Source organism: Xenopus tropicalis, chromosome 7, assembly GCF_000004195.4.
Source record: "Xenopus tropicalis strain Nigerian chromosome 7, UCB_Xtro_10.0, whole genome shotgun sequence".
NCBI classification, from domain to species: Eukaryota; Metazoa; Chordata; class Amphibia; order Anura; family Pipidae; genus Xenopus; species Xenopus tropicalis.
The window spans coordinates 16,998,228-17,070,316 of NC_030683.2; the positions used below are offsets into that span (position 1 = coordinate 16,998,228).

General features: G+C 41.9%; 1 protein-coding gene across 1 annotated transcript; it reads right to left on the minus strand.

The window, feature by feature from the left end:
• Positions 1-228: 228 nt before the first annotated feature.
• Positions 229-31,167, minus strand: tmem26 (transmembrane protein 26). Its single transcript, NM_001126748.1, has 6 exons — positions 30,911-31,167; positions 13,546-13,624; positions 7,619-7,708; positions 7,102-7,313; positions 2,176-2,252; positions 229-1,211 (listed from the first exon to the last, which is right to left on the minus strand). Exons 1-6 carry the CDS (start codon positions 31,099-31,101, stop codon positions 787-789), a joined length of 1,074 nt encoding a protein of 357 aa, NP_001120220.1. The 5' UTR covers positions 31,102-31,167; the 3' UTR covers positions 229-786.
• Positions 31,168-72,089: the final 40,922 nt, after the last annotated feature.

Here is a 72,089-nt window from a genome sequence, read left to right on the forward strand (position 1 = left end):
TCATGTTGGCACCTCGACAGCAATGGGATTCTTAGTGGTATGAGGTGGGTCAAGGCAATACCATATTATACAGACCATCCGTTTAAATATTCAGGCATGGGATCCATTATCCAGAAAGCCCTGTGTGATTATTATTATTATTATGTAACTGTGTAAATAAATAACATGATAAATAGAATGGAATTTAGGTTTTCATTGTAATTATAAAACACATACATAACAACCAAATTTAAAAACAAGATTTTATTATTTTTATATTTATACAGTACTTTGTTTTTTATGTATTTGTGACTTTTAAATCTAACAATAACAGCTAATTATGTCAGTTGTATAAATCAAAAATAAGGGGATCCACAACTTTTTGGTCTTGCGTTGGGCACACTGTTGACCCACTGTAACATAAATGCCTCTTGCTGCTCAGGGTCGAAATGATGCATATAGCTGCCCCAGTCTATGTAAAAAATATATGTGTATGTCATTCAGGGATGCCCAACCAACACCTGTAGAACCCCAGGTTGGACATCCTTGCCAGAGAGGGTCACCTCGGGTCCACCAGACAAGCAAACATCTTGGGACGGCTCTCACAATTAGATATGGCTAGTGTTAAATCGTATAGGTGTTAAGAAGTTCTAAAGGCCTGAAGGGAATAGTCCTTTGCCAGAGTCCATTACTGCTTGGGCCCACCTTGAGAGCCTCTGATACTCTGGTCCATCCCTGAACACAAATCTATCATCCCTTTGGTATTCAGACATAGTCAGATTGTGAACGTGGCACCCAACGTAGGCTTCATAGACTTCCACCTTCAGAATCCTCCAGAGCGATAACAGTGCTGCTTTCCAAACTCTTTGTTTCTACATCAGCTCCGCTCACGGGTCTATTCCCCTCTTCGTCAGTTGATGAACATGGACAGTAGGTTTCCCCTCCTTTCTTCTTGTCTATCTGCATTTCCATGGACGAGCGGAAGTCGATCACCAGGACTACGAGTCGATAAAGCTGCAACATCACTACCAAAATATTCTTAGCCGTGAAAAACACCAACATCTGGTTTATGACATTGAAGTAGGCCATGAGTATCAATCTGGAGACGAGGAAAGGGCCGTCCTGTATCAGCAGGCTTATTCCTATATTCCACAGGTCGGCGCTATATCTACAGACCAGCATGTTCAGTGGGTTCTTCGTTAATGTAGCTGGTTGGCACGCAATGTTCTGCACTGAGAATAGAAATATAACATGTTGTAAAATATCTATGATTTAAACATGAAACATTCATAAACAGAAGCAGATTTGATCCTCCAATCCTCCATTTTATCTAACAAGCTGTCCACACCTACGAAACTGAAACTACTTCACATTTGGCACTTTGTGAGGTAGGATAATTAGATAATCAGTATACAAACTCCCTTCATCCTTTGTTGTGACTGTTTTGTTAGCAGTAGCCCATTATGCAGGAACCAAACATCTTATATTTGTTGCACAAGCCCTGTCCATTGCAATCATGTTCACCAAGGAGCTATACTGACCCTTTAAAGCAGGGTCTCCAACCTTTTATACCATTGAGCCATGTTTTTGTTCTGTCATGATTTGTATGGTGTACTTTTTGTTTCTAAATTACACTGTTTACAAAGCAAATAATTCATTCTGCCGTTTAAAATGTTATTCTTGACCCAACAAATGTATTTGTAGCTGTAATATTGGTGTGTAGGCGCCATCTCAGTGCATTGTGCCTGAGTCTGAGCTTTCAGTCAGCGCTACACATTAGAACTGCTTTCAGCTAACCTATTGTTTCTCCTACTCCCATGTAACTGGAGGAGTCCCAAGCCGGACTTGGATTTCTTACTATTGAGTGCTATTCTGATACCTACTGGGAGCTGCTATCTTGCTCCCTTCCCATTGTTCTGCTGATCGGCTGCTGGGAGGGGGGGGGAGATATCACTCCAACTTGCAGCACAGCAGTAAAGTGTGACTGAAGTTTATCAGAGCACAGATCACATGGCTGTGGCAACCTGGGAAATGAGGAATATGGCTAGCCCCATGGAAATTTTTTAATTAAATATAAAAAAAAAAATTGTGTTTGAACGTGTCTGAAAAAAGCTAAAATCCTCTGAAACAGGAGGTTAGGAGGTTTCTTTAGCAGTCAGTGGGGCATAGGGGGCAGTTTAAGCATACAGTACTTACCCGCAAGGTCCAGAGGGAACTGCAGCATACTCCATGTCCAGACAGCAAGGATAGAATAAACCAGGATCACATTATTTCTGCAAAAGAAATAACCTGTGTGAAAGCCAATAAAAACCTTACGCCAGTCTAATTTCAAACTAAAATTCCAATGTCACAGTTTCCATTAAGGAAGGAAATTTCTCTCTTTAAAATATCCCAATTTCATTTTACATACTTCTAATTAAATATGAAATGAAAAAATTGTATATAAGTTATTCCCCCTGGAAAAGCCTTCCGCCCCCACTGCCCCACTGCGTTCCCCCAATAATTCTTTGGCGATTGGCTAATCACCGCGCCAGTCCTGGCAAATTGTGCCTGAGTTATCCAAATTGGGAAAACCAAGTAGATTGTAAACTCTTTTGGGCAGGGCTCCCTTCCCCTCCTGTATCAGTTACTGATTGCTTTATATGTTACTCTGTATGTCCAATGTATGGAACCCACTTATTGTACAGCGCTGCGGGATATGTTGGCGCTTCAAAAATACATGTCAATAATAATAATAATAATAATAATACACTTGTAGATTGTAAGCTCTTTTGGGCAGGGCTCCCTTCACCTCTTGTATCGGTTATTGATTGCTTTATATGTTACTCTGTATGTCCAATGTATGGAACCCACTTATTGTACAGCGCTGCGGGATATGTTGGCGCTTTATAAATAAATGTTAATAATAATAATAATAGACGCAAGAAGGACTGATTTAATAGGTACAAAAAGTAGCTTTTTACAGTGGCCTTTTTACGGTTTTTTTTTATGGATAATAGATTTTCTGACACAAATTGTTGGTGGTTTAATAAGATTTGGACATTTAAGCTGAATAACCCCTTTAATAGTAATTTCTACAATTGCTATTTCATAAATGTATTTTATGAGTTTATACGTTGGTTTTATTACATTTATCTTTTATTTCATGAACTATAAACAATAAGCAGATCTGCAGTATTAACAGGAGAATGAGTCATGGAATAATCCCCAGGCCGCCGCCCCTTTTCCGTCTCCTCCATACAGAAAGCAGCCTTGGTTCCTTCGCTTTCCATGATTTAATCCCTCTATTAAAGTATAAGATAAACACCCTGATGTTGCCCAAAGGAGATTTCGTTTCCTGGAAGTGCTGAAGAGTTTATTTGCTCTCGCCGGACAGATTTAAGGTCAATTTTGGACTTATTTGGACTTCTGACTCATGTTCTCAGCAGGTAAAGAGATTAATTTCCACCTCACATTTTACCATTACTTTCAAAATAACATTGACAAATCACACATCGAGAATAAAGGGCTGGCAGTGTCATTTAAACTGGTTGGGAAAAACATTAGAAACCTCAGATAACTTTTCTCACATCATTCCCAACCAGAAGAACATCAGCCCCGCCCTCTTTCTTGCTCCTGACAACTTCCTCGACCGCGTGATGGTTGGAAACTGACCAGCAGGTGGCGCTGTTGTAACAAAATTCATTCAAATTACCAGTACTCATTAATAGAATGTAAATTGCAAAAGTGCTTAGAATAACACTCTCATCAATTTTCAATCATTTATTATTATGGATGCACCGAATCCGGAATTCGGGCCAAATCCAGGCTTTTTTTGAAGGATTCGGTTTCGTCCAAATCCATGGTCCCGGCCAAACCGAATCCAAATTAGCATAAATTAGGGTGGGTTCGGGAAACCCCAAAAAAACAAAAAACCCAAAACCAAAAAAGTGGGTTCGGTGCATCCCTATTTATTATATAGATTTACTTATCCTTCAAGCATATTCACTAGCTCCATAGGGGTTATTCACAATGGTACTAGGATGTGAAACTGCACTTTTTGCACATTTTGTACATTGCTCCAGGGTCGGACTGGGTGGGTGCAGGTCCCACCGGGGCCTCTGCCTCGGGGGGCTCCTGCACCCCCCAATGGTCCCCGCTGCAGCCTTTCAACCCCCCCTGCTATCGTCTGCCCCCCTCCCCCTTGGGTGCCTAAATTAAACTTAAGGTCAGCGCGTTGGGGGAGACCTGTGGCTCGGTATAGTGCCCCATCAGGAATCACAGGCCCTTCACAACAAAATTTTCTGGGCTTCCCCCAGTGTCCCCCAAGCATCCTCCTGCTTCCCACAGTGCCCCCAAGCATCCTCCTGCTTCCCCCCCAGCATCCTGCTGCTTTCTACAGCTCCCCCAGCATCCTCCTGCTTCCCCCCAGCCTCCTGCTGCTTTCTCCAGCTCCCCCCAGCATCCTGCTGCTTTCTCCAGCTCCCCCCAGCATCCTCCTGCTTACCCCAGCATCCTGCTGCTTTCTGCAGAGCCCCCCATGCATCCTCCAGCTCCCCCCAAGCATCCTCCTGCTTCCTCCAGCTCCCCCCAACCAAGAATCCTCCAGTCCCCCCCCAAGCATCCACCTGCCCCCCCGAGCATCCTCCTCCGTCCTCCGGCTCCCCTGCACTATGTCCCGCTGCTCCCCGCTACATCTGCGCTTTTATAAGGTTGCGCCCCGTTTGTGATATGTCAATACGCCCGGGGCGCAACTTTATTAAAGCACAGATGTAGCGGGGAGCAGCAGGAAACAGCGGAGGACACCAACAATGACAGAGCCCGGACTTGATTAAAGGGGGCCCGAGCAAAGAAAACTCTAGCACAGCCAGGCCTGGGAAAAGTGTCCCCCCTGTGCCCCCCTGATGGCAACGCTGCATACGGGGGTCGGGTCTGGTCACTAGGGCCCACCGGGTTTTTTCCCGGTGTCTCGGCGGCCCGGTCTGACCCTACGTTGCTCTACATCCATGCCCTTTTATGCATGAGCACCCTAATCCACCTCCATTTGGCCTCTGCAATATTGGGTTGCTGGCTCTGTAATAGGTATGATTTCTCTTTATATCTTTTTGTAGTTATTATGCTTTTCCTCTTCAGGCCTCTGGAACAGAACCTCTGGCCCCACTTACAGGTATATATTTGTACTTCCATTACAAAAGCCCCCCCTACCTGCCAAAATGGTACGCTCCTGCCTTTCTCCTCTTTAAAATTCAGATTTTTGTTGACTAATAGGCGCCATCAATAGTCATTTTTATAGTGAATAAATCATTGCATTTTTAGGAGCTATTTTATGTCTTGGTTATAAAAGGGCAAGGCGAGCTCTTAGGGAACTGTGCAAGAATGTAATCGGAACATGATCTCAGCGAGGACAATAAATAACAATAATGAAAAATATCCCCAGAAATCTCAGTCTTAATTTTAATGATGTCATTTGCCCATTAAACGGTTTTTTTGAGCTTTGGCAATTAAATTGTCTTGGTTTTCATAATGTTATGGTAATGTCAGACTGTTCTTTTAATATCACTATGTATGGAAGTAAAAAAAAAAAGCAATACTCATTTTTAAAGGGAAACTAAACCAGACAATGATTAAGTGAGAATGCAGATGTACAGGAGCCCTATGCCTGCTGTTTAGCATTATAGAAGAACTGCAAATCTATTCAGTTCAGTTGCTTGGGGGGGGGGGTCTCTTTCATATTAAAGAAACAGTACCAAAGCTGGCTGGATTAGGCATCTCTAGGGTTGGACTGGCCCACAGGGACACCAGGGAAAATACCGGTAGGTCCTTTTGGACTTTGCTGCCTGCTACTACTTTGCAAAGCTTTAAACCAATTTAAATATGGTGGTGCAATCCACTGTGGAACTCACGGCCATCTTTAAATTTCCCTCTGAGGTCAGGCCCGGATTTGTGGCGAGGCCACAAAGGCCCGGGCCTAGGGCGGCACATACACAGGGGCGGCATGCCGCCCCGCCGCAAGCAAATTTTAACATTTTGCTCCCATACGGAGCAATGGGGACATGCATGCACATTAGCGGTCACGGCGGGGGGGGGCTTGTTCGCGCATGCGCAAGTTAGGCGCATTCGCGGCGGCGCCGAATGGGGGCGGCCTTGGGGCGCCTCAAGTAGAAATCCGGCCCTGTCTGAGGTGCGGTGGTAAGTACCAGGGGGGCTGAAAGGGGGCAGGCAGGGTTGGGAATTTCAGTGTGGTGGTTGGATGGTGGGCCCTTGACTCGGGTCCAGTAAGCACTGGGTACCCTAATCCAACACTAGGCATCCCCCAGATTTAGCATATCATTTCTTTCCTTCATGATGAAGGAAAGGGGAAAGCCACACTAAATCTAGAACAATCCTCCCACATCCCATACCGGGCCAAGTACCTTTACCTCTCAAGGTCCCCATACACGGGCCGATTGTAGCTGCTGATATCGGTCCCTTGGACAGATTCGGCAGCTTATCGGCCCGTGTAGGGGCAGGAGCGAGGGGTATGGCTGAAATTGACCAGATATCGATTGGGCAGGTTAAAAGATTTAGCCCCGTTGCCGCCATTATAATTCAATCATTTGGCCCCAGGGCCAAACAATCGAATTAGCCTACATGTTCCCCCATATTGCCCACCCGTAGGTGGGGATATTGGGTGAAGATCCGCTTGCTTGGCGACTTCGCCAAGCAAGTGAATCTTCACGTGTATGGGCACCTTTAGTCAAGCTGAGCAGAAGATCCCTTTACAAACACCAGTCCTACAGGGTACCAGTAATTTGGTGCTGTATTTCAGCCAACTGGCTATTGATTCCTTGAGAAAAGGAAAGTCCTGTGAGACTGCTCTGCTTAGAAAATGAAGTTAGTGAGGAGAGAAGAGTCATCTGACTTTAATCTGTCAGTTCTAAGCAGAGCAACACCCCATAAAGTCCCTTTGCTCACTAAATAAATTTTCAGCTCACAGTCAACTCAAATGAACAGCAGGTGGCGCTGATGTTTCTGATTCATTATATTAGCAGTTCAAACATTGCCATTAGAGAAATAAATGTCAATTGCAAAAGTGCTCAAAAGAGCAGTCTGATTGTTTTTACATATTTGATTTAGTTCTAACATTTCCAAAACATTATGTACCTTACATTGTCTTGTTCTAGAGTCTCGCTGGTGAATTCCAAGATATCAGCGGCAGTGCCCACAAACATGAGAAGCAGCTGAGAAAGCTGATCCCGTGTCGTCCCTGCCCCAATGGGAAGGAGCCATTTACCAATTATCAGAAGCAGCAGGAATGTTTGGTGGAGGCCAAGGGTCCAAACGGTTTCACAAATGGCACTGATTATGGCCACGGCCTGTGATTTAAGAGAGGAAATAAATATAAATACATTATCGGGGGCACCCAAAGGTTTTCCGTATTCCTATATAGCACCCAAGGCATCTACACTGAACTATGTTGGAATCAACAGCTGATTCGCTGCTGTTGGGAGCAATGGGAATAGCCCAGTTCTCATGATTAATGCCACTTTCTAGTAAAAAGATTCATCTGTTTGTAGGTTAAAAAATACCTAAACTACGTGCTTTTGTCTGAAACAAAAATGTGTCAGATAGGCAAAAACAATTAGAATTCAGCTTATAGGCAGAGAAGTTACTCACTTACCTTTCTAACAACAGTGTCCGTGTCTCCGGCCAAAGTAAAGTTATACTGTAGTATTGGGAGATTCTCCAATGATTTATTTTTACTACAAGGCTGAAATAGAGGAAAAGAAAAAAATACTGTTAATATGTTAATAACTGCACCATATTTAATAGTGTAGGTTCCACTGATTTTATAAACTAGGTGTGTTACTATGGCTATTCAGCCCCAGTCCCTTCCCAGAGGCTATTATCTCCCCACTGCTACTATAGGCACCATCTCTCCCTACTATACCTGCTATCCCACAGCCCCAGTCCCTTCCCAGAGGCTATTATCCCCCCACTGCCACTATAGGCACCATCTCTCCCTACTATACCTGCTATCCCACAGCCCCAGTCCCTTCCCAGAGGCTATTATCCCCCCACTGCTACTATAGGCACCATCTCTCCCTACTATACCTGCTATCCCACAGCCCCAGTCCCTTCCCAGAGGCTATTATCCCCCCACTGCTACTATAGGCACCATCTCTCCCTACTATACCTGCTATCCCACAGCCCCAGTCCCTTCCCAGAGGCTATTATCCCCCCACTGCTACTATAGGCACCATCTCTCCCTACTATACCTGCTATCCCACAGCCCCAGTCCCTTCCCAGAGGCTATTATCCCCCCACTGCTACTATAGGCACCATCTCTCCCTACTATACCTGCTATCCCACAGCCCCAGTCCCTTCCCAGAGGCTATTATCCCCCCACTGCTACTATAGGCACCATCTCTCCCTACTATACCTGCTATCCCACAGCCCCAGTCCCTTCCCAGAGGCTATTATCCCACTGCTACTATAGGCACCATCTCTCCCTACTATACCTGCTATCCCACAGCCCCAGTCCCTTCCCAGAGGCTATTATCCCCCCACTGCTACTATAGGCACCATCTCTCCCTACTATACCTGCTATCCCACAGCCCCAGTCCCTTCCCAGAGGCTATTATCCCCCCACTGCTACTATAGGCACCATCTCTCCCTACTATACCTGCTATCCCACAGCCCCAGTCCCTTCCCAGAGGCTATTATCCCCCCACTGCTACTATAGGCACCATCTCTCCCTACTATACCTGCTATCCCACAGCCCCAGTCCCTTCCCAGAGCCTATTATCCCCCCCACTGCTACTATAGGCACCATCTCTCCCTACTATACCTGCTATCCCACAGCCCCAGTCCCTTCCCAGAGGCTATTATCCCACTGCTACTATAGGCACCATCTCTCCCTACTATACCTGCTATCCCACAGCCCCAGTCCCTTCCCAGAGGCTATTATCCCCCCACTGCTACTATAGGCACCATCTCTCCCTACTATACCTGCTATCCCACAGCCCCAGTCCCTTCCCAGAGGCTATTATCCCCCCACTGCTACTATAGGCACCATCTCTCCCTACTATACCTGCTATCCCACAGCCCCAGTCCCTTCCCAGAGCCTATTATCCCCCCCACTGCTACTATAGGCACCATCTCTCCCTACTATACCTGCTATCCCACAGCCCCAGTCCCTTCCCAGAGGCTATTATCCCCCCACTGCTACTATAGGCACCATCTCTCCCTACTATACCTGCTATCCCACAGCCCCAGTCCCTTCCCAGAGGCTATTATCCCCCCACTGCTACTATAGGCACCATCTCTCCCTACTATACCTGCTATCCCACAGCCCCAGTCCCTTCCCAGAGGCTATTATCCCACTGCTACTATAGGCACCATCTCTCCCTACTATACCTGCTAGCTTGCCTCATTGTCATTCATATTCCACATTATTGTCTTTATTTTATGTACATCACAATAAGTACATTCTCACAAAATGGATAATGGCCCTGGGATGGCACTGCATTTCTTTGATATGTATTAAATTCTAGAGCTCTCTCTCTTCCCCCAAAGAAGACTATTATTATTATTACAGAGCCAGAGGTCAGAGGGCTGAGAGACATGATGATTTCATGGGTAATTTACCCATTGCACACAGTAGGGTTACTATAATCATTGTAGTACATAGGAAATATCATATCATGGCATCACACTACAGGGATACTTTATTCATCGCTACATAGAAATGTAATTCCTTCATTGTGCAGAGCAGGCTCCATTACAGCACACAGAAAACTATTAAAGCTTATTCTAACTGCACATTTAATTTGTATTGAGATTTAGGGGAGAGCTGAAACCATAAAAAATCTGGAATCAATTTAATAAATTCTCATTAAACGTGAATTCCGTTGACAGAAAACACAGAAATTTATTTATGACAATTAAGGTAGAAATTGCTTTAGAGTCTATGGAAATTGCTAACTATAACAATTCAGATACGCAAAAAAGGAAGGTTCAATAATATACAAATATTTACACCTACGGCATTCTCGCTGTGCCCCCATTGTTGGTAATGGGAGTCTTGGGAAAACAACAATAGTGCTGATGTTTATGTGATTCTTGTGCAAACTGCCAGAGCTGGTGTTTTCACTTGATTCACATGGTTGGTGGTTTTCTTTTAATTTAGTTCTTAGTGGGGGGGAAATGTGTCAAAATGACCCGAATTAATTTTAGTGCCAAATAATCATTGTTATAAAAAATACTAGAACATTCTTCACTTTTCTGGCAGTCAGAAACTTTTGGTACAATGGCACTTGGGGTGATTGAGAATATTTTGCTGCTGGCATGATTTTCATCTTGACAGTCAGACGGATAGACTCTACTCAGAAAACTTCTCAGAAAGTAAACCCAATGTGCAGGCAGGATATATATCAGAAAGTAAACCCAATGTGCAGGAAGGATATATATCAGAACGTAAACCCAATGTGCAGGCAGGATATATATCAGAAAGAAAACCCAATGTGCAGGCAGGATATATATCAGAAAGTAAACCCAATGTGCAGGAAGGATATATATCAGAACGTTAACCCAATGTGCAGGCAGGATATATATCAGAAAGAAAACCCAATGTGCAGGCAGGATATATATCAGAAAATAAACCCAATGTGCAGGCAGGATATATATCAGAAAGTAAACCCAATGTGCAGGCAGGATATATATCAGAAAGTAAACCCAATGTGCAGGAAGGATATATATCAGAAAATAAACCCAATGTGCAGGCAGGATATATATCAGAAAGTAAACCCAATGTGCAGGAAGGATATATATCAGAAAGTAAACCCAATGCGCAGGAAGGATATATATCAGAAAATAAACCCAATGTGCAGGCAGGATACATATCAGAAAGTAAACCCAATGTGCAGGAAGGATATATATCAGAAAGTAAACCCAATCTGCAGGCAGGATTTATCAGAAAGAAAATCCAATATGCAGGCAAAATACTTATCAGAAAGAAAACCCAATGTGCAGGCAGTATATATCTGAAAAAACAATGTGCAGGCAGGATACATATAAGTAAGTAAACCCAATGTGCAGGCAGGATACAAATCAGAAAGTAAACCCAATGTGCAGGCAGGATACATATCATAAAGTAAACCCAATGTGCAGGCAGGATATATATCAGAAAACAACAATGTGCAGGCAGGATACATATCAGAAAGTAAACCCAATGTGTAGGCAGGATACATATCATAAAGTAAACCCAATGTGCAGGCAGGATATATATCAGAAAACAACAATGTGCAGGCAGGATACATATCAGAAAGTAAACCCAATGTGCAGGCAGGATACATATCAGAAAGTAAACCCAATGTGCAGGCAGGATATATATCAGAAAGTAAACCCAATGTGCAGGCAGGATATATATCAGAAAGTAAACCCAATGTGCAGGCAGGATACATACCATAAAGTAAACCCAATGTGCAGGCAGGATTTATATCAGAAAACAACAATGTGCAGGCAGGATACATATCAGAAAGCAAACCCAATGTGTAGGCAGGATACATATCAGAAAGCAAACCCAATGTGCAGGCAGGATATATATCAGAAAGCAAACCCAATGTGCAGGCAGGATATATATCAGAAAGTAAACCCAATGTGCAGGCAGGATATATATCAGAAAGTAAACCCAATGTGCAGGCAGGATATATATAAGAAAAAAACAATGTGCAGGCAGGATATATTTCAGTGCAGGCAAAATACTTATCAAAACAAATGTGCAGTCAAAACAAAAACCAAAGAAAGAAAACCCTATGTGCAGCGTGCAGGCAGGATATATATAAGTAAAAAACCAATGTGCAGGCAAAATACCGTATATACTCGAGTATAAGCCGAGTTTTTCAGCCCTAATAATGTGCTCAAAAAGGCACCCTCGGCTTATACTCGGGTATATACGGTAGTTACGTTCTCCCGGCCGTGCGCTCGCTTGCGAGCGTTGACTTACTTTCCTGTTCTCCCTCTTTATGCAGCACCTGTTCTCCCTGTGTTCCATGTGCACTCCCTCAGTATGCCGACGCTCTCACGCTCTTCCGCTCTCCCTCTGTATGTAGACTTGACTCCATGCAAGCACCTCCTCCATGGACGCGCGATGTAAAATGCCCTTTCAGTTGACTCTATTTCATTGATCCAGCACCTCGCCAGCCATCGGGCGCGCAACTTACTCTAATTCATATCCAGCCCTGGGCATCTGTCGCAATCGCATGCACGTATCCAGCCCCCCCCCTCATGCGCGTGACGTGTGTGGTGGATACGTGCAACGCGACCAATCGCTGGAAAGGTACTGACGTGTGTGCGCAACAGATTCCCGGTTCTGGATATGAATTAGAGTAAGTTGCGCACCCGATGGCTGGCGAGGTGCTGGATCAATGAAATAGAGTCAACTGAAAGGGCATTTTACATCGCGCGTCCATGGAGGAGGTGCTTGCATGGAGTCAAGTCTACATACAGAGGGAGAGCGGAAGAGCGTGAGAGCGTCGGCATACTGAGGGAGTGCACATGGAACAGAGGGAGAACAGGTGCTGCATAAAGAGGGAGAACGGGTGCTGCATACAGAGGGAGAATGGGTGCTGCATAAAGAGGGAGAATGGGTGCTGCATACAGAGGGAGAATGGGTGCTGCATAAAGAGGGAGAATGGGTGCTGCATACAGAGGGAGAATGGGTGCTGCATAAAGAGGGAGAATGGGTGCTGTATACAGAGGGAGAATGGGTGCTGCATACAGAGGGAGAATGGGTGCTGCATACAGAGGGAGAATGGGTGCTGCATACAGAAGGAGAATGGGTGCTGCATACAGAGGGAGAATGGGTGCTGCATACAGAGGGAGAATGGGTGCTGCATACAGAGGGAGAATGGGTGCTGCATACAGAGGGAGAATGAGTGCTGCATAAAGAGGGAGAATAACCTGCTTTTGTCTGCTACTGTAGCATTTTTCTTTCCCTGAAGTTATCAGCAGTGCTGTAACTCTTAAAGGCAGGATGGTCAAAGGGTCCTCCATCCACCTTTCCCTTATCTGCAGCTGCCAACATGATATATTTATGAAGAGTTCTCAGGGGGTTACGCTGAGTGTCCTTTTATTATTTAGTAGCGGCTGCATTTCCCACCCTAGGCTTATACTCGAGTCAATAAGTTTTTCCAGTTTTCTTAGGTAAAATTAGGTACCTCGGCTTATATTCGGATCGGCTTATACTCGAGTATATACGGTACTTTTATAAAGAAAACCCAGTGTGCAGTAAAAATATTTATAAGAAAGGAAAAATACCTATCAGAAAGAAAACCCAATGTGCAGGCAGTATATATATCAGAAAAAAACAATGCGCGGGCAGTATATATATCAGACAGTAAACCCAAAATGCAGTCAGGATACAAATAAAAAAAAAACCCTATTTGCAGACAGGATATATTTCAGAATGTAAAAACAATGCACAGGCAGGATACATATCAGAAAGAGACCCCAATATATTATAAAAGAAACCCAGTGTATAGGCAGGATACATAGGATCATAGAGATCGCTCTTTGGTATCTGTTATCACTTGCTGAATACTTTACCTCGGAATCGTAGTTTATTTCCAGAAGCCAAAGAGATGGAACAATACTTATCAGGTAGCAGAATATTGGAGGTGAAAACCTGTGAAAATATAAGTGTCATATGTCAAAGCCATTAAGTAATTCCAAAGAAAAGTAAAGGGGTAGTTTGGGGTAGTTCAACGGATCTTGGCACCTGTTCCACTGGCCTTCAATTTTAATCTTTTTTTATAGTTTTTGAATAATTCTCCTTACCTTCTGTTGCTCTGTGAGGCTACAGTTTTATTGTTGTTGCTACTTTTTTATTTTTATATCATTCCATTTGGCCCCTCTGCTATTCATATATCAGTCTCTCTGCCTGGTTCTTAGGGTAAATTGGACCCAAACAATGGCTGGGTTTGGCCAATGAAGCTTTTCAGTGGCTTCCAATCAGGGGGACCATAAGGATGCAGTAAAAACCGGGCCTTTACACTAAAACTGCCCATCCATGTAAAGATCAATGTCAGTTGGTCAAACCACCAAACGTGGACTTCATAAACCTATGTGAACTGGTCACAACATTCCACCCTTGAGCCAATGCTAATTGGCCTGAAGGATCTAAAGGAACCCTGGTCAGATACCACCTTGCAAGTTCATAATATCAGTCCTATTCATGGTTAATGGTCTTCTGATTTGGCTAAGGGTCCTACTGGGCTTTCGGGATGCTGGGAAAAACCCAGTGGGCCCTGCTGACCAAGACCTGATCCACACTGGTGCTCCCCCGCTAACCTCCACCCCCCGATTATACCTAGCAAAGTATCAGATATATGTGCTTGGGGTGTGTGGGGGGCCCCTGGAGTGGCAGTTCCTGTGGGCCCTGCACACCCCAGTCTGACCCTGGTAGGCACCTTTAGTTAAGTGACAATTAATGAATAGTAGTTGGATTCGCAGCGAATTTCCGCATTTCGCCATTGGCAAATTGTTTTGCAAAACTTCTTTGAAAATTCGCCATGGAAAAATTTGTTTCGCAGAATGTTTTTGTCGTGCATCAAATTGGGCACGGTCGCGTCAAAAAAAGGTGCGGTCATCTCCAAAAAAGGGGCGGGCGAGAAAAAATAGACGCAGGCGACAAAAAAAATAGACGCGGGTGACAAAAAAGACACGGATGACAAGAAAACTTGTGCAACAAAATTTATGGCAAAGCGGAACGGGACAGATTTGCTCATCACTAATGAACAGTAAAGAGAGAATTTTTTCGCCCGGCATGGATTCGCGGTGAGTTTCCTTGGCTGCAAAAATTTGGCCCGCATCAAAAAAATAGTTGCGTGCGTCAAAAAAAGTTGCAACAAAACTGGCGCAGTCATAATTTTTCTGAAGTTTCGATAATTTTATGGCAAAGCGAAACGGGACAGAATCGCTCATCACTATTTATGAATAGGGTAAAAAAAAAAGTGTATTTTGTGATTTATGGTCTGGATCATTTGATCCTTTCTATGGATAAATGCAACTTGCAGCCATTACCAATTCTAACCTAATCGTCATTCATGTGAATGAAAGAATATCTTGATATTTAGCCGTAGAAATGACATATTTTCGTATCCCTTATCAGTCATGCCGCTCTGGAATTGTACATTTCCTGCAAAATCTGTTTTTTTTTTAAATGAACACCGAGTAAGCGCTTTTCATTAGAATGAAAGAGAATCTTTGTGAATTAATTTCCTTCTTGGAAAGAAGAATCAGAAACTTTACTGCAAATATTTACAAAGGGAGGCAGCGGATGAATAAATATTAAATGACATATTAAATAGGCTTCCAAGCTCCCTTGCTGAAAAATTGTCATGGCTGGAAAACAACCAAAAATAATTTTAATAAATTCATAATGTGATAGCAGGCATCAAAGGGGAATAGAAATTTGGAAATGGATATATTCAGTGGCAGTTACACCAAGATATTTCTGTTTATTAAAGTGGGGGTCATTTATAGTAAAGAGATAGTAAGAGATGTGCTAGACCCAGCCGGTACTGCATGCATTCCTGGGTCCTAAAGCTTCTAAGGGTGAAGACACACAGAGCTACTTAGTAGAGATGTAGTGAACTGTTCGCCCGCAAACTAATTCGCGCAAACATCGGGTGTTCGCAAGTTCGCAAGTTCACGAACTTTTCGCGTATGTTCGCAATTTGGGTTCGCCTGTCGTTTTTCCGCTGCGTTTTTTCTCGGCCTAAAAACGCTGCACATGGCATTTTTCAGCAAATCCCGTTTCCATGGTGCTAATAGTGCGAAATAGCAAAAAACAACGCGTATTTCCGCTAGGTCTGCCAGCTGCCTTTGCGGTTTTACGCAACGCTGTGTCAACAAAGTATTTTTCAGAGACATTTTTGCCCTTGATCCCCCTCCTGCATGCCACTGTCCAGGTCGTGGCACCCTTTAAACAACTTTAAAATCAGTTTTCTGGCCAGAAATGGCTTTTCTAGGTTTTAAAGTTCGCCTTCCCATTGAAGTCTATGGGGTTTGCAAAGTTTGCGAATATTCGTGCTTTTTGCCGTAAGTTCGCGAACGGGTTCGCAAACTTTTTTTTTGAGGTTTGCTACATCCCTACTACTTAGTCGCAGCTACTTGTCATGGCTACTAAACTCCAGAAATTACCCTTCCATAGACAATACTGAGAATTGCCTCTGCTAAAACACACATAGAGACAATTATCAGTAAATGATCAGCATTGTCTGTTTTAGTAGCCACAAAAAGTAGCTGCTACTAGTAGCTCTGTGTGTCTTCACCCTGAAAGATGAGTGGGGCAAGTACAGGAGGTGGAAATCAATCCAAGGGGCCTAGACATTCTCTTCTGTGTATAACCAAGTTTTGGCTTTGGGAGGAGACTTTACATGGAAAAGGCCCACGTCTAAAAGCAGGTTTGAGATCTCCAGGGAGATGTCTCTAAGGCACGTTCATGGCAGTACTGAAAGAATCAAACACCATCCCCATGACTGTGCTTCACCCCTGCTATATACATTTGCATTCCCTGAACCTTATTGATTTTTTACCTAAGAATAAATGGCACTAGTCACCAGTAGACTTTATATAGTCAGATATGTGTAGGTCAGGGTAAGAGTCAATGCAGCCTTCTTCTCAATCCAAAGTCATTCAGGCACTTTACTTACATTAAACCAGCAGGAACTGATACAATAACCACTGATGTGTTTTTAATATCATTTTACGTAGTTGCCGTTGGCAAAACAGTGGGATATTTTACAGATAAATATTAGTATATTTTCTACAACTTTTTTTTTATATTTCAGCTCATCATAAAACATGTTTGAATTATTTGAAATCTTCAGCCTTTAGACTTTGGTCATTTATTTGCTACTTACTATAATTCGCTAGTTTGAATATTTTGGTTATTATTATATAATGAAGTAAAAATGCATATTGATTAGATAGATGATAGATAGACAGATAGATAGATAGATAGATAGATAGATAGGTAGATAGATAGATAGATAGATAGATAGATAGATAGATAGACAGACATACAGACAGACAGATAGATGATAGATAGATAGATAGATAGATAGATAGACAGACAGACATACAGACAGACAGATAGATGATAGATAGATGATAGATAGATAGATAGATAGACAGACAGACAGACAGATAGATGATAGATAGACAGATAGATAGATAGGTAGATAGATAGATAGATAGATAGATAGATAGATAGATAGATAGACAGACATACAGATAGACAGATAGATGATAGATAGATAGATTGATGATAGATAGATAGATAGATAGATAGATAGACAGACAGACAGATAGATAGATAGATAGATAGATAGATGATAGATAGATAGATAGATAGATGATAGATAGATAGATAGATAGATAGATGATAGATAGACATACAGACAGACATACAGACAGATAGATGATAGATAGATAGATAGACAGACAGATAGACATACAGACAGACAGATAGATGATAGATAGATAGATAGATGATGGATAGATAGATAGATAGATAGATAGATGGATAGATAGATAGATGATAGATAGATAGATAGATAGATAGATAGATGATAGATGATAGATGATAGATAGATAGATAGATAGATAGATAGATAGATAGACAGACATACAGACAGACAGATAGATGATAGATAGATGATAGACAGACAGATAGATAGATTGATAGATCTATCCTGGATGCCGCCCCCCCCCCCCCCACTCCCCAGCGCTTACCTTCTGAGCGCAGGAGCGGGTCCGGGGGCGGTGAGATCGCTAGTGCAGAGAGCGCAATTGCGCTCTCTGCACTAGAAGAGACGAATTTCCGGTTTAAAAACCGGAAATTCGGCTCTAAAAGTTACCAGGAGCGGCTTTTTGCCGCCCCTGGTAACTGGGGCGCTTCTGCCGCCTGAGGCGAGTTTCTCAACTCGCCTAATGGCAGAAGCGCCCCTGAGTGTCCTTCTTTTTGGAGATTAGGAAATGGCCACCCTACTACAGGCACCCCATGGCAGACAGGGGCAGAGATGGAAAAGAGTGATAAATAGGCTGCAAAAAAAGGCGGGGCTTGTTTCTATCATAGGCTGGATTATGGGCATCGTTTTGGCATAACTGGCAAATAGCCTCAATTATATCAAAACTCAGGGGCACGGCTGTGCATACCAGTCACTTTTTTTTTGTAATTTGGGGCCCTATTTTACTTGTTGGTAGGTCCCACCACTCAGGGGGAGGGGGCCCTTTTAATTTACTTGTATGGAACCCTATGGTTACAGCTGGAGGACCTGTACAGGACAAAATGTGCAAGAGTGCACTCCTTAGTGCTTATTTAACAAGCATTTATTCCCCCAGTATGGCTGCAGTGTCAGGGGGTGCAGGCCAACCCCATAGGGCAGTAGGTAGGTACAGGGCCCCGTTGTGGCACCCATCCTCCATGCCAATTCATAAGTCGTCAAACACTGGCAATGCTTTATTCATTGGGGGCAGTCACAGGTCTCTGTGCAAAGTGTAAAAAGGAAAAAAATGGAGACATTGGGGGCCATTTATCAACACTAGGCAAATTTACCCATGCGCAGTATCCCATAGTAACCAAGTGGTTGGCTCTTTTCAGCCAGCTGCAGATAGAATAATGAATTATTATTATTTATAAAGCGCCAACATATTCCGCAGCGCTGTACAATAAGTGGGTTTCATACATTGGACATACAGAGTAACATATAAAGCATATAAAGCACCATGGCTTATTGCCCATGGGAACATTTGCCCAGTGTTGATAATTGACCCCCATTGTGCCTGTGTTTTACACATTGCACACTACCTTGGAGGTCATAAATGACCCTTTTTATAATTATTATATTTAATTCCTTAACTTAGCCTCAGCAACACCAGGGTTTGCAATGATATCTTTGGCACGTACACATTTCACTGTATATTAACAAATCCTGTCCAGAAATAATGAATAGATTCAGGTTTATAGAGTTAGCGAGAGCGCGTCTGGAATAGATCAGGAGAGTCACAAAGACCCTACACGGAGCGCTCTAATTGCTCCCTTCACTCGCCCTTATGAGAATGGGACACTGGCCCTTCTGTTCAGTCTCCTGAAACCTGTAATAACAATATCGTGTCGCACTTACGGACGCGCGGTGACAGTCTCTTATTAATGTAGACTGTTCAGGAGAGGAATATTTTCTAATTGGCTGCTTGAAAGTTGTTTTCATGTTGTAAGAAGCCCAATTATTTCTTTTCATAATGTGGAAAGTATTTTCCCGGACTTAGGAAATCCCTTATAACAGGCACTTAGATTGTAAGCTCTACGGGGCAGGGACCTCCTTCCTACTGTGTCTCATACCACATGGCACTTATATATATATATATATTTATTGTATTTATTTATTATATCACTTGTCCTCCCTGTGTGTAATTGTGTATTCTGTAAGATTGTACAGCGCTGCGTACCCTTGTGGCGCTTTATAAATAAAGTTATACATACATACATACATACTTGGGACTGGTCTGTGTCAATGACATCTCCCATGATTCCTCAGCTGCTACTGTGGGCTTGGTACTCATCAGGGATCAGCACGAAAACTTTAGGAATGACTATTGATTTTTGCCCTTTACACCATATTGATAAAAGATAGAAAGTATTATTTAGCTTCACATCTTAAGTGGGGGCAGCCATATATGTGCTATCAGTGTCGGACAGAACCACAGTGCTGGGAAAAACCGAAACTGCCCCGGTCCTCTAGGTTCCCTCTGGCCTAAACTCCACCAATAGCTGCAGTCTCATAAATGCCCACCCTGCCCCTGATGATGACAGGCATGGGGGGGGGGGGGGGGCAGCAAGAGGGCTCCAGGCTTTAGCCCATATTTGGGGTCATCAGTTATAATCAGTGCTTAGTGATGTAGATTCTGTCACATGACTCACTGGAACTTGTTAATAATGTACCCCTATAAATAATGTACCCCCTGTGTTACAATATGAGTATTTAAAAGTCACCTTGGGGTTCTATGACCTGTATAAAAGCACTCAGCCTTTGGCCTTGTGCCTTTATATGGCCACAGAACTTCTAATATCCTTATCGTTTACAGTAGGGGGTACATTATCCCTTATAATACATGAGTGATACTCAGAGTTCCCTGTATAACTCAGCCTGCAGCCTTGTGCCTTTATATGGTCACAGAACCCCTCAGTGACTGCTAATATCCTTATCATTTACAGTAGGGGGTACATTATCCCTTATAATACATGAGTGATACTCAGAGTTCCCTGTATAACTCAGCCTGCAGCCTTGTGCCTTTATATGGGCACAGAACCCCTCAGTGACTGCTAATATCCTTATCATTTACAGTAGGGGGTACATTATCCCTTATAATACATGAGTGATACTCAGAGTTCCCTGTATAACTCAGCCTGCAGCCTTGTGCCTTTATATGGGCACAGAACCCCTCAGTGACTGCTAATATCCTTATCATTTACAGTAGGGGGTACATTATCCCTTATAATACATGAGTGATACTCAGAGTTCCCTGTATAACTCAGCCTGCAGCCTTGTGCCTTTATATGGGCACAGAACCCCTCAGTGACTGCTAATATCCTTATCATTTACAGTAGGGGGTACAGTATCCCTTATAATACATGAGTGATACTCAGAGTTCCCTGTATAACTTATATTATCCTAATATGTTATGCTAAGGGGTAGAATATTCACTGTATAATACAGAAAAAACAGAAATACCCCGAAAATTAAATCCATATAAACCCCCGACCCCCGACCGTGCCACTATATTTAAGTAGAATAGGTGCTGGGAATGGGGGACTATGGTACAGAAGACCCCGAGGTCCAGGCCCCCTTGCTGCCTTGGTTCCCCTGTGACCCCAGTGTCTGTGGTATATATAGTTATGCCACTGAAATAATGTACCCCCTGTTGAAAAATATGAAGATATCAGAAATCACCTTGGCATTCCATGACCTTTATAAAAGCACTTGGCCTTTGGCCTCGCACCTTTATTTGGTCTTGGAACTCCATTCTAAAAATATCCTTATATTTTACACTAGGGGGTGCATTATTTACTATACAGGTATATGTGTGCATTTTAATGTATTTGAATTAATACACTCAGTCCACCATATTGTAATAATTCCACTAAGGAGAAGTGAGTTGCACACATTGGGCTCATATGCAGAATGAATCCTTCCAGGCACAGCAGTAAAATATATATATAAATAAAGACTTGCATAAATCTTTCCACTTCTCCCTGTGCCGAAACAACTCTGTAAATTGTACCAGTGAGCGTTGCCAGATGTAACTAACACAGCATTCTGGCCGCTTGTCCTTGCCTTCTCTAAACCCCTGCGAGTACCTGTAATGGCCGGGGCAGTATAAATCACACAGTCACGCTTACCCATTGCCAAGAGAGATTAGAATCTGCCCAAACTGCGCTCTCTGTGCTACACAATGTATAGGAGAGATATACACAGTCACTATTTATACTACACCCCCCCCCCCCAAAGGGATTAGTAGTAAACCCATAGTAGGACTGCAGGGCTTTTCTGAATTCCAAATATCAGCCATAGGAGCAGGAACAGAGCAGGTATGGCAGGGCATAACATATAAATGCCAGTGTTTATATGGCGGCACAAATAATTGTTAGTGTAGCTTAGCATGAATGTCAGGCTGTAAATGAAATATATCATACTGACAGGTAGGTTTATCTTCTCTGTATTTTTCCTATATATAAATGGAAAAAGTTGGGGGCCTAGCTTATGGCATACATGGATCATTCCGTCATGGCATATTCCCACTCACTGTTTTGGCTGAGGAGATCTACATAGACTTCTATAACAACTACTACCCCGGGTTAAAATTATTATTATTATTTATATTATATATATAATAATTATATGTATATATATATATATATTATTCAATTTGTACAACGCTGTACTGAGTAAAGGGTTCCAAATACAAGACCAGACAGTAAACATATACAGACAAAAAATGATTCACAGTTACATTTAGATATTAATAAGAGACAATAGGGTGAGGGCCCTGCTCACAAGAGCTTACATTCTAAGAGGGATTGAAACATAAGGTGAGGGTAACCAGTGTGGCGGTAGAGTTCCTGTTGGTTTGTAAAGTGATAGTAAGTGCAGAGTAAGAGGTGAATACCAGTGGTTAGTGAGTGGGTGGATTTGCAAGTGGTCTTCATTTTTTGTGCTTTTTCAGTTATTGAGCTTTTTATTCAGCAGCTCTCCAGCTTGGTATTTTAGCAGCTATCTGGTTGCTAGGGTCTTATTTACCCCAGTAACCTGGCAGTGGTTTGAAGAGAGATGGAAATGTGAATAGGGGAGGGTCTGTATTAAAAGATAAGTAATAAAAAGCTGCATAATAAATGAATAATAAAATCTTAGCCTCACAGAGCAATAGTTTTTTTGCTGCCGGAGTCAGTTGAAAGCTAAAAAGAGGCAGAAGAGGAAGGCAAATCATTTAAAAACGATATCAAAATAAATAATGAAGACCAATTGCAAAGTTTCTTGGAATAGGGCATTCTATAACATACTAAAAGTTAAGTTAAAGTTGAACCACCCCTTGTCATTGATCTGGAAGTGAGAGAGGTTGCAATAAGGCCTGTAGTCTTTGTTACAATGAGACTTTTAGGGGATTTTAGAATGTTTATTAATGTCAATATTAACAAGTCGAGGTTGGATTAAAATATATGAGAAAAAAATAAAGGTATAGTGTCCCTTTAAAGAGATTTGAGTGAGACTCCCCCAGTGCAGGGCCCACCAACCGACTGCCCAACCCACACCCCAAGCAGGCAGACATTATATTAGCCTTTGGTGCATCGAGGGAGGGAGATCAGCGGCCCAGGGGAGCGCCCATTGGGGTTTTTCCCTGCCGGCCCAGTGCAACCCTGGATAAGGCAAGAGACCCTCTGAACTGTTTCTCTCCTCTCCCAGTGATGGGCACACACAGAAGTGTAAATTCTCATTATTTGTTCCTTGGCGCAGTCTGGCCAGGGAGGTGGGTGGTGCAACTGTAAAACAGATTTATGGCCCCGGTGCCTCAGTCCCTGCTGGGAAAGCCCTGTTTATTGTCATTGATGTCATCCCATTGCACTAAAACCTTACAAAGGTCATTCGTTGCTTTCTGCGGCTCCCAAAGCTGCGCGCGTTTCTCCTGCAAATTACATCATGTGTTGTTTTTCCCCTTTACTGGAGAACGCGTCGCTTTGCCAAAATACAACCCTCGTAGCCGCGGCTCTGAACATGTTTCAGTTACATCTATATGGAGCTTTCAAACAGCGAATCTTATAGCATCCTAAATCCAATGTTTATATCGCGTACACTAAATATTCCAATGGAAACATGATTAAACCCCAAGGGCATATATATATATATACAGTATAAAGCCAGCCATATATATATAGACTGACCAAATGGCCAACTCTGTATCAGCTTCTGGTAATGAAACGCAAATAAATGAATATTAGATATATACGGGTTACAATACAAATTTTATACAGGTATGGGACCTGTTATCCAGAATGCTCGGGACCTGGGGTTTTCCGCATAAGGGGTCTTTCCGTAATTTGGATCTCCATAACTTAAAGCGGACCTGTCACCCTAAGAAATAAATCCAAATTATTTTCTATATTGTTAGTTGAGCAAAATAAACTTTACTTACTCTATATAAATAATATAAATCTTGTTTCCTTCCGTCTTGGAATTACTCAATCAAAGCAAGCAGGCAGGCACCATTTTGTGGACACTGTTATTAAGGCAAGCTTTGTATCATGCCAAAATCTTGTTTCTGTGCCAGAATGGGGGACCTGATGCCCAGGCCCATGCACTGGCTACACAATCGGATGAGGAGGAGGCAGGGGAAACATTAGATGTGCAGTGACATCTAGGAAGTGCTGAATGGAAAGCTAAAGTTATTGTCTGCCCCGCCTCTATGCCTAAGGCATAGAGGCGGGGCAAGCAATATATGATTGACAGCTGTGATTTTTAAATGCCTTTATAATGGGTTTGGATGTGTTAATATAAAAATGAATTTGGGTTTCATGTTTAATTTGAACAGGATTTTTATTATACAGATTTTCATGTCTGGGTGACAGGTCCACTTTAAGTCTGCTAAGAATCATTTAAATATTGAATAAACCCAATAGGCTTGTTCTGCCCCCAATAAGGGGTAATTATATCTTAGTTGGGATCAAGTACAGGTACTGTTTTATTATTACAGAGAAAAGGGAATCATTTAACCATTAAATAAACCCAATAGGGCTGTTCTGCCCCAATAAGGGGTAATTATATCTTAGTTGGGATCAAGTACAGGTACTGTTTTATTATTACAGAGAAAAGTGAATCATTTAACCATGAAATAAACCCAATAGGGCTGTTCTGCCCCCAATAAGGGGTAATTATCTCTTAGTTGGGATCAAGTACAGGTACTGTTTTATTATTACAGAGAAAAGGGAATCATTTAACCATGAAATAAACCCAATAGGGCTGTTCTGCCCCCAATAAGGGGTAATTATATCTTAGTTGGGATCAAGTACAGGTACTGTTTTATTATTACAGAGAAAAGGGAACCATTTAACCATTAAATAAACCCAATAGGGCTGTTCTGCCCCCAATAAGGGGTAATTATATCTTAGTTGGGATCAAGTACAGGTACTGTTTTATTATTACAGAGAAAAGGGAATCATTTAACCATGAAATAAACCCAATAGGGCTGTTCTGCCCCCAATAAGGGGTAATTATATCTTAGTTGGGATCAAGTACAGGTACTGTTTTATTATTACAGAGAAAAGGGAATCATTTAACCATGAAATAAACCCAATAGGGCTGTTCTGCCCCCAATAAGGATTAATTATATCTTAGTTGGGATCAAGTACAGGTACTGTTTTATTATTACAGAGAAAAAGGAAATCATTTTATAAAATTAAAATGATTTGCTTTAAAACGAGTCTATGGGAGATCCTTTACGTAATTCAGAACTTTCAGGATAACAGGTTTCCGGATAAGGGATCCCATACCTGTAATAGGTTTGTATATCTCAGTGTTCCTATAAATGCCCTCATGGAATGCCCAATATCTCATGAGATCATAAATCTCTCGATAATCTCAGTGCCCCAAGTTAATATATGGAAGGAAAAAAATAAACCCACTTTCTTTATTAGAAAGAAATATATCTCTCTCTTATTTCTCAAAATGAGACAGATATCTCTCTGAAGAAATGAAATATTTTCCTGTCAATCTTCCAAGGATTTGTGTGCAACCATGGAGTTAGCAAACAGCTTTATGCTTGAATAAAGGGGCACTAAACTGACTGATATCAGCTTTGAAAGCTCAGCTCTGAATGGCTGCTCTCATCCCGGGACACACGGGAAAAAACATGAGCGACGCTTGATTTCTCGTCCCAACCGACAGAGCTTTGGTATATGAATCAGCCATTTATAAACCAGAACAAAGTGCCCCTGAGTCTGGCTCCTTGAGAAGATGACTGTGTTAGTAAATTACGGGACTTATTTTCTTTCCTCTTCTCTTTTTCTCCCTCGTCATAATTGTTTCAATGTCTCATCCTGATGCGGAGGGAGAAGGTCGACCTGTTGGTTCCCTGTGCCTTGGAACAGTTATGTCTTTAAGATGTAAGGAAAATATGTCTGGCTCATTGTGGGGAGGGGTTATGTAATGTTATGTTATGTAGGTCCGGCCGTAACCACATATTTGCCTTCATCCAAGGGAAATTTTGCATTTCACCATCGCCAAACTATTGACTAGTCAATCCTGGTTGCTGATTGGATTCTGTGGGCTATAAAACCTCACCCAACGTTTGCGAACACATAACAATATTGCGTTATCCCAACTGAACCCTAAGCGTAGGTTCCCACGTTATGGGGCTGCCCTTCCTATGGGGGCCCAGTCTAAAGGCTAATTTGGGTTCCATTTAGGGAGACTACATATTCAACCTAATCAGGAAGCCTAAAATATAGGGTGAACACTTATTTATTGTCCTAGATATTCATGAAACTGTAGCAAGGTGACAATATTTTCTGAAAATGCTTAGAGTGCTAAGAGCACATTTTGGACAACAATTCAAGGTTTGAGCCCAAATAGTCTGAAAACCTTTTTCCTGAAGGCAAAGTTCAGGCCATTGTTTATAACAGCATCGTGATTTTCTGAACTTATATCTTCATTGAATCTTTTTATCTTTGAAAACTACATTAAAGTCAATAAGGACACTGTAAACAAAGAGCTTTTTGCTTGAAACCCCCATAGGGGTCATTTACATATCCTTCAGGTTCAAGCTATAGAACAGGGGTGGGCAAATCCCAGCCCACGGGCCACGTCCGACCCCTTGGTCTGTTTAATCTGGGCCGCCGACTCCGCAAGTCTCATCACACGAGATTTGGCATCTGGGGACTGACGAGCGGAAACGGCGTAATGCTGGCGCAGCCCGTCGGTAGGTCAATGTGGCCCCTGAGCTAAAAAGTTTGCCCACCCCTGCTCTAGAACATTAGGAGGTACAAAATCGCCCCCTTATGAACCATACATGTAGCACTTTAGCCTGCAGCACTGACAAATCCAACCTGCCCTCTGCACTTTACATCAATGCACAATGCAAGTACAAGGCTTTTGAGCACCTAAGCCCAATTTATGAACGCGAGCATAAGTGCAGAGTGCGGCCTATTGGTTTATTACATGCAACTTGCTATGGTTGCAAATGTCACAGTTTTGTATTGTGGGTAAAAATCATGGCAATTTGCATCTGAAAACTGCATTCAGCACTATGCACTCAATTCATACATAAGGGTTCTTATCCCTTGGCCCTGCCCAGCCTGCGTATTCCAAATGATATGTAAGCTAGAGGCGTTGTGGGGAGGCTCTGGTGGTTCTCTGTTGTTGAAGCACAAAATTCCACCTCAGGGCACAACTAGTGTATTTACTTATTTGCTTTTTCCTTAAGCACTGATACTCCAGAAGCATGTATCAGCTATGAATCAATTAAGTTATGTGGAAAGATCAGAGAAAGTTGGGTTTGGCTTCAATGGAAAAAAATGCTTGCACAATTAAGCTAGAAAGCATTAGGACCAAATTATAGAAAACATTTTTCTCACAGAAATGACAGAAGTACCTGTACATGTTTTTATCTAATATTGGCCATAAAGCTGCCGACTTGAGACCACCAAGCATCTGCGAGTTAATGTAGTCTTCTACCAATGGGTCTCTAAGAACAAACATTTAGATCATACTGCTTTGTCCCATTGGTGGCCAAACTGGATAAAGATCTGCTCATTTGGCATGGTCACATTGAATTGTCTCTCCTTAGGCTCCCATTATACTATTATCATCTGATAGTCGGCCAGAATTTCTCCCAATAAAGAGTCTAGATGGATTAAAAACCTTTAAATACGCTTTCAAAAACATAATTGTGCATTCAGTAAAACCTGATGCATTTGGTCGCCACTTCCAAGAAACCCTGAAAAAATGCAATGACAATGCAGTGGCAATCCTGGGCCAGGAACTACACACTTAAGGGTTCCACAGAAAGTCACAGATACAGAAATGTCAATAACATAACTGTGCTTTGCAGTGTGCCGAGGCATTCAAAATGCCAAAATGCTCCTTTGAGATGTTCTCTGGGCCAAATATGATATCTTATATCTGGAGGGTTATTCCCATATTTGTTGTAAATTGTTTGGCAAAATCTCTGCCAGTCTGAAGCAGTGAAGCTTCCTCTGCACAGAGGGTGAAGCCATAGATGTAGCTTCCAGGCAAGCAGCCAAAGCAGTTACAGAGGAATCTCTTTCCCTACTAGACTGAACCATTGCAAGAAGCAACATATGTGAAGTTTGGAGTGATACAATCCATGACCTATTCTATAGGACTCCAGTAAAACGATGCCTCTAGGACAATGATCCCCAACCAGTGGCTCAGGGCAACATGTTGCTCCCTAACCCCTTGGATGTTGCTCTCAGTGCCCCCAAACCAGGTAGCTATTTTTGAATTCCTGTTTGAATAAAAACAAGATTTCCTACCAAATAAAGCCCCTGTAAGCTGATAGTGAGCATAGAGGCTGCCTAATAGCCAATCACAGCCCTTATTTGGCTCCTCCATGAACTTTTATGGTGCTTGTGTTGCTGTCCAAGTCTTTTTACATTGGACTGTGACTCACGAGTAAGAATTGATGGGGACTCCTGCTCTAGGAAACAAATTATCAAGGTAAATGGTAATTTCTTACTTGTTGGGATAATAGGTATGGCTGCTGGAGCAAGTCTTGGCTTGTGATGACCAAGTGCCACCTCACAGCTGAATAAAAAGGCCAGCGTCCAGAGTACTACTTTCTCCATTCACTTATTTTGATTCAACTTCTTAAAGTGTTTATGGCAGAGCTGACTAAATGGCTGAGATCCATATCTGAAGCCAAAGTCTGCAGATGGCTCATAAAATCTATACTGGCAGATATGGTTTAATGGAAACATTAAATTCCCGTTTAATATTCATGCAATATAACTTTTGCCCCCCCAAAAAAACATGTGATTGGATCAGTTTTTTATTGCTGTTACTGTGGTTGGACCCAGTACTGCATGGATATCCAACACCTGATCAGCCAATAAACAAATATTCTGCTCTAAGAAGGAAGCAACAATTGGGAGCCGATGATTTTTGACTGATGGACCTCATCATAAATAAAACAGTTAAGGGAATAAAGGATTGGGGTTGAATGTATAATGGTTCTACTGGAGTGCATTATGTGTAGGTATGTCACCTAAATCACTCATTGGATGGACTGAGGAGGAGGAGAAAGTTTTAAAACTGCCCACCAATAATTAATAGCTTCTCACCCTAACTGGCTTTCAGGCTGAGCCTTCCAGCTACTGGTTCAACCCCCCCCCCTTAGTTTGGGAAACACTCATCTGGAGAAAGATCATATTTATATAGTTATTCATTGACCTCAAATACATGACCACAATATTTCACCCTACCTTGCATTTACCAAGATGTCTTTTACCAAAACCTCAAACCAGTGCTAAAGGACATTTTTCCTTGGGTGAGTATTACATTTAAAGCAGGAAAACTGCTTTTCAGGCATGCAAAACATTTAATCTCTGCCAGTTAGCATTTTCATAGTGCCAGCTGCTTTATCTTCATCCTTCCCCCACATCAGCCAATCAGTGCTTAGCTTTCACTGGTTTAAAGTGGCTTGGCTGATGGAATATTACTGCTGATTGGCTGCTATAGGTTACTCTAGCACAGGGGTGGGCAGACTACGGAGGATGGATGATGCTGCTGGGGGGGAGCTGGAGGATGCTGCTGGGGGGAGCTGAAGGATGCTGCTGGGGGGGAGCTGAAGGATGCTGCTGGGGGAGCTGAAGGATGCTGCTGGGGGGGAGCTGAAGGATGCTGCTGGGGGGAGCTGAAGGATGCTGGGGTGGAGCTGAGAGGATCTGTGATTACTGATGGCAGCCATGGGCGTAACGCTGGCCTGGCCTGTTTGTAAGTTAATGTGGCCCCTAAATCAAAAAGTTTGCCCACCCCTGCTCTAGCCGAACAACCTTAGCCAATATTTTTAAAAACCTCCTTTTGTATCAAAATCAGCTCACAATGATATTACTACATGTATATACCCCAGTGTGTCAGAGAAAGATCACAGGAAGAGGTTAAGGCTGAGAAATCGGTGCCTACATTTCCAATATGTCTTTTGATTATCAACCTTATTTGGGATTGGGAACAATACATTTTGCAAAGAGTAGACCTGTAAAATGTTCGAAAAGCAGTGTATATTACAATCCTTAATAAAGAGCCAAAATACTATCAGCGCTTAATTTAGTCATTCACACCACTCCATGACCCTGGGGAACCTGCAGTCTCATACAGGCTTATGCACAGGAGGGAAATGTATCAGAAGCCAGTTACGTAGCCTGCATGCTTGTTGACTGTGTAAGGCAGTGGTTTCCAACCGGTGGCTTGGAGGCAAGTTTTGGTTGCAGAAAACCAAGTGTACTGCCAAACAGAGGCTCCTATCAGCTGCCAGTCAACATATGGGCTACAAATAGCCTTTATTTGGAACACCAGCCAAAAATGGTTGGGAATCGCTGGTGTAAGGAAATCAGAGGGAGAACATATGAACCCCATTTAGATGCTTCCCTGGGTGGTATTGAACCCAAGTTTTGCAGCACTGTGAAGCTATAGCAGCAAAATAAACTCAATGCCTAAGAGGAGAACTTCATTTTATATTAATGACTATGATAGTAGGGGCAAATAGTAACTTTGTACAATATGATTCCACCAGTCCTTTGGCCATTGATTTTGGAGTTGACGGCTTAAGGCATCTCTTGGTGTGATCACCTTACCAAACTTATATAGCCCATACTACTAATAGATTACATTAGTAATACATGAGCACTCGCTGTAAGTGGTCTCTCAAACCATGGCCAAAGATTACATAACAAGTGTCCAACCTGCAGTGCTCCAGCTCCATCCAACAAGAAGGAAGCTCCATCAGGTGAAGGGTTGCAACTCAAGATCATTACATTCACTTTGTTAATTAATATCCTTACAGTATATAGCACTGACCTAGTCTGCAGCACTTTACAGATATTATACATCGTTCACATCATTCCCTGCCCCATTGGAGCTATTACTTGTTGCAGTTAAACCTGATTCCCCTACCAACCTGTCACCAAGATGCAAGAAATATAGTGCATTTCTTCCTATAAATCATTTCATGGAAGGCTCATATATAAACTCATAAGATATCACAGGTGACAAAACAAAGGAACAGTAAAGATATATTGATGACTATTTTCTGTACTTGAGGAATAAGGAGATGCTCCAATGAAAGAAGAAGACTAAGAAGAGAGAAAGCATTCATTCAGGAGCTCAGTGCAAGGGTTGCTTACCATTTCAAACCTCTGCCCTTCTTAAATTTCAACGTCAGCACCATCTCAAGGCACAAAAGGAGGTTGACGAGAGCCAAAAGCCAATACATGCTGTCCTTCTTAATGACCGTGACTCTCCAAACCCCCACCAAAGAGTGCAGCATGAAGAGGAGTCTCGTAATGACTGCATTGAGAAACACTATTAGCTCCATGGTGCAAAGCTGCCCTTCTTTGCACTCCCTGTCTCTCAGCTCTCTTTCCCCCTCTTCCTCGCTGAGTGCAGAAAAGTTCTTCTTAGGATGTGTGTGTGTGTGAGTGTGTGCAGTGACTTTTTTCCCCCGTCTGTTACAACAAAGAAGCTTACAGCAGCTCTTTCTATGAACGCCCCTCCTCCAGACTTCCTGAAATCCCTCTGCTTTAGAATGTGTCCCACTGTATTGGGTTAAGGCTGAACAAATGTGAGGGACACCACCACAAATGCTTGTCCTGCCTTAGATGACCCAGTAACAGAAATATAACTTAAAAAAACAAAAAACAAAAAAAACATTGTATTGTTGTCTTCCTATCCAGATTATGGGAATGTTTCCTACATATTCTCTTCCGAACATTCTAGTTTTCTCAAGACTATAATTACAAAGCTATTATCTCGCCATTTGTATTCCCCAGCCCCAGCGATTAACAGAGTAGTCCAATATATATATTTTTTCGACGTCAATTATTCATGATACTAGAAGGATCCTAATGCCAATTTCTGGGCACGGAGTGGGAACTGACAGCTAGGGGTATGGAAGTTCTTTATACTGATGTCTCTGTATATACTGTATGGGTTTAAGAGTCATGTTGCGGCTATTACTGCCTAAGTGTGAGTGTGACATGTTCTTTTTTGTGAGCATTTTTCATGCAAATATTTATATTCCAAGGTAAATTGACATTTATTATCCCAGATCGCTAATTGTCTTGTTAAGTGATATGTAAGCACACTATACAGAAGAGACTACACAGTCCATTCATTCATCATTTCAGCAATAACATTCATTAATCCAATAGAATAGTACCAGATCTATAATCCAGACTCTTTATCCCGAGTGCTCTAAAAATAGGCTGTTCCCCACAGTGTTTTACAGAGTCGATCTGCCGACTTACACAACTTACACAACATAAATCTATGGTGATGGCACAAAGCTTGTGTGTATATGAGTCAGTAAGTACGGCCACCAATGCTTCTTTCTGTAGAGGAAATGAGAGGCAGTAGCCCTTTCAACACTTCCCCCTTTATTAGACAGACTGATACAGTAGGGACGGATCTTTCTGAAGAGCTCACAATCTATAGGGGCAAAGATAAGGCAGACATGATTTCCCTTGTACAAGGTTGGACTGGGCTGGTGGGACCCTGGGAAAAACCCAGTGAGCCCTGGCCATTGTGGGCCCTGCCAATCCATGCCTGCTCCCCATCCCCGCCGGGAACTGTCTGTGGGCTCTCCTGGGTGCTCCCCACCTCCACCCATTATCGGGGCCAAGTATATGCAAAAGGTATGGGAGTGTGTGGCAGGTTTCCTAGTGGCCTAGCTGTGTAGAGAAGCTCGTGCCTAAGTGGGGTTGCCACCTTCTGGCTTTACTAAGTCTGGGCAGGGAGGGTGGGCAGTGATATCATGAAAACGGGGGGAGTGGTGTTGGGGGCAGGGACGATGATATGATGGTTGGTGCTGGAGCACTAAAACATTATTTTGCCTAGTCCTGCGCTTAAGGGCAAATGCCCATACCTGATGCACTCTTACCTTCCAGTTTGTGCCTGTATGTTACCCAACCACTTAGATTGTAAGCTCTACGGGGCAGGGACCTCCTTCCTACTGTGTCTCATACCACATGGCACTTACTCCCTGTGTATTTATACTTATTTGTTGTATTTATTATAACACTTGTCCTCCCTGTGTGTAATTGTGTATTCTGTAAGATTGTACAGCGCTGCGTACCCTTGTGGCGCTTTATAAATAAAGTTATACATACATATATAGGTGATTTGCCACTCACCTCGTCTATCTAATAGAGTCCTGTCTGGTTCCTAATTTGGAAAACCGGGCAGGTAGTTTTGATATGGAGTTCAAGCCACAAACGCAGTGTGCAAAGTGCAATATCAGATGCCAAAACACCCACAATTCCAGCATTCAAGGTGGCTGTGTCTCCAGGGTTTGAGAGAGTCAGTAGGTGCACTTGCATATGAATCAGTAGAAGAGACATGACCCCCCCATACCCTCACCCAGCTGACTAACAATTAAAATGCTTGATACAACCATCCTTTGGAGTTACACCGGCCACAGCTTTATTAGATACAAACAGTGTAATCAACACCAAACGAATACAGTGTATATGAAAACATACACATAAATGCGTATATTAATGGATCTTCACAATAAATAACAATCACATAACAGTAAATTGTAACCATGGACATAGCTCTAGATTGCAAACCTCCTGGCTCAGAGGGCCTTCCCCCCAAATCTCCAATAGCCGACTGTTACCAAGTGACCATTTTCAAAGGCCCACCTTGTATTTTAGGAATAGAATGCCACTAATCCAACCAACTATGGCCACCTACCATATGGGTTTAATCACTGCCCCAATACACACCAACTAACACCCTGGCTCTTCTCACCAAGAGCTGTGATAAGAAGCTTTACGGGAACCAGCTAGTTTTTTTCCATCCCAACTATTGATAGCTAACTAACTAACTAATAACTGGTTACCCATAACCTTCCAAGGCCACATGAAAAAGCAAAAAAACTAAACAAGGTTCCCACCAAGAGCTGTGATGAGAAGCTTTACGGCAACCAGCTAGTTTTTCCTTGCTGGACCATCCCAACTATTGATAGCTAACTAACTAATAACTGGTTACCCATAACCTTCCAAAGCCACCTGAAAAAACAAAAAAAACTAAACAAGGTTCCCACCAAAAGCTGTGAGGATAAGGTTTACGGGAACCAGCTAGTTTTTACTTGCTGGACCATCCCAACTATTGATAGAAAACTAACTAAAAATTGGTTACCCATAACCCTGCAAGGCCACATGAAAAAACAAAGAACTAAAACAACAAACCCTCCCCCTGTCCCAGGGAAGTTGGAAGAGCACTCAAGTGTCTACTGATCAGACATAGTAGTAAAACAAAGCAAGGCCAATCATGTTTTACCTTTAATTATTAATGGCACAAAATATACCACTGACCCACCCAGTCCCTCAATGCTGCACCTAAGTGGTGGTTAAGGGATATGGAAGTCCATTAAATAAAAGTCCAATCACCAGGATATGTCCAGTATTTATTTTTGCGGTTTCTAGGATTTTTTTCAAACAAAAGAGACAATATGAATGGAAAAAGTTCAGTTCTTCCCTTTAGATGACATGTGTAATGCTTTAGCTGAGAGACAGTGTGAAAAAAGATATATACAGTGGAGGAAATAATTATTTGACCCCTCACTGATTTTGTAAGTTTGTCCAATGACAAAGAAATGAAAAGTCTCAGAACAGTATCATTTCAATGGTAGGTTTATTTTAACAGTGGCAGATAGCACATCAAAAGGAAAATCGAAAAAATAACTTTAAATAAAAGATAGCAACTGATTTGCATTTCATTGAGTGAAATAAGTTTTTGAACCCTCTAACAAAAAAAGACTTAATACTTAGTGGAAAAACCCTTGTTTGCAAGCACAGAGGCCAAACGTTTCTTGTAATTGATGACCAAGTTTGCGCACATTTTAGGAGGAATGTTGGTCCCACTCCTCTTTGCAGATCATCTCTAAATCCCTAAGGTTTCGAGGCTGTCTCTGTGCAACTCTGAGCTTGAGCTCCCTCCATAGGTTTTCTATTGGATTAAGGTCCGGAGACTGACTAGGCCACTCCATGACCTTAATGTGCTTCTTCTTGAGCCACTCCTTTGTTGCCTTTGCTGTATGTTTTGGGTCATTGTCGTGCTGGAACACCCATCCACGACCCATTTTCAGTTTCCTGGCAGAGGGAAGGAGGTTGTCGTTCAGGATTTCACGATACATGGCTCCGTCCATTTTCCCGTTAATGCGAATAAGTTGTCCTGTGCCCTTAGCAGAAAAACAATGTTTCCACCCGCATGCTTGACGGTGGGGACGGTGTTTTGGGGGTCATAGGCAGCATTTTTCTTCCTCCAAACACAGCGAGTTGAGTTAATGCCAAAGAGCTCTATTTTGGTCTCATCAGACCACAGCACCTTCTCCCAGTCACTCACAGAATCATTCAGGTGTTCATTGGCAAACTTCAGACAGGCCTGCACATGTGCCTTCTTGAGCAGGGGGACCTTGCGAGCCCTGCAGGATTTTAATCCATTGCGGTGTAATGTGTTTCCAATGGTTTTCTTGGTGACTGTGGTCCCTGCTAATTTGAGGTCATTAACTAACTCCTCCCGTGTAGTTCTAGGATGCTTTTTCACCTTTCTCAGAATCATTGACACCCCACGAGGTGAGATCTTGCGTGGAGCCCCAGAGCGAGGTCGATTGATGGTCATTTTGTGCTCCTTCCATTTTCGAACAATCGCACCAACAGTTGTCACCTTCTCTCCCAGCTTCTTGCTAATGGTTTTGTAGCCCATTCCAGCCTTGTGCAGGTCTACAATTTTGTCTCTGACATCCTTGGACAGCTCTTTGGTCTTTCCCATGTTGGAGAGTTTGGAGTCTGCTTGATTGATTGATTCTGTGGACAGGTGTCTTTTATACAGGTGACTAGTTAAGACAGGTGTCCTTAATGAGGTTGACTAATTGAGTAGAAGTGTCTAACCACTCTGTGGGAGCCAGAACTCTTAATGGTTGGTAGGGGTTCAAAAACTTATTTCACTCAATGAAATGCAAATCAGTTGCTATCTTTTATTTAAAGTTATTTTTTCGATTTTCCTTTTGATGTGCTATCTGCCACTGTTAAAATAAACCTACCATTGAAATGATACTGTTCTGAGACTTTTCATTTCTTTGTCATTGGACAAACTTACAAAATCAGTGAGGGGTCAAATAATTATTTCCTCCACTGTAAATGGGTTCTGTCCACAACTGACTTATTCCTATGTTAATGTCTTCAATACTAATGCTTGCTGCTTTTTCCCACCACAAGAAAATTTTACTCTAGTTATTACATAATGTTATTATCCTAACTGTAAAACTAATTAGATAAACAACATGGCTACTTCGTAGTAGACAACATAGCTATAAGTATGGACCAATAAGCTGCCGGCTCAGTCTCAGTATGGCCAGGTTAACCTTCTGGAGACAGGCTGGCTATCTGTACTGCTCCTGTTTCAAATTCATAATACTAGCAGTGCAAAACTGTTAGACTTAGGAACACTAAACATTTTATATTAGTTTTTGGGGTGTTCAGTTTCCCATTGAATCCAATTTAAGAATTACATTGAATATTTCAATTATATTTAAGCTGCATTGCAAAAGAAGTGTCATCGCTTTTGATGTTTTACAATAACAATGACAAGACCTTAGAAGGCAATGGTAGAACTATTTACATTGGTAGAACTAATTATATGATGAACTTGGCTTATCCTGATTGGCCTCCAGTAGATTCCTTATATCTTTATATCCTTTATATCTTTAAACTGACATTATCATCAAGAACAAGTTAGTGTTTGTTCCTTAACACAAGAGTTTTTGGTAAAGTGCCAAAAAAAAATAATAACTAGAGTTTTTAAAACAATAATCTGCATAAATTAGATATTTTTCTATTTTCTATTTTTTTTTGAATACCATTCAAGTGGCTGAATGATTTATTTGTACGTAGGGTTCTGGAATGTGTCCTTGTATAGCCATTATTAGTTCTTTATCTGCCTTTTATTACATTCAGTCATGTTTAAACAGTATGCACAAAAAGTAATCTATGAGATAAACGAGTCTATGATTTGTCCTTTATTGTTGCAGGGGCCCCGAGAGGCAGGATGCGCCAAACACATTTCCGTGATAAGAGAGAAAAAGGAAATTGAAACAGGGGAGTGAGGAAACGAGGAGTAGCAGGAACTGTCTGTGCTGAATACGTTCTACATTTAATATCGGGGTAATATTCTGCTTACTGTTTCTGGGACATTTATTGTCCAATAATTATTCAATGCTCATTTGAGATGATGTCAAATTGATTTGTTCATCTCTTTATTTCAGGTAATGGTACTGGAAAGCACTGACCACATCCTTCTAACAGTAAATTCTTGCGCTCAAAACAAGATGAACATAAGGGAAGAAATGAGGAGACTTGGAGTTGGAGCTGAAAGTTGTTTCTACAGGTCCCAGTAGTATCTGGCAAAATAATAAGGGATGTCCTAGAATTATTATCTCTAGTTGAAGGATTCATTTTGGGTTTCTTGGAAAAGGTTTGGAGAAAAGGGAGGTCACTTTAAGCAATGGACAGAATGAATAGATATACAGCAAGGTTTGTAAGAATTAATGAGGGGTACAGTATTTAGGCGGAAAATACCAAGAAAAAAGTTTTCTTTGGGTGGATGGAATACTCTTAGGAGCCATGGTTTCACTGGTTTAGACTCTTACTATGTGCCATGGAAATAGTTAAGAAGGATTAAAGGTGGCCATGCATTCTATCATTATGATCTTTCCCACATCCATTGGTCGTAGGAAAGATTGTTCATCCACTCTACTAACATTAAGAGCTGAAACGGACGATTCGGCATTAACTGAACTCACCTGCGCGGTTCCGCTTTGCGCGCTTGCGTGTGTGCGCGTCCTGCTCATCGCGGGATGTTGCGCACTTCTACGACAGGCTGATGTCTGACGCCACAGGGTTCTGTGCATGTGTGGTGCGTATCTAAGGGCGCTAAATGCCTCCTCCTGTGCTAAGTTGTCTGTAGCCTTTGAAACTAAGCCTGACTGATTGTTGATTATCCATTGCTGACCCCTTTGCCTGCCTGACCCCGTTTCGCTCTAATCTTCCCATATTGCCCCCTTCTTCTGCTTCACGACTACGATGACTGCTGCCTGCCCAAGACCTCTGCCTGTTCCCGACTACAAGTCTACCTTACGTTTTTACGGCCTCCTTGCCTTTTCTTCTAACCCTCCCCTATTCCCATCCTCAGGAGTTCGGGTAGTGGAAGCTGTAGGGGAGAGTCATTTCTCCACAAGATATTCTCCACTACGGGTTTGTGACATTAACGTTGCAATGTTTGAGCTCTTTCAAAGGCGCCCAATCAAATTTTTCAGTCCTGCCTGTCCAATGTACGACCCATATCCAAGGCCTTTACTGATACCAGTCGCCTTGTCTCCCACCATACATGCACCGATTATCATAGGAAACTTTGTTTTGTACAATAATATTGATGCATATATGGTCCCCTTAGGCCGTTCCGTGGTCATTGTTTACTGCTTTATAGCTGATGTTAAACATTAAAGATAAGCAAAATGGATCAGCAAGTTTCAGATTTCAGAATTTCAAATGACCAGAATCTGGTACAAAGTGTGTTTCAGTTCTTTACTCAGAACTTGGGTTGTAACAAGAACCTTGTGACTTAAACCCCTGTCTCAGTTGTGGTGTTTCCCCCGTGACTGCGCTCGTGTTTATGAACAGTATAGAAGGGGTTAACTGGAACCACATGAAATGAAGCTCACCATTTGCAATTTTCCTTTCATTTTCAATCATTGAAAATCACTTGATCTGATTCCCTTTGACTTTTTTGGCATTCGGCAAGTTTTAGATGTGTTATTTGTAATTTTGTACGTTTTTTGTTTTTTAATGATCAATCTCAAGGTATTTTGATGAAATAATCATGATTTTTATGTGCAGTGATTTTCGAGAATCTCTGTAAAAACGCAAACACAGTTATTAATGAATCTACACCTTACTGTAACTATTCTAGTCTGAAAAACTAAATGTACACCTGTTCTGTTTGTTATACTAAGTATACTTACTATCTCTATGAAGCCAATAGAATGGATTTTGTAATGTTGATCTCATTGACATTTCAGTCGAGCTCTAACAATGAGTCACTGACCAGTCTGTCTGACATAATATAACCAGCTGCCTGTGTGACATCCACTGGAATTATTCTTAATGATTATTGCCCTTTTTTTTATATTGTGCCCACATGTTGGTGCTGTAGGAAGTATGTTTATCATTCACATTACCTGAGTTATATGAGAATAATCCTTGTTAAGGGCAGAGTCAATTCTGTGGCCCTCTCAAACATCCCCTCACCCTTCTGCTTACCTCTTTTGCTCCTACCAAAGACACTCACACTTTTTGGATAGAAAAGGCCGCAGCTTGTTTATTTGCAACAGTATCAAAGTTGTTTAACAATAACATATTAATGTCATTAAATAACATAACTTAGTCTCTTGGTACATAATAACAATAAGCCGCTGAAGGCTGCTTTGTGGAAGCTGTACCTGCCCCCACTGCAATCATTTCCCTGAGGTTAGAAACCCCCTTTCTCTAGCCAACACAGCCCCATTTACCACTGACCTATGGTTGTAATCCCTAGCCTCAGGCCTAACCTTGTGCCTGGATCACCTTTATTTATGTACACCCCAGCTGCGACTATGTTAATAAGGGAGGGAGGGTGGGAGCTGCTAGAATGGAAATGGCTCCTTTCTTCTGTGCTCCTCCCCATTTGTTCTGTTCCTTTTTCATCTCAACCAATCCCCTTCTGGACTACATTTCCCATAATGCCCCACACCCAAAACCCTTATCCCCGGGCCTTTTTCCTAACCTTATCATGGCCCCGTGCCCTTACTCCTGCCTTGTTCTATTATGGGGCCCCTTTCACGTAGGTGTTGGTGCTGCACTGAAGTACTGAATAATATACTGCTGTACAATTGTTTCTCTTTTGGTTTTAAAGACCAATGTGAACTTCCCTTTCCTACTGTGCATCTGAGTACTTGAATTTCTTAGTAAGTACATAATGCTAAACTTAGACATTCTTTGGGGAACATTTACTGTAAGCTCTGACTGATACAATGTCATGTAGATATCCGTGGGTTTGCCTGATTCTGTGGGTGTTATACATGGGGGTTACAAGGTTGTAAACTTGCTTACAAGCTAAGATTTCAAAAATACACACCTGCTTTTGGGAGCAAAACCCAAGGGGTTGGTGAGCACCATGTTGCCCCTGAGCCACTGGTTGGGGATCACTGGCCTATACCGTGCCTATAGCTAACGTTGCTGGAGAATACAGGTTGGGTATAAAATTGGGCCAAAATAATTACATAATAAAAGATCTTCTCCAAACCAAAAGAGGACCTCTCTAATGCTAGGAGTCCAAGGCAAAGGCCTTTCTGCCATAACCTGAACCAACCATGGAAATACAACCCGCTCCATCTGCATTTGCCAAGGGGAAATAAAACTTGCACCTTTCTTTCTGCCAAATCAGGTGGGACTGACACTTCCCAAAAACCACACGTGAATGAGAATTTCTATTTAAGGATGCACCGAATCCTGGCTTTTTTTCAAGGACTCGGTTTCGGCCAAACCAAATCCAAATTAGCATAAATTAGGATATGCTAATTAGAATTTGGAAAGGGTTAAATGGTCAGATGAAAAAAAAAATCGATGCACGCAATGGTAATCCTAATTACCATATGTTAATTAGGATTCGGTTTGGGATTCACCCAAATCCTTCACAGGGGGTTCGGCCGAACCTGAAAAAGTGGGTTTGGTGCATCCCTATTTATAATGGGTATTTATCTTACCAATATGGGATAAAAGTTGTGTCAGTGCAGTGCTACTATACTATTACTGTCCGATGTTATAGCCTTATAGTGAGCCAGATATGCCAGTCCCTGCAACACAATGCCCTTGGGCACGCCCCTTAGGGCTGGGTATGTAGCACTGATATGTATCAGTATTTAATATATGTCCACTGTCTAAATAAGAATAAATGAGTGATGTCACAAAAAGAAATCTACTAAATACTGAATACCAATCCCGTACAGGCCTGGAACTGTCGCCTAATCCCCTAGTTTTACCTCTTTTCAAACCTTAAAGAACTACTATGACCACCATTTTGTATATTTGTTTTTTTTAAATATATAGGGAGTTATGCAATAAAAGTCACTAAGTTTGCCCAGGAGCAGTAACCCCTAGCAACCAATAAGAAATTTGCTTTTAAAAAGGTGACAAGTAAATTGTACCTGCTGATTGGTTGCTATAGGTTACTGCTTCTGGGCAAACGTATTTTATTGCATAACCCCAATAGTGTTATTATGTTAAAACTGAATGCATAGGGTTCAGCTTACTAATAATATCAGCACTGACGTCTACTGAAAGCCAGACTTTGGGTGAAGTCCCTAGAAAATGTATTTCTGATTTCTTTGCTATTCTTTTTTTTTTTTGTCTATATCCTTAACCCCTGTCTGCAATGTGCATCAGGGATTAATGGATCCGGGGTGTTAAGGTGGCCATACATGTCAAGATCCGCTCACTTGACGAGTTCGCCAAGCGAGTGGATCTTTTCCCGAAATCCCCACCTATCGGGGGGGGGGGGGGGGGGGGGCGATATCGGGTGAATTTAGGCTAATTTGGTAGTTTGGCCAAACGATCTAATTAGAACGCCGGTAATAGGTGCAGTCGGTTCGGGGACCGCATCAACGAGCCGATGTGGTCCCCGATCCGACTAATTTTTTGACCCGCCCGATCGATATCTGGCTGTCATTTGTGCCCCTACACAGACCAAAACACTGCTGAATTTATCTAAGGGACCGATATCGCCAGCTACAATTGGCCCGTGTATGGCCACCTTTAGAGCTTAGCACAGCCATAGAGCTCTAACACCTCATACAGCAGAATTTGTATAGTGGGGATAATGTCACTTCCATTATTAAAAAACGCTGGCCCCATTCAGAGAGGTGGTAGCTCTAGGGCAGGACTGGAACTAGGGGTAGGCAGGAGCAACTTGAGGGGGACATGATTCCAGAGGAGTTAAAAAGTTGCACAGTTTCTGCTTTTCCCTCCACACTAAGACCTCTCTGCACAGAGCACTGGGGATTGGCAGCAAGAAACTGAAATTAATAGGGGGCCAGGGTTGGACTGGGCTGGTGGGACACTGGGAAAGGACCCAGTGGGCCCAGGCCCAATCCCTGTGATGTTGCGTATGACAAAGCATACAATGCAGTGGGAGGGCGGATGGAGGAGGTCCTGAGTGGGGTGGGGCCCCCTGAAATGGCAGCTCCGGTGGGCCCCAGACTCCCCAGTCTGACACTGTAACGGGCTGGCAGTGAGTAGTGGGTGAAGACAAATGAGTAGGCGATGGGGGGATGTCGGGGGGGGGGGTGGAAGTTGGCTCCAGGTGACACCCATATCTTTTGGCTCGGCTCAGGGTGCAGGGTTCCTTGCGTCTATAGGCGCACTTGTGTATGATTGTTTGTGACAAACGAACAACGACTGAGGGCAGCAATGCACCAGAGTAAGGAGCTTATTCAGACTCTAGTTTATTTAATAAATAATACAAATACGAGGAACCTTTGCAGATATTTTAGCTCAGCTGCACTTTTCTTTATAAATAAAGGGCCTTGTAACAAATATTCCAACTGCTGCCAATGCTTTAAGATCCCCCATTTGAGATTTAGTAAATCAACTTTATTAGGCATTATGTCATGTTTCCAGCCTTAAAAACACGATGCCTGATGATAGCCTCCCCTTCCTATACATTTCCCCTATGTTAGAGCCGGGCTGGCTATTTATCAGCACTACCTTTGCACCGGGAACATCTTGCAAACATTTCAGCGTTGGTTGGAGAGCTCTGCACTCAGTGATTTCTCTGGAGGCCGAAGTAAATCACTCCACGCCCTGCCATGTGTTCTTCCTAAGGAGAAAATCACTGTACAGCTGCGTTACGGTAAACACTGGTTCTGTAGCTAAAATCCAACACAAAAGGGCATTTTCTACTAATATATCCCGGTGAATGCATGAATAGGAATGTGGCTTTTCAGAATATAGATAGTAGAGTTAAACCTGTGATATTCATGGCTAGCAAGCAATCCTTTTTATTGCCTTACTCATTACGGCTCATTAAATGACGCTTTTCTGGGCAGTTTTAGAGCAAGAAAGGGATTTTGGAGGAGCAGGACAATTTTGGCATTATTTGGATGCTTAAATATTTATACAGAGGCTGCGCTTACAGCAATATTATTACCATCAAGTATTGATAAAGGGGAATAATTATTATATTATACGACTGTTGTAGAGACTAGAGAGGCATTTCATGATAAAATAAAGGGAAAGGCACAGACTGGGCATTCAAAATGTATATCGAAATTTCCCATGCCCATTGCAGGGGCCCCTTCTTATCTAAATGCCAGTGGCAAAGAGGGAGGCATCACTTGCAAGAGATATGAACCTCACCGCGCCTCCCAGTAACGCACCCATGGAAAAAATGACCTACACGGCTTGTCACTAATGTGATAACTGACACGGGGGGGATTCTGTTATAATGACTGAGATCCAGAACCCAACAGCGCAGCAGCTTGTATGGCGTCCAAGGTTCCCCACCTTCCTCTATTGGCTGGCACGCTGTTTCACTGACACACACAATAGTTATGTGCTTATTCCGCTCTAGTTCCGTGATACAGCATCAGGCTGAGGGCTGAAATGCAGAAGGAAACAAGAATAAAAATAACGTGGACATTATGTAACATTGAACAAGCATGTTGGCATATAAAATAGCTATATATATATATATACACAGTACATATATATTTACTTAAAGTGGTGGCTCACTGTTAGATTAACTTCAGTATTATGAGACAATTTGCAATTGGTCTTCATGTTTTCATTTTGCTTTTTGAGGGCCACCTAGTGGTTACCCCCCATACAAAGTTTTCCTAACATACACACATACGATAGTAACCACTAGGTGGCCCTCAAGAGTATAAAGGTGATTACATGGATTGTCAGTAGAGCCTGATTCAAGGCCACATTTGGCCTAAAGCATTGCTGTAATGCAGTACCAAATACACTGAAGGCATTTTAGTTTAGCCCGGATATGGGGTGCCGTTCCGGGTTGTGGCAGCTGATTTGTTCCAGTGGAAAATGGCCACAGGAGAACGTGCAAAAAAACATTGTGCTGCCTACATTATCCCTTCCAATGCACTCAATACCTTCCAATTAAATTCAGCAACTTTGTGTTCCGCGTTTTACTGTAATCAGCAACCCCCAAACTGACCCCCTAATAGTGATGAGCGAATTTTTTCACCAGGCATGGATCTGCCGCTAAATTCCACATTAAACTATTGGTGAATTTTATTGCAAAAATTGCCCTTGCAAAGTGAGGAAAAAAGTCAGAGTTGCATAAAAAAAAGTTGGGGTCTTGTCTAATAAGTCAAAATTGTGTCAAATAAGTTGCGGCAAAAAATTTTCTGCAGTTTCTTGAGATTTTCAGCGAAGCTAAATAGGACAGATTCACTCATCTCTACACCCTAATAGTGAGCCCTATTATTTCTAATTTTCTCATAGTTTATTGGTGTATTCAAGGTTGGACTGGGCCCTAATGGGCCCCGGCGCTCCAGACCGACCCTTTCTGGCACTCCGCTGGCGTGTTAAACTTATGCGCGCTCAGGGAAGGACGTCGGGTGGGGGACCCTGCGGGGGGGTTAGGGGGTGTGGGGGACACAGCCGGCGGGGGAACCTACAGGGCCCTGCACCCCCCAGTCTGACCCTGGGGGTATTTAATGCTCTATTATTCAGGGTGCTGTGTAGTCCCCCCCATTTGCACCCTGTCCAAAAAGCTATTGGTATGACACCCTGCTGCCCCGGCTGTAGCACCGATGGGCAACCAGAAGCTAAATTTGCACTTGTTGCATAATGTAAACAAGCCATCAGATGGGCCGTGCCAGTGCCATTTAGTACCGACATTATCTGCCCTTTGGCTCCTACAATCCCAACCTTATTTTCCAAGGCTTCGTATTGATAACTAGAAATAGCAAAACACCGACACCCATCCGGGAAAGAGAGACAGATTAGAAGACATGAGAAAGGAAGGAATGCAAGCAGAATAAAGTAGGCATTGACTGGACTTCCTTCCCGGCCTCATTGCATTTCACAGTTTCAGATTCAAGGCACCTTTGGAAAACATGAACCGCCCATTTGAAAAGGGCACTTGTATTGCGCACAAACACAGAATTAGGGAAAGTGCCTAAGGGCTCAGTAAGTTATACAGTAAGGCCCTACCTGGCTTCCTATTGCCTCTTACTGAGAGCTCCATATTACAGGTATGGGATCCCTTATCCGGAAACCTGTTATCCAGAAAGTTCCAAATTACGGAAAGGCCATCTCCCATAGACTCCATTATAAGAAAATAAGGAACAGTCCTATTGGGTTTATTTCATGGTTAAATGATTCTCTTTTCTCTGTAATAATAAAACAGTACCTGTACTTGATCCCAACTAAGATATAATTACCCCTTATTGGGGGCAGAACAGTCCTATTGGGTTTATTTAATGGTTAAATGATTCCCTTTTCTCTGTAATAATAAAACAGTACTTGTACTTGATCCCAACTAAGATATAATTACCCCTTATTGGGGGCAGAACAGTCCTATTGGGTTTATTTAATGGTTAAATGATTCCCTTTTCTCTGTAATAATAAAACAGTACCTGTACTTGATCCCAACTAAGATATAATTACCCCTTATTGGGGCAGAACAGCCCTATTGGGTTTATTTAATGGTTAAATGATTCCCTTTTCTCTGTAATAATAAAACAGTAGCTGTACTTGATCCCAACTAAGATATAATTACCCCTTATTGGGGGCAGAACAGTCCTATTGGGTTTATTTAATGGTTAAATGATTTTTAGCAGATATAATTTATGGAGATCCAAATTGCAGAAAGATCCCTTATCCGGAAAGCCCCAGGTCCCGAGCATTCTGGATAACAGGTCCCATACCTGAACAGGCAACACTAGGGGAATGATATAGTGAAAAGGTAATAAAATATCATGAAAGGAAAGGAAGGACTGGGGGAGTGGGTACATTTAATATAACATTAAAAAAATGATTATCCTTCTTTATTTATATAGCTCCAGCTTACTTACTTATGGTTATAATATGCAGGAAGGTATCTAAACCTCTATCTATTACAATATTATTATATTCCCACATCCTTTCTCCCACCTCGGACCTGACCTGATCCATTATTCCCTACGGGCGGCTGGGGAATGTTTGGCAGAACGGACGTTGATGATTTTATCCTTTATCACTGCAGTACTATAGGAGGAACTCAGTGATATATTTGTAGGAAATTTCCATTAACACTTATACATAAATATATATTTTTTTTGCCGGCAGCCACAAAACTATTGCTCTGTAAAACTGCAATGTGATTATTGTCACTTTTTATTACTTATCTTTCTGTTCATCTTCCAGTCTCACATTCAAACCACTCCCTTGTTGTTAGGGTAACTTGTACCCTAGCAACCAGATAGCTGTTGAAATTCTTAATAAGACTGGTGCTGAACAAAAAGCTAAATAATAAAAATGAAGGCCAATTGCAAATTGTTTCAGAATATCCCTACATCATGCTATAAAAGTTAATTTCAAGGTAGCCCTTTTTAATTTTATTTTGTATTTTTAAAGAATAGTTTGAAAATAGCTGATTTACAGTGCCATAGAGATGAAATTATATATATATATATACAGTAAATACTGTAGCTTTAATAACATATGGATATGTGATGAACAATTACACATATATATTAATCATTATTAACATACAAGAGATCAGTTATGTATCAGTGGGCACTAAGGGGCATCCCTTACACTAAGCATTTGCACCTACCCCGGCAAACTTTGCACCAGGCGATAAATTCAGTGCAAGGCACACTTGGTGGCTCAGGGTAGGTGGTAAAAACAGGGGTCTGGATTAATCTTGTACCTGTTTTTGTGCAGGGTCCCTAATGCATTTTGGGGCCATTTGGCGCTGCTACTAGAGCAAGTACAGGACAAGCATACAGATACCCCTGGGCTACTGCCCACAAACACACAACTTAACTGGCAGTTGGAAAGTTGTGCCTGACAGTGTGGAATTTGTTTTCAGGCACAAAGAGCTGTTACACTGGAAGGCAAAACATTCATGGGGCGAGGTTTATTGTGGGTAAAAAACGAGGGCTCATTTATGTCCGCAGAGTAAGCAAAATGCAATCTGGAGGGCAATTGGCAATTTTTTTTTTCCCCACAACGCATTTTTCTTTACAACAATGTAAGTGTGGTTTGACCATTGCTCCTGGTGCAGTTGTATCCAGTTTGGGAAAATGAATGCAACTGTGCGGAAGTCCATAGGGCATCATTTTACCACCTGAGTGACATCTGCACCTGATTCTTTAGGCGCAAGTGCCCCGCGCTTATTGACACTGGGCTCGAAGGGAACCCTAGAGATACTGCCTGGACAAGAGGCGGGGGCAGCTCCATGGTCCCCAGTGTGTCAATAGTAGGGATACACCAAATCCAGGATTCCGTTCAGTATTCAGCCAGGATTCAGCCTTTTTCGGCAGTGTTCGGATTTGGCTGAATCCACAGTCCTGGCCAAACCGAATCCGAATTAGCACATGCTAATTTGGATTTGAAAGGGTTAAATGTCCGCATAAGAATTTTCGCCACACGCTGTGCATGCTCTGACATTTAACCCTTCCAAATCCTGATTAGCATAAGCTAGTTAGGATGCAGTTCGGTATTCGGCTGAATGCCTTACAATGGATTTGGGGGTTCGGCCGAACCTAAAAAAACTGGGTTTGGTGCATCCCTAGTCAATAGGCGCAGCAGCACCCAGTTTGGAACGGAAAGCAGAAAGGACTGAGAGATGCCAAGTGCTAGTGATGAGCCAGGCATGGACTCGTGGCGAATTTCAGCATTTCGCCATTGGCGGATTTTGTCAGGAAACAGGCACAAAAATTTGCCATGGGAAAAATTCGGCACGCGTCAAAACAAGTCGGGGATGTGTCAAATTGGGCGCAGTCGTGTCAAAGTTCAGTGCGTAAAAAAAGTTGCGTTTCGCAATTTTTTTGGCAAAGCAAAATGGGACAGATTTCGTTCATCGCTACCAAGTGGAACTATATGGCAGCGCTAAGAGAGCATTTTGAAGCAATTACCTTTAATATAAGTGCCTTTAGGCGCATCTAACTGTGGGGAAAGTGCAAGTTGCCCACTGCTCTTACAGAGATAAATGAATCCGACAGTCTTAGCACTTTTGTGCCAGTTTGCTTCTTGCCCCCCACCCTGCCCCCCATCATGTCACTCTCAAGGATAAACATTTAATTGACACTCCAACTGACTTTCTAGAGGGAAACATTACTAACGGAGCTAAATACGGGGGGACCCCGTTTCCCAGCCTGGGTGTAAGAAATAGCAAATCACTGGGTATACGGTAATGAGAAAACCTATATCCTCTGCTACAGGAATTTCGCTCTGTGCGTAACGATCCCCAAGGATCTATATTAAGTGTAAAGATTCTTACAGCAGCCAAGGAAGCTCACACAGCTCACACATTCCATTTGTCAGTAAGTGCAGCCATTCCAGGTCTGTTAAAAAAAAAAAGTTCTTGCCAATTTCGCACTTAAAATAACTGTTTTTGTCCTTTTTATACAAGAACCTGTGATTCTGAAAATAGGAAATACAAAGCCAGTGGCTGGGGTGCTGCAGGTAACCCCCTGTCTCTATACGTGCAGGATCCTGAGTCCTTAATAATGACTGATAAGGACAGTGAGGGAGGTGCTGAGATAAGACAGGGGGTGGGGGGGAGAGAACTCTGCAGATGTTTTACATTATTTCTGGAGAGATTCTGTGGAATCCAAGTTGCAGGTTCTAATGTATTACATTCTGTTTCAGTTAATGGAAAAAACATGTTGCGAGTTAACTTTCAGCGCTTGGACGGCCACAAGGGCTCACAGGTAAAGGGTTAACCTTAAAGGGGTGGTCCACCTTTGAAATTAACTTTTAGTATTATTATTATTAATATTTAACTTTAAATGTAGAAGCTCTCCAGTTTGGAATTTCAGCAGCTATCTGGTTGCTAGGGTCCAGATTATGCTAGCAACCAGGCACTGATTGGAATAAGAGACTGGAATATGAATAGAAGAGGGCCTGAATACAAAGGTAAGTAATAAAAAAAATAACAGTAACTGTTATATAACTTAAGCTGTCTGTAGGCCAAACAGACCATAATATGACTCGGATGCCTCCGTCCTGCTCATTGGTTCTACAGTGGAAGCTTTACAAATCAGGTTCCCCCTATATTAACCCACAGCTGGCTTTAGGCCAATGGTACATGAAGAGATCTCCATGATCCTCCCAACAAAGATACCCGCACTGGTGTCTCGCTGGGTAACACAGTGCTCCCCAAACTGTATCCCTAATAGGGGGTGCCAAGGCTATGACTGGCAGGGGCAGGGTCAGACTGGGCCACCGGGACACCGGGAAAAATCCCGGTGGGCCCCGGCTCTAGTGGGCCCTGGTGGCCCAGACCCAACCCTTACCTGCGCTCCCCCTGCCCGACCGCTCCTGCCCTGACACGCGTTCGGGGGAGGACGTCGGGTGGGGGCCCTGCGAGGGGGGTCAGGGGGCCCCTGCAAGGGGGGGGGAGGAGGGAATTAGGGGACACGGCCAGCGGAGGCACCTGCAGGGCCCCTGGGGTGGAAGCCCTGATGGGCCCTTCACCCCCCAATCCGACTCTGGGCAGGGGGCACCCTGGAGGCTAGTTACTGTGCAATTTGGACATAATGTACATTTTTTCTACAGGATAAAAGTTTCACAGGAACACCAATTAGGGTGGAATATGGGACGGACACTGATTGGCTGCCCTAGACTGCCTTGAGTGCATTGTGGGTAAAAAGACTTAGCAACTTGCACCCAAAATTGCACATCTAGTTCCACTGTTGCTTAGATAATTGGACTCAGTTGCCCCTAAATATTTTGCCAGTTAAGATTATTTCTGGGATATCGCTACTATGGGGCAGTCATGTGGTAACAGTGTCCCCTTAGGGTGCCGCACAATGTTTATTCTGAATACTCAGCAATCATTCCGGCTATAAATACAGCAAATTTTGCCTGAAAAAGGCACAAAGCCAAGTGAGTCGCAAAGGGAAACATGATATCAGCCAAAGGCCATTAGTTCTGCTCTCGCCTCTCTGCTGCACAATCAGTAGCTGTTACTTTATAATGTAGAACTGTAATAGAAATTCACTCTTCCCCCAATCAGTTTACATAACAACTCTCCCCATTTATCACTGTTCCGCCGCGCTGATGCGCTAATCTAATATATGGATTTATTATAAATGTTCTATAGCCGCCCACTGATCTCAATCTACTCATCACACACATTTCTTTTTAATGACCTTTAGTGGCCGATATCTCTGGGCAGGGGGGCAGGGCATGATGTTACTGGGCGGGGCAGTGAAGCCATGTCGGGGGCTGTGATATTGCGGGGGTGGGGCTATGATGTAGTGATCACCAATTGGCTGATCGCCGCTTCAAACTGGGAAAACTTGGCTGTCGGAGTCAAAACCGGACAGGTACCAACCCTACTCACAACATGAAGAAAAGGGATACATTTGTAAAAAGGTGAAATATATTTTATTTTAAACATATATAGTAAGGCAATATCTAGTTCAACCAGCAGGTGGCAATACTCCTTATGGTTGGCCTGTGGGGGGGGGGGTTCCCCTCATCACCGACTGCAATTATGCTGGAATCACAGGGAACACTGCATTATGGGTAAATAACGTGGCGATAGACAGATAGATTGAAGATAGACTATATATAAAAGATAGATAGATTATATAGCAGAGCAATAGATGATAGATAGAGAGAGAAAGATAGATAGATAGATAGATAGATAGATGATAGATAGATGATAGATAGATAGATAGATAGATAGATAGATAGATAGATAGATGATAGATAGATAGATAGATGATAGATAGATAGATAGATAGATAGATAGATAGATAGATGATAGATAGATAGATAGATAGATAGATAGATAGATGATAGATAGATGATAGATAGATAGATAGATAGATAGATAAATGATAGATGATAGATAGATAGATAGATAGATAGATAGACAGATAGATAAATGATAGATGATAGATAGATAGATAGATTATATAGTAGAGCAATAGATAAATAGATAGATAGATAGACAGACAGACAGACAGATAGATATATAGAGAGAGAAAAAGATAGATAGATAGATAAATGATAGATGATTGATAGATAGATAGATGATAGATAGATAGATAGATAGATAGATAGATAGATAGATAGACAGATAGATAGATAGATTATATAGTAGAGCAATAGATAAATAGATAGATAGACAGACAGACAGACAGACAGATAGATATATAGAGAGAGAAAAAGATAGATAGGTAGATAGATAGATAGATAGATAGATAGATAAATGATAGATGATAGATAGATAGATAGATAGACAGACAGACAGACAGACAGACAGACAGACAGATAGATAGATAGATAAATGATAGATTATATAGTAGAGCAATAGATAATAGATAGACAACAACTGGGTCAGTTGTCTGAAACAGTTCAGTGTAAGAATGAAAGTGGGTTGGTGGTAGTGCCGGAGTTGTGACACAAGTACCTTTAATGAATGGGTTTTATGTGGATGAGAAGTTGCACAAATCACTTGCAGCAGTAAATAACCCCTGTTTCTGTGTGAGTCGGCAAGGCTGATTTTCTTATCTGGGTGCTATATATATACCAGTGCAGTTAAACCAATCAGCAGTGGCATAACTACTGCCAATCAGCAGTTAGACTTCTACATAGGAGCCAATGAAATCACAGAGCTGACCAGCGTCAGTAAACCAGTCCCAGGGGGTCAGTTCATCTCTGGAATCTCAGTCAGGGAAATCAGTGAAACGTCCGAAACTTGCCCCTTAAGCACAGCTTCCCTTGTCCGATACAAGATTGTTAACTAATTATTTCCTTGGGACACGTAACCCCCCCCCCCCCCCAGCTCTGCTGCCGGATTTGCATTGGTTTCATCTGGCGACAGCTGGGGAGGTGTTTCATTTTTTACATATTTTTATTCCAGCTATATAGGCCCCCCATTTATAAATACATCCCTATATCTTTCCATTTACCCATAACGACCAATCAAATGTTTGCGTTCACTGTACTATATGCACAAGACTAACAACTGCTGTTTGTTTTAGTTTAGGGAACCAATCATATCTTTATAGGTTATAGATGGGGAATTTTAAATAAAAGAGTATAAATAATTTGATGATACAGGTATGGGACTGGTTATCCACAATGCTCAGGACCTGGGGTTTTCTGGATAAGGGATCTTTCCTTAATTTTGATCTCCGTACCTTAAGACAACTAAAAAATAATTTAGACATGAAATAAACCCAATAGGATTGTTCTGCCCCCAATAAGGGGTAATTATATCTTAGTTGGGATCAAGTACAGGTACTGTTTTATTATTACAGAGAAAAGGGAATCATTTAACCATTAAATAAACCCAATAGGGCTGTTCTGCCCCCAATAAGGGGTAATTATATCTTAGTTGGGATCAAGTACAGGTACTGTTTTATTATTACAGAGAAAAGGGAATCATTTAACCATTAAATAAACCCAATAGGGCTGTTCTGCCCCCAATAAGGGGTAATTATATCTTAGTTGGGATCAAGTACAGGTACTGTTTTATTATTACAGAGAAAAGGGAATCATTTAACCATTAAATAAACCCAATAGGGCTGTTCTGCCCCCAATAAGGGGTAATTATATCTTAGTTGGGATCAAGTACAGGTACTGTTTTATTATTACAGAGAAAAGGGAATCATTTAACCATTAAATAAACCCAATAGGGCTGTTCTGCCCCCAATAAGGGGTAATTATATCTTAGTTGGGATCAAGTACAAGATACTGTTTTATTATTACAGAGAAAAAGGATATAATTTATAAAAAAAAGTATTTATTTTTATAGTGGAATCTATGGGACATGGCCTTCCCGTTATTTGCAGCTTTCTGGATATTGGATAACATAGCATTGTTATTGCCATTCATTCTGCATAATTACATTGGAAATTGAATTAATACTATTAATATGGGGTTTGAGGGCTGCCATAGGAAACACATTAGTCGAGAGATTATTGCCAGATGGGGACCAGTCCCGCCGCTGAAATATGAATCCCTGGGGGGGATATTTTTAGATGGGAAACTAAGTGCATCATCTTTCCATATTTTGCCAAATAATGTGATAGTGGTTTTCATGAAACTTATAGTATTTCTATAAAGAAACCACAACAGGATGAGTGCTGTGTCACTTACACTGTATCTTGTTCAGTCTGGGCAAAAGCTTCTCAGAATGATCACAGTGCATTCCCATTGGCTATAAGCACCGCCCGCAGGGTCCAAAACTTACTGAGTAGGCGGTTCAGGCATTCTTATGCTGTTATCCACGGGCACACTGCCTGCAATTACATTGTCTACAGCCTTCTATATATATATATATACGCACAGTATACAGTGTAGCAATACAGAGGTGAGTCCCTCCCTGTTAGGGAATCAGTATCCAAAGGATTCATCAATGAATGAACTGTACAGAAGCCCTAAAATATACAGTTTAATAAAAGGAAAAAAGATAGATAGATAGATAGATAGACAGACGGATAGATACATGGATAGACAGACAGATAGATGGATAGATAGATGTAGATAGCTGATAAACCAATAGATAGATAGATGACAGATAAATGTATATAGGTGATTGATAAACAGATGATAGATAGACAGATAGATAATAATCAATAGATAGATTGATGATAGAAAAAATAGTTAAATCAATAAATGGTAAATTATAGATAGATAGATAGATAGATAGATGATAGATAGATAGATAGATAGATAGATAGATAGGTAGAAAGAGGATAGGTGATAGATGATGTATAGATAGGCAGATAGATGATAGATAGATAGATAGACGATAGATAGATAGAGAGATGATAGATAGATAGATAGATAGAAAGATGATAGATAGATAGACGATAGATAGATGATAGATAGACGATAGATAGATAGATAGATGATAGATAGATAGACGGTAGATAGATGATAGATAGACGATCGATAGATAGATAGATAGATGATAGATAGACAGACAGATAGATAGATAGATAGATAGATAGATAGATAGATAGATAGATAGATAGGCAGGTAGATAGATAGATAGACAACAACTGGGTCAGTTGTCTGAAACAGTTCACTGCAAACCGAAACTGGGTAAAATAGTAGGAAGTGGAGTTCTGGCTATTATGTTAGACATCTGCCCACTCCAGCCTTTATAGATTACATTTTTGCCTAACTAACTATATTGCAAATATTTTTTTGTGCAGTCTGTCTATTTTACTCAGTTTCTTTTTACACTGAACGATTCCTTAGGAGTTGTAGGTGGCTATAAGGCATGGTGGGAACCTAGTGGCACCTATGGGGGCAGCAGTAGATAATACATAAAATAGGAGTTTGTATGAGCACAAAAAAGGTTGTGTTTATATACAGTAATTATATCTAACATTTGAAATTTTTGTTGTGGGAATAGAGTAATAAAACACTGTAGGTTATTTTTGACTGGATGATTTTTTTTTAACTAACCAGGATTATCCCAACATAACCCAGCCGATTATTTATATAACGTACCCGTCTCGGTCTGTCCTGTAGGAGTTAACTGAGCAGATTATCTGCCCCCGGGATCTGCCACTGTTTATTTAGGGATCTGGGAATTTCCTCTGAAGTCAGAGTGAGTCGCTTTCCTGTTTATTTTTCTTTTAAAAGTTCTTTAATTTGATGAATTTCTTTTATTTCACTTTTCAGCTTTGTGCTGGGATCTGGTAACGATATGGATCAAGGCGCATTTGCTGAGTGTGAGATTAAAGCTGGCCATACACGCACCGATAATATCGTATGAAACCTTGTTTCGTACAATATTCGCTGCGTGTATGGCAAGTCGGCGAGTCGACCGATATCACAGGAACCAGCTGATATTGGTCGACTCGCCGATCGGGCCAGTTAAAAGATTTTGATCGGGTGCCATAGAAGGCGCCTGACCAAAATCTGCCTTCAGCGCTGAACGCCACCTACGGGTGGGCGATATCGGGGAGCGTGTTGGCACTGGGGGTCAAATTATATTGTATATTACTTGTTGATGCGGTCCCCGATCCGACTGAATTTTCTAACCTAGCCGATCAATATCTGCCCAATTTCAGGCCAGATATCGGTCGGCCAGGCCCCTCGTTTCTGCCCCTACATGGGCCGATAAGCTGCCGAATCAGTCCAAGGGACCAATATCGGCAGCTACTATCGGCCCGTGTATGGGGACCTTTAGTGCCGGAGAGTGTGTGGGTATGAGCGCTCCGACCTGGGGTGAAATCAGAGATAGGGCAGTATATAAAGCTGTGGAGAAGTTGTTAGAATTTGTAACATCATTGTTTTAGTCCCTCCTCCCCTGCTACAATACTCTTGTATTTGTGTTTTTTTATTATTTCCTCCCCTGCTAGGATTCCAAATGATGCAGAAAGAGAAGAACTGTTTTGCAGCTGAATGTTAGCATATACAAATGGTATATATTACAGTGTATATTAGGGGTTTCTGTGTTGTGTGGGGCTGAAGTTCCCCTTTAACCATGTTTTTTCTTTTCAGTAATGAATAGGATGGCATTGATCCTCTTGTACTAAAAAAACATGCTAACATAAACCAGACAAGGGCAGACCCCGTACAGTATCCGCTATAATATTCTGACCCCCCCCCCCCCCCCCGGGATACCCGAGTCAGAGTTCTTATGGTAGCGCCGAAGGCTTCAAAGAGGACACTGTGATTCCAGCTCTGATTTCAAAATGCCCAAATGACAACTTAAGATATGGCATTTAAAAAATGGCTTCCTGAGTGTGGCTCCTTTAAGCCAAAGATACAGGGTTATCAGTGCGAGCAGCTGTTATTGAGAGGGTTAGCCGGTGTTTGGATAATAGTTTGCAACTAATTACGCCCGATAGCGCTGGGGCTCAGACTACAGAGTGACTGGAACAATAAAGAGCTGCCCGACTCTGCTTCCTGCTGGCTCCCATTGCCCAGTTATTGCTTTATGTAGGATTATTATTATTATTATTAACATTTATTTATAAAGCGCCAACATATCCCGCAGCGCTGTACAATAAGTGGGTTCCATACATTGGACATACAGAGTAACATATAAAGCAATCAATAACCGATACAAGAGGTGAAGAGGGCCCTGCCCAAAAGAGCTTACAATCTACGAGGAGAAAGGGTTGAGGATCAGGATTATCCGGCAGCCCCAGACCATGTATAAGTGAACTCTACAGGTTGGTTTTAGTGTAGGGCAGAGAGTGCATTTACCCATGTAAGGGCTTGGGGTACATAATGCTTTCTTTATGTTTCATATGAGTAGTGATGAGCGTATCTGTCCCGTTTTGCTTCGCTGAATAATTTGCAAATATTTAAAAAAATTTGGGAAATGGCCGAAATGTTGCACATAAAAAGATTTTGTCACCCGTGACTATTCTTTTGATGCCCGCAACTAATTTTTTGCCACGCGACTATTATTTTGATGCTACGTCTATTTATTTTGACGCCGCGACTATTTTTTTGATGCTATGACTATTTATTTTGATGCTGACTATTCTTTTGATGTGTGGCTATTATTTTGACGCACAACTAATTATTTTGATGCCGAGACTATTCTTTTGACGTGCAACTATTATTTTGATGCTACGACTATTTATTTTGACGCCGCGACTATTCTTTTGATGCGCAACTATTTATTTTGACGCGCGACTATTTATTTTGATATGAGTAGTGATGAGCGTATCTGTCCCGTTTTGATTCGCTGAATAATTTGCAAATCTTTCAAAAAATTCGGGAAATGGACGAAATGTTGCACGTAAAAAAATTTTGTCCCCCGTGACTATTCTTTTGATGCCCGCAACTAATTTTTTGCCACGCGACTATTATTTTGATGCTACGACTATTTATTTTGACGCCGCGACTATTCTTTTGATGTGCGGCTATGTATTTTGACGCTGACTATTCTTTTGATGTGCGGCTATTATTTTGACGCGCAACTAATTATTTTGATGCCGCTACTATTCTTTTGACGCGCAATTATTATTTTGAAGCTACGACTATTTATTTTGACGCCGTGACTATTCTTTTGATGCCCATGACAATTTTTGAACGATCTCTTCCGTTGCCTACCCCTAGTCCGGGCCCTTGTACTAGCTCATTCTTTACCCAACAATCCACTGCATTATATTGTTCTTTCCTGTGTTTCCATTCTCTAGGGAACTCTATTACCAAAGACTGAAAAGAGAGTTTTGTCAGGGTTCATCAGAGCTCGATATTCATCTGTATAGGATTTTATTATAGGGTGAAAATACCATTTACACTAATAGAAGCAGATAGCTGCATTATGTCAGCCTTCAGTAAATATGTGGTTTTCATATTTCCTGGAAAAGGAAATCAGTTGCTGGGAACTAAACCTTTCTATCAAGCCTTCTTGCATTAAGAAGGGCATAAACTCAAGGGATGAAAACATAATTTTTCCCCTTTATATGTCTCTGGTAAGGCCTCACCTTGGGGTTGGGGTTGTTTTCTCTGAAAAAAAGGTGAAGGGACATGATTACTCTGTACAAGTACATTAGAGGGGATTATAAGCAGATTGCTCTATTGTCAGGGCCTTACTGGGCCCCATATACTCCTGCCCCCCCCCCCCTGCAGTTGCTTCCTCTGCTTCCTCTATAGTTACGTCCCTGGTTACTGTGATGTTGGTATATATGGTTAAGGGATGCACCAAATCCATTATTTTTGGGTTCAGCTGAACCCCAAATCCTTCGTAAAAGATTCCGCTGAATACTGAACTGAATCCAAATCCTAATTTACACTGCATTAGAATTAGACTACAGAAGGGTTAAATGGAAAAATCAGAATCAGAATCCTGACGTAAAAGGCCGAATCCCAAACCATCTCTAAAATAGTTTATTTATGTGAGTGTGGAGATAGGTTGGTAAGAGTGTGTGTGTGTGTATGTGCACTGGGTTTACTTGAAAGGGTTGAACTTGATGGACTTTGGTCATTTTTCAACCCTATGTAACTATGTTACCTGGGCCCAGGTTGCCAACCATCAGTGCAACTGCAACTTCTCTATCATTGCAGGAACACAAGAAATCACCCCGAGAGGGAATGTTCCCATTTGGGTTTTACATGACAAGAACAATGAGAAGCTGAGGAGAAGGCAGCTGCCGCCACATTAAAGCTTGGATAACTTTCAGCAAAACTGATCATTCCCCCTTTCTTCCCCCCCAAATCTGATGAAGAATAATGCTGCTGTAGTATTTAAGCAAAATTGTCCAGGAGCGCCTGGAAGCAAATTACACATTCACTTTCATTCAGTGAAGCGGAACCGTGTAACAAATGCATTGTGTCAACAAAACTCTATCCATTTGGCTTTGTCATTAACATTATCAGCACATATTCATGAGAGATACACACAGAACGTATAATAACAAGCGCGCAGCAGAAAGCTCCGTAATTACATCATTGCGTTTTGTCCTGTTTATATTCTGAACTAGAGCTCTTCCAAATGTGATAACTGGAAAATCATTTCATTTGCCTTCTAAGGATTCTCAAATAGATTTTATGGTTATGGTTCTAGAAGAAGTCATAACAAAACATTTCCTAAATTTGGAAGGAGATAGGCTACACAGGGATCAACGCAGTCAGGGGGCTGAGGGTGTGGGGTCCCTGCCAAGGCTTAGGGTGCTTAGTGATACCATAGAGGGGATCTGTCATCTATCACATATGTTGTAATCACCCACCTACACTGGGAAGGTTAAACATCACTCTAATGTGGCCTTTAAAGAGGTTGTACCACTTGTACCACTTTCGGCCAACAATCAGTTTGTTCCATAGTGTTGGGCTCCTGTTAGGGGTGCTACCTTTCTTAACTTATAATACTGGCCAGGGGATAGGGGAGTGGGGGGGCAGTCCAGGTTGGGGAGGGGTAATGATGTAGAATGGGTAGGATTGTGACACAAGAGGGGGCAATGATATGGCGGGCCGACACAAGATGAATCTAATGGTATAGAACAGTGATCCCCAACCAGTGGTTCGGGGGTAACATGTTGCTCCCCAACCCCTTGGATGTTGCTCTCAGAGCCCCCAAACCAGGGAGTTATTTTTGAATTCCTGACTTGGGGGCAAGTTTTGGTTGAATAAAAACAAGATTTCCTACCAAATAAAGCCCCTGTAAGCTGATAGGGTGCATAGAGGCCCCTAATAGCCAATCACAGCCCTTATTTGGCTCCTCCATGAACTTTTATGGTGCTTGTGTTGCTCTCCAAGTCTTTTTACATTTGACTGTGGCTCACGAGTAAGAAAGGTTGGGGATCCCTGGTATAGAATATTTGGCAAGTTGGGAAGGGGGAGAGCAATATCAGAAAGGACAGGGCCAAACTCAGAACAGGAATTGGGGAAGGCCGGGGGGCAGAACAACAGGTGGTGGATAGGTTAGTATGAGTGTGTGTATAATTGTGCGCTGGGGTTCACTTGGAAGGGTTGAACTTGATGGACTTTGGTCATTTTTCAATCCAACTTAACTATGTAACTATGTTATCTGGACTCAGTCAGTGCAACCGCAACTTTTCTGTCATCGCACCCCACTTATATTTAATGGTCCCACTCACCTGTGTTATATTTATAGGAGACCCAGGGAAGGGCTACAATACAATAGTGGCTAGGTCTGATCTGGGCAGCAGGTCAAACATTAATATTTGCAACAAAATAACCTTTAATTCAAGAACCTTCCCAGTGACTCTGTTGCATTCATTTGACTGCTGTAAAAAAAAACAAAAAAAAAACCTGGAAAAGAAAATGTTAAGTTTTTAAAAAGAAATTTGATTGATAACGGAAACTAAAATTCTAAATAATTCTTTTTTTCTTGAGAATCTTGAATCACTTGTAAATGTGAATTTGCTGGGAGTGAGTTTTTTAGTATTGTTAATCGGCTTTTGGAAAAATGTAATTAAAGTCATATGGTGGATAGGTTGCTATATTTTTGTCGTTACCCGCAGCGTAATTGTATTTGTTTTCCTAGCTGGGTGCCCGTTGCTGCATCCCTAGGTGCCACTAGGTGGAGCCACTGCACCACAGACTATAAGATACCCAGCCTTTCCTTTCATCCTTATGGAGACACCAATGACCTCCTGGTAGAGATGACGTCTCTAGTCCAATAAGAAGCCAGTTTGTATCTGTCTAGCATGAGATTAGAACACAATAAATTGGGAAAATAACAGTAAATTCAGAAGGGCAGAATCAGTGAAAAAGCCTGTGGTTGAATATTTCATTCATTATTTGCTGAGGAGACATCCCCGGTGATTACATGTAAGGCTGCTTACTTGTCTCTCTGCCTTTGACACGTGCCACCAACGTGCGGAACTTAATGATGAAAGTTGCAAATACACTATGACTTATGGAGGCTTATACAAAGCTCAATTAGTTTTAATGAGACAGATCCAAGCGGTAATTGCAGTCTTGCTGAATAACAGCCGCTTCTTCAGCATATTTTTAAGACATTCTACGCTGATAAAATCTCCCAGTGTCTTGCAAAAGAGAAAACGGCAAGGGAATGGCATATTTGCTCAGAGGTGGCTGTAGTGCGCTATGTGCATTTATTCCCTAAGTGACAATAGATGGGAAGCTTCTTCACAATAAACAGCATAAGCAAAATCCATTGGACCCAACAGTAAACTATTGCAAGGGCCTCCAAACCTATTGGTTTCTCTCACATTTACTGATGCAGAGTTGGATTGGGGTACCCGGGCCCACTGGATACTTGACTCAAAGGCCCAATGCCGCTCCCTGCTCCAATGTGGAACACATGACCATCTTTATCTTTTCATAGATGGGCTAGGGCAGAGCAGGGTGTGGGCAGGGTCCAACAGGGTCGGGCCCATCAGTTTTTTTCCCAGTAGCCCAGTGGGCCAGTCTGACCCTGTACTAATATTGTGCTTCAGTCATGACCCTCTGTACCAGTGGTCGTCATACTTTTTCAGTTCAAGTCCCCCTTGATGCTCCAACAGGTAGCTATGTCTCCCCTTAGCTCATAAAGCAGCTACAGATATAGGAAAATACCAATGTATAAGTCAATAGCAAGATTACCTAGGGCAGAAAATACATATTCAACCCAATTTGCACCTTAACTGCCTTTTAAGGTGTACCTAGGAAGGCAAATGTCAATAAGATGTTTGCTTTTAAACAAGTGACCAGTAAATGCTTTTTGCTGACTGGTTGCTATTGGTTACTGCTCCTGGGCAAACTTAGAGCATTTTATTACATAAGCCCATTAGAACAAATGGATTGTAGGCACCAGAGAAACTCTGTTTGTTCCCAGGTTATCAGTGAGCCTTGTAGTTCTTCCAACCAAAGAAAAATAAAAATGAAAAGAAGAGAAAAACCGAATGGGTTGAAAATATCAAGTAAAGGCAGATCAGGAGAAATAATGAAATGGAAAAATGGCGAAAAAAGAACAGAAGGGGGAAAAAAAGAGACAGAAGATAAGAGGAGATAAGAAAATTATTAGCTTGGACATGGTCCCTGGAGAAAATGTTCTTTTTTTATTGTAGCACTTAAATTCACCCCTAGAGGGCAGTGTTGATTATAGTTTAACTACAAGCTTTGAGCATTCATTGGATACTCAAGTCAACAATAAATTAGGGTCAAGCATTAAAGCATCTGAGATGAGTAAATGTAATTAAAGGCCTGAGGTTTGCACCAAGTCTAGTAACCTATACAATCTAATCTACCCAATATTATTTACTGTTAACCTGCTTATACACAGCACTTATATTTGCCTACTTGTGTCTGTAAGTTACCCTCCCATATAGATTGTAAGCTCTACGGGGCAGGGACCTCCATCCTCTTGTGTCTTTGACTCTTAACTTATTGCAACTGTATCTTGTATTTATTTGTATCTATTGTTATACTTTGTATTTATCTATTATTATCTTAATAACCCCCTGTTTGTATTAATGTATTCTGCTGTACAGCGCTGGGTACATAAGTAGCACTTTATAAATAAAGATATACATACACACATACATACAATAACTAGAGACACACCGAATCCAAGTGCCTGGCCAAACCGAATCAAAACCCTTACAATCACATGACTTTTAGTCACATGAACACAGAAATAAAAATTTTTTTCAAGCAAGTGCTTTTATTTAACTCTTCCATTGCCTTATTTGCCTATGCGCATTAGTATTCTGTTCAGTATTAGACCAAATCCTTTACAGAGGATTCGAGTTTTGGCCTAACCCAAAAATTGTGGATTCAGTGCATCCCTGACACAAACATCTGATTGGCTGCTATTTCTTCCTAAACCTGGTGCAAACTTTGCCCCTTAAATAATCTATGACCTTGTGAAGTATGTAATTACCCCCACTCCATCTACTGTATGTAGTTTATGTAAAAGAACTGAGACAGTTAAAATATATTGCCCATCTAAAAAATGTTTGGTGCTGTTACGAAGCTGGGGCAGGTAAGCTAGGGGTGGGGATAACAACGCCAAAGGGCAGGGTAGGTGCGGGGGGAGGTAGGGGCTAGCGCTTAAGAAAGCTTGGCGAGTTGGGTGGGAGAGAGGGCTATTAGCCAGTACAGGGCCGACCCGTTGGAGGCAGAACAACAGGTGATTACAAATTTATAAGAAAATACATTGCTGGTAAATTTTTAATTATTTCATTATGATATCTCGCCTTATAATTAATTATTTCATTAGAGGCAAGAGATCTTCAGAACAAATCCCATTTTTGAAGGCAATAATGTGCTACAACCACCTGGTAGTCATTGGTGGTCTTATGCTCCCCTATAAAAGCTATCAATCATGGCTGATACATATCATCATAGGTTATACATATAACACCAATACATACTTTGGCATTTTGTTACTAACACACACCATGTTGCTAGTATTTGCTAGTATCAGCTGAATAAACAGGATTCTGAGGATATTAGATTATGCTGGCAAAAAATATGAACAGATGCAACACAATGCCTAAAACATGATTTTATACCATTATAACTCCTGCATTCCCATGGAATTCCCCAACATTCCCATGAAGCATATTGACCCTATTAGTCTAATTGCTAATGTGGTTTGAATGTTTATCTGTCCGGCTGACATGTTTTATTCATATTTCTGTCTGACTAAATTTCCCAGTGAGTCACACAAAGCAGAATGTGATGATAAAATCACAACCGTCTCCTCCGAAATGGACTTTTATATCTCTTTTCATCTTACTTCAGACGATTAGGGGATCCATGGCACTGTTTTGTTGGGACTACTGCCCCCTAGTGTTCCCTGATGGCTCATTTATAAAGATAGCAGCCCTTTTGTGGCCCTTAGCGCTCCAGCACTTTGGCCCCTAGCAGTGTCGGACTGAGATGCCAGGGGCCCACCAGAAAATATTGGACCATAAACCCATTTTCTAAACTATTAACCCTCCTCTCCTCACTCAACCTCTTTATTATCCAAGTCTCTTTTCTCTATCCTTCCATCTCTTTTTCCCCATAAAGAAATAGGGAATGACCATGCAACTGGCCAAATAGTTCAAAGCAAAAGGGCCCACTGAGACCTTGGCCCACCGGTAGTTTTCCTGGTATCCTGTTGGGCCAGTCCGATACCGGCCCCTAGCGTTGGTACAAAATTCATCAAGGTGGGCACTCCCTTATTTCCAAAGCCACCAGTTGTGGAGCAAGAGCTGCTGATGGTGCTTCAGGAATGACCCAGTTAGAAGAAACTAAAAACTGACATGACCCTGAAGTTCAGTGGGCACAATATAGTAAAGTGTCTTTGGTGTATGGGCAAAGTTATAACAGAGTGTAGCGCTCGTGCCAGGACTGTAAATAAACCTTGTTCTCAGCCCTTGGCCTTGATAATGTGTTGAACAACGGTGGTGGATAGACCTGGCAGGCAAATGTAATGTACAGGGCAGGTAAAGGTACTATCTGACAAAAAGTCAACCCACACCCAACCCTAACCTGCCCACTACCAATCCGACCCCAACCCGACCCAACAAGGCACCTCTATTTGTAAACTTACGCCTGACCCACTACTGTCTCTGATGTCATGAAGGGGGTAGGCCGACCACCCTGGGACCACCCCCTGGAGCCTGGAAGTATAGGGTCACAGATGGAAAGGGCAGAAGGGAGAGCTCAGCCTGAACCTGCCACCGATCTGCAAATCCTGTGTAGATGTCGGCCTAAACCCACCCAGCCACTGGATAAACCTGCGGGTCCCACTAAAAGGTACAGTTGTTCAAAATACATGCCAGAAGTCAGGAACTCACAGTAGAGGGAGTAAAGGGTTAACATTTCTTACTGTGGGAAGTCCTTTTGTAATTTATCATGCCCGGGGGAGATTGGGGTGATCTTTATTAATAGGGAAAAGCACCCATATTCTCTTTCTGTTGTTTCTTTGGCAGAACAGAAGTGGCTATTGCTGGGGCACCTGGGGCTTGAGTCAAAAAGGAAACCTACTCAGGGTACGGAGAACACCTTAGTGGACGTTTGGTAGAGGGACTTGTGAATGAGTAATAACTAAACTGAGTAAATAAAGTACTACAACTGGGCATTGAACCCACAATGTGGAATGAATTTGGTGGCAAGTTATGGCATGTTTATATCACATGCGGCATGGACCTGGCCATATCATGGAACTGACCCTGGAGACCTGGACTATAGGGTTGGAAGGAAATAACTTTATGGTGCAGGGTATTGCCTGAAACCTCAACCAAAACGCATGACCTATACCGACATACTCGGTATAGGACAAATTGTCCAAACAGATTCCGTCGTGTAAAGACGGCCATACACTGTAAGATCTGCTCGTTTGGCGAGGTCGGCAAGTGAGGGGACCTTTGCCCTGAATACCCACCTATGGGTGGGCGATATTGGGCTAACTGGATCGTTTGGTCCTAGGGCCAAAGGACCGAATAAAAATGGCAGGTATAGGCGCTGTCATTTTTTCCAATAGAAAAATCAAACCCGCCCAATTCAATGAGATATGGCCAGTCAGGGAGGCCCATCGTTGGTGTCCAAACACAGGCAGATAAGCTGCCAAAACGGTTTGAAGGACCAATATCGGCAGCTGAACTTATCCTGTGTATGGCCACCTTTACTCGAACCCTAAACACACATTATTATTATTATTACTATTATTAAAGTGTATGATCCTCACTAAGCTTCCTGTGCCGTTAGTAAATAAGCACCCATCTGTATATACAGATTTGCCCTTTCTAGACGCCAAACACTGCAAGATCTGCCAGTTCGGCACTTATCCGCTATCTCTCCAAAAGTAATTTGCAGGTCACTTCAGGTTTACCCAGCCTGGAAGTGTTGATGGTTTCTGTAATTTGTCTTTTTCCATTCATCTACAGATCTGCATTTCAGCTGTTTGCTCGGGGCGGTGGGGGGTTCATATGCACTGATCACTGCAAGATGGATTGGGGACCCCCCCCCCTGCAAAAATATTTTCCCTTCACTAATGTTTCTTCTTTTACTGACCTCTGCTGAAATGTTCCTACGTTTGGTTGAAAGGCACATAATAGACTTTTACTGTCACCGAACTGCTGTTTATAAGCCATTATTCTCTAACGAAGCAATTATACTTTGTTCAGTAACATTTCTACACTTCATTTGTCTCCTTCTTTAGCAAATTGGTTATTTTTTTTGTGCAGAGATTTGCAAGAAAGAAATGCTTGTTTGTTTTCTAGAAAGGAACAAAGGCAACTTTTATTCTTAAAAACCCATAAATATACAGTTCCGAATGACGGGAAGGCCATCTCCCATAGACTCCATTATAAGCAAATAATTCTACTTTTTACAAATGATTTCCCTTTTCTCTGTAATAATAAAACAGTACCTGTACTTGATCCCAACTAAGATATAATTACTCCTTATTGGGGGCAGAACAGCCCTATTGGGTTTATTTCATGGTTAAATGATTCCCTTTTCTCTGTAATAATAAAACAGTACCTGTACTTGATATAATTACCCCTTATTGGGGGCAGAACAGCCCTATTGGGTTTATTTAATGGTTATATGATTCCCTTTTCTCTGTAATAATAAAACAGTACCTGTACTTGATCCCAACTAAGATATAATTACCCCTTATTGGGGGCAGAACAGCCCTATTGGGTTTATTTCATGGTTAAATGATTCCCTTTTCTCTGTAATAATAAAACAGTACCTGTACTTGATCCCAACTAAGATATAATTACCCCTTATTGGGGGCAGAACAGCCCTATTGGGTTTATTTCATGGTTAAATGATTCCCTTTTCTCTGTAATAATAAAACAGTACCTGTACTTGATCCCAACTAAGATATAATTACTCCTTATTGGGGGCAGAACAGCCCTATTGGGTTTATTTCATGGTTAAATGATTCCCTTTTCTCTGTAATAATAAAACAGTACCTGTACTTGATATAATTACCCCTTATTGGGGGCAGAACAGCCCTATTGGGTTTATTTAATGGTTATATGATTCCCTTTTCTCTGTAATAATAAAACAGTACCTGTACTTGATCCCAACTAAGATATAATTACCCCTTATTGGGGGCAGAACAGCCCTATTGGGTTTATTTCATGGTTAAATGATTCCCTTTTCTCTGTAATAATAAAACAGTACCTGTACTTGATCCCAACTAAGATATAATTATCCCTTATTGGGGACAGAACAGTCCTATTGGGTTTATTTCATGGTTAAATGATTCCCTTTTCTCTGTAATAATAAAACAGTACCTGTACTTGATCCCAACTAAGATATAATTACCCCTTATTGGGGGCAGAACAATCATATTGGGTTTATTTAATGGTTAAATGATTCCCTTTTCTCTGTAATAATAAAACAGTACTTGTACTTGATCCCAACTAAGATATAATTACCCCTTATTGGGGGCAGAACAGCCCTATTGGGTTTATTTCATGGTTAAATGATTCCCTTTTCTCTGTAATAATAAAACAGTACCTGTACTTGATCCCAACTAAGATATAATTACCCCTTATTGGGGGCAGAACAGCCCTATTGGGTTTATTTCATGGTTAAATGATTCCCTTTTCTCTGTAATAATAAAACAGTACCTGTACTTGATCCCAACTAAGATATAATTACCCCTTATTGGGGGCAGAACAGCCCTATTGGGTTTATTTCATGGTTAAATGATTCCCTTTTTTCTGTAATAATAAAACAGTATATATGTACTATAAGGCTAAATAAAAAACTTAATAGTGAAATGAGCAAAAAATTCAAGGCTTGCAAGTCATCAGAATATTTTAGTTGCCACACTAAACCAAACTACTACAAAAAATTATTCTAGCAAAATTGTATTGAGTGGGATCCGAGACTGATAAACTGGCAGGATACAATCAGGGCAGACATTTAAATATAATGCATTACACCACAAAGAAACTGCTTTCTGACTGCATTCATTTTAATCAGCCCCATGGGGTGAATATAAGATTTTGCAGAAATGTTCTGGGTCAGTACAAACAAACGCTGGGGGGAACCTTGCAGACGAGCACATAAAACAAGGGGTCAGGCCTTTCTCTAGGAAGCAAACTGTTTCCACTTTCAGCAACACAAACATTTCTTGCCCAAGACAAATATTCAGACTATTGCTCATTTTGTTTAAAGAAAAATGCAAGTTAATGCAGAAAATTGTATAAAAAAACGTATGTTTTTGGATGTAACCACTAGAGGTCTCATTAGCGTGGAGGAAAGTCAGTGTGTAGGAACTAATGAAGAAGTGCTCCTGTTCTTTATCTAATAAAGTCTGTGCTACAGGCCAATACCTGTGCTGGCTATATGCTTTCTGTCTGTACAGACTATAGGGCCCATTCACTAACCCTAACACAGTGAGCAAAGTGCAATTGCACCGCCCAGAATTCATGCGTCATTGTGCATGCAAACGAGCGTTGCGTTGGACGCAATTGCACAGTGTTTGGCTCTTGTGCCTCACTGTCAATCAGACCCAGTTGTGTCAGATATTTTTACAGTCTGGCATCAGTTCTGGCGTGAGAATAGCATCTGCACCCCATATTGACACAAGGCCCCGAGGGAACTGCCCCTGGTCAGGAGGTGACAGTAGCTCCAGGGTTCACACAACACTAACACTAATTTACTGAAGAAGCTGCTTGGATGAGTAGTGAAACGTCTCCAATGATTACCAAACAAGTCCAGTTGCTTTAGATTTATTTATACTAGATATACCATGACCAGGATGAATGAAAATCTTCATAGACAACACTAATTTACTAATTTTAGGATTATTTCTTTCACAATTTGGATTTTTTAGCACTAACATTTGAATAGTTGTGACTTTTCTGAGATTTACTATGTGGCAAAACTACGACAATTCCAGTTCTGAAAATACTCCATCTAAAACCTGTCGAGGTCATGTATAAGTCAATGGCAGATGTCCCTACTTGCAAGTTTCCTACAAATCTTTAGTTTTTCAGATTTTTTAAAATTCGAAAAAGTTGCAGTTATTGAGCGACAAATTGAAAAAGTCTAAATTTTTTCCACATGTGGGGTTGCCACCTGTCCTGTTTTGACCCAGACAGCCTGGTTTTCGGTAGGACTGTATGGGTCAAAACTACCTGCCAGGTTTTCCCAGCTTGGAAAACCGGGCAGGATTCTAGAAGATTGGCGCGGCGATTGGCCAATCACTGATTGCTGCATAATAGCCCTGTGACATCACCCCCCCGCCTCCCTGCCCGAAGTTCCCGGACAGGCGAGGTGCAGAGAGCACATTAGGAAGCAAATACCTTTAATGGAAGCAGTTTTAGATGTAGCTCAGTGTGTGTGTGTGTGTGGGGGGGGGGGGGGGGAATCAAATCACCCCCTGCATCTGGGGATTAAATAAGCCCTTATTAATGCATTCATCCTCAGTCTGTGTAACTGTAATTCTAGATACTCACAAGTAACCCTGCCCCTATGCCCCTGGGTCACTAGGCTTTATCCCTGTTAGGTATCAAAAAGGGGGTTTTGAATAAGGCTTTTGCCAGCCTGAAACAATGGCATGGTATGATTAACCAAAGGTAAAGTAATATATTAATATACTATAAACCAAAGAGGGAAATAATTATGCAGTCACCTATTATTTCATTGTTCATTGTTTCATAAGACAAATGCAAATGGTAAAATACAAAATGAATATATAAAAGCCCTTGGAACAGCCATTCATCCAATTTTACAGGCATGTTATTGTGCCGCACAAGTTTTAAGCAGATGTTTAATGCGAGGGAGACAATAATCCTTGGAACAGTGAGGTTACTAATGGGCACTGAGGGTAAAATCTATTAGTTATTCCTCTAGAATATGCTTTATATGGGCTTTGTATTAAACTATAAAACAGCGCGGGGTCATTGAACAAGTGAATAGTGGGTTATACTGAGGTGTCAGACTTGTGTTAGAGCCAAAGGCACATTGTATTGACAAGAGCAAGAGCGCTGTGTTTATTGTAATCACTCGGCTGATGTATGATGTACTTGCAACAGGCTCTTTATTAATAAATTATATTATTATAATAATTATAATCTGCAAACCCGGAACAAGACTGAATGGTTTAACATCCACTGAGTCACTTTGCTTTGAGCTTCTAGATGTTTCTATTAAATAATGAAAACTCTGATTGAGGGATATGATCAAAGGGTGGGGCTGAAAAAGTGGACTCATTATTGGTTAATATTTAATCACTAAATGAACTCAAAAGGCCAGAGAACATTCATACTTGGAATACTTTGTATACTTAAAGGGGCTAGGGGGTCAGATGTGATGCCTACATCCCCAGCAAAAAAAATCTAAAAAATGACTGTAAACTGCAATGATACAAATGCTGGGGCCTTATCAATAATCAAATGCTAAGGATATGAATGAGGAAGGATAATAATAAAAGGGCTTCATAAAAGGCAAATGTAGCAAAATGCCATTGGGTTATAAAAGGCAAAGCTTGGGGTCAGTATGAAGGTAAGGGATTGGAATATCTGTGAGCAACTGGATGATACTGATCAGTAAAAGGCAATTTTACATTTGCCAATCTGCACAACTTCTGCCTTTTCAAGGAGACTCAAACCTGATTTAAGGTTCCTGTGCCAAATGAAAACAACCATAACATTTCTAATTGTTAAATGTTTTACTGGCAAGGAAGAGAATATAAAGCATAAAATCAGCAAGAGAGCAGTGGCACTTACCTATCTGTAAGCTAAGCAGGCCCTTCCAGGAGATCTGTTTGTCTCTGGTTATTATTATTCCTGGGCCTCATCACAATCTCTGCTGCCTTTTATATCACTTTCCATGTGTTTATGTGCTACATTGTGTTGTGTATGCACTATTTCCTTTGGTTTCCTCATACTCGCTGATAAAAGTTATGCTTTGTGCTTTAGTTGAATTAACTGTGCTGATACAATACATTTTGAGTCCTTTTCATTTCTCTGTATGTTTACAAAATGATAGCAAAACACAGCAATAAATGATATTATACTTACTTAATTGATGCATACACAGTTGACAGTTAGGCTTGTGAAATCCTAGGGAATGGTAATTTCTGGGTAAGCAGACCCAAAAGGAAATTGAACTTAGATCAGTAGAGCACATCCACAGACAGGTAGTAATGTGAAGACATCCAAGAAGCAGCCCTCAAGAGGGGGTTTTATACCCTCTCGAGGGGGGGGAGACAGTGGCGTAGCGTGGGCTTTCATCGCCTGGGGCCGACCGGAAATTTGCCGCCCCTCTATTTAGTTATTCTAAAAAAAAATAGACAAAATAAAAAAAGCAGCCCCCTCCACACAGTGCCCCCAATTGCCCTTAGACAGTGCCCCCAATAGGAAGTGTCCCCATACACAGTGCCCCAATTTCCCCATACACAGTTCCCCCATAGACAGTACCCCCCAAAGACCTTGCCCCCCCCACAGAAAGTGCCCCCATACACAGTGCCCCAATTGCCCCATACACAGTTCCCCCAATAGAAAGTGCCCCCATACACAGTGCCCCCATAAACAGTGCCCCCAATTGCCCCATACAAAGTGCCCCCAATAGGAAGTGCCCCCATACACAGTGCCCCAATTGCCCCATACACAGTGTCCCCATAGACAATACCCCCCAAAGACCTTGCCCCCCAATAGAAAGTGCCCTCATACACAGAGCCCCAATTGCCCCATACACAGTGCCCCCAATAGGAAGTGCCCCCATACACAATACCCCACAAAGACCTGGCCCCCCCCATGGAAAGTGCCCCAATTTCCCCATAGACAGTAGCCCCCACACAGTGCCCCCAATTTCCCCCATAGTACATACCCCCAACAGACCATCGGCGGCGGCTCCTTCTCTCTTACAGGCAACAGGCGCTTCTATAAGGCTGACGTGTGACGTCATACGCACAGGCGCAACCTTATAAAAGCGCCTGTTGCCTGTAAGAGAGAAGGAGCCGCCGCCGATGGTCTGTTGGGGGTACGTTATATCATGGTGATTGCCGCCGCCCCTTCTGATACGCCGCCCGGGGCCATGGCCCCCTCGGCACCCCCCTCGCTACGCCACTGGGGGGAGAGATAAAGAAAAAGGACATTCCCCAGCTGCGTGTTTAGTACAAAGAACAGACATTAAAGGTTACATTTTAGCTTAGATATTAAAATATGAGAGAACAAGAAAAAAGGGAAGACCATAGGAATCTGTTTAGAAATTACCCATCTGTACCTCTGTCAGTAAAATACATGGTAGGGCATCCTTTCTTTCTTTTTCTCTTTAACATGGACACCCATACCAGCACACAAAACTGAGTCACAATTGTCATACATGGCCATATACATATTATGCTGTCAATAATATATCTGACTGATTAAAATCTGTAACTGCAGTTCATACAATAAAGATCATTTGCGATATCCGCTTGGTAAATGCTATTTTTGGGCATAAGAGGTTGCACATTTACTAAGCAATTTTTATACTCAATTTTTTTTTTTACTTCTAGGTATTTTCGAGATTTAAAAATGGGTTTTTGCCAGTATTCCATTTTTCCGATATTGTTTCTCAATAAGTTCACGTTTTTTGGAAGTTTTCCCCGAAAAATTCAAGTTTTTCGAAAATATCTCCCATAATTTGTGATTGATTAATGTTTAGTTAC

Coding starts and splice junctions, on each gene's coding strand:
- tmem26 (NM_001126748.1), bottom strand. CDS start 31,101: ATGGAGCTAATAGTGTTTCTCAATGCAGTCATTACGAGACTCCTCTTC. Junction 7,709..13,545: donor AAATAAACTACGATTCCGAG/GTAAAGTATTCA, acceptor CCTCTATTTCAG/CCTTGTAGTAAAAATAAATC. Junction 7,314..7,618: donor CGGACACTGTTGTTAGAAAG/GTAAGTGAGTAA, acceptor CTTAAATCACAG/GCCGTGGCCATAATCAGTGC.